The 72089-nt window shown below is 47.2% G+C and overlaps 3 protein-coding genes across 3 annotated transcripts in view; 1 reads left to right on the forward strand and 2 right to left on the reverse strand.

The window, feature by feature from the left end:
- The first annotated feature begins 1587 nt into the window (after positions 1 to 1587).
- On the forward strand, positions 1588 to 25267 carry ENO3 (enolase 3). The gene is made up of 12 exons (XM_040346974.1): positions 1588 to 1671; positions 7422 to 7511; positions 12946 to 13041; positions 14312 to 14370; positions 15436 to 15505; positions 15788 to 15921; positions 18201 to 18423; positions 20177 to 20374; positions 20476 to 20677; positions 22234 to 22342; positions 24347 to 24405; positions 24528 to 25267. Exons 2-12 carry the CDS (start codon positions 7427 to 7429, stop codon positions 24595 to 24597), a joined length of 1305 nt encoding a protein of 434 aa, XP_040202908.1. The 5' UTR covers positions 1588 to 1671; positions 7422 to 7426; the 3' UTR covers positions 24598 to 25267.
- Positions 25268 to 30119: 4852 nt separating this feature from the next.
- Positions 30120 to 41214, reverse strand: SPAG7 (sperm associated antigen 7). The gene is made up of 7 exons (XM_040346975.1): positions 41106 to 41214; positions 35394 to 35461; positions 34122 to 34210; positions 33935 to 34019; positions 33761 to 33850; positions 32283 to 32439; positions 30120 to 30271 (listed from the first exon to the last, which is right to left on the reverse strand). The coding sequence occupies exons 1-7, from the start codon at positions 41188 to 41190 to the stop codon at positions 30159 to 30161; spliced, it is 687 nt and encodes a 228-aa protein (XP_040202909.1). The 5' UTR covers positions 41191 to 41214; the 3' UTR covers positions 30120 to 30158.
- Positions 41215 to 61618: 20404 nt separating this feature from the next.
- Positions 61619 to 72089, reverse strand: part of LOC120930786 (calmodulin-binding transcription activator 2-like) — a 146213-nt gene continuing 135742 nt past the window's right edge. Inside the window, exons 19-21 of the mRNA XM_040341958.1 lie at positions 70206 to 70381; positions 70041 to 70115; positions 61619 to 62356 (exon numbers count right to left, since the gene is read on the reverse strand). Coding sequence (XP_040197892.1) covers positions 62293 to 62356; positions 70041 to 70115; positions 70206 to 70381 — 315 coding nt within the window. The 3' untranslated portion in view covers positions 61619 to 62292. The remainder of the gene's footprint in view (positions 62357 to 70040; positions 70116 to 70205; positions 70382 to 72089) is intronic.

The following is a 72089-nucleotide window of genomic DNA, read 5'->3' on the forward strand; positions in this document are numbered from 1 at the left end:
AAAAACTGATGAAAAACTGACGAAAAACTGATGAAAAACTGACGAAAAACTGATGGAAAAACGGATCAACTGATGAAAAAAAAACTGATCTAAGAAACTGAGCTGACGTGTGAAAGAGCCCTTAGGGCTCTTTCACACGTCCGTTCCGTTCGTCCGTTTTTTGGACGTCCGTTAACGGACCGCAATGCTTCCCTATGGGCTAGCGTCCGTTAGCGGATGAGCATCCGCTAACGTCCGTTAGCATCCGTCTGCGTTCAGTTCCGTTTATTTGGACGGAAGAAAACTCTATTTTTCTTCCGTCTAAAAAACGGAACGGACGATAAACGGATCATCCGTTCCGCTAACATCCGTTTTTCTATGTAAAAAGCCCCAAAAAAAAAAAAAAAAAACGGATGAAAAAACAGATGGAAAAACTGATGCAAAAACTGATGCAAAAACTGATGCAAAAACTGATGGAAAAACTGACGAAAAACTGACGAAAAACTGATGGAAAAACGGATCTACTGATGAAAAAAAAACTGATCTGAAAAACTGAACGGACGTGTGATTACAGCTGTAATCGCAGCAAAAGGTGGCGCTACGAAGTATTAACTTAAGGGCTCTTTCACACGTCCGTTCCGTTCGTCCGTTTTTTGGACGTCCGTTAACGGACCGCAATGCTTCCCTATGGGCTAGCGTCCGTTAGCGGATGAGCATCCGCTAACGTCCGTTAGCATCCGTCTGCGTTCAGTTCCGTTTTTTTGGACGGAAGAAAACCCTATTTTTCTTCCGTCTAAAAAACGGACCGGACGAAAAACGGACGTTAACGGATGATCCGTTTATCATCCGTTCCGCTAACATCCGTTTTTCTATGTAAAAAGCCCCCCAAAAAAAAAAAAAAAAAAAACGGATGAAAAAACGGATGGAAAAACTGATGCAAAAACTGATGCAAAAACTGATGAAAAACTGATGAAAAACTGATGGAAAAACGGATCAACTGATGGAAAAAAAAACTGATCTGAAAAACTGAACGGACGTGTGAAAGAGCCCTAAGGGGGCTGAATAATTTTGCACGCCCAATTTTTCAGTTTTTTATTTGTTAAAAAAAGTTTGAAAGATCCAATAAATTTCGTTCCACTTCATGATTGTGTCCCACTTGTTGTTGATTCTTCAAAAAAAAAATTACAGTTTTATATCTTTATGTTTGAAGCCTGAAATGTGGCAAAAGGTCGCAAAGTTCAAGGGGGCCGAATACTTTCGCAAGGCACTGTAATTAAAAGTGAGAGTTTGGTTCTATGTCAAGGGCGCAGGAAAGAACAAGGACACTGCATTTCTAGCAGAATCAACAGGAATTTTTTAGTAGTACTCGCAGAAAATGTTCTTAACCTGAAAAATGAAAACGAATGCAGCCATCGCATCCAAGGGTCGGTGAGCTACAATATATACATTTTTTACTCGCAGGTTTAGATTTTCTTTAAACAATATAAAAACATTTTCTTGTGCCTTGTGTCCATGTGTAGACCTTGTGTCCGGGCTGTGCGTTCAGCTGTCACGCTGGTGTCACCCCCTCCCCCTCCCAGCCCCCGTCCATCCCAGCATCGTCCCCTCCTTGTTCTATATAAAGAGAGGCAAAGTCCCAGCTGAGACTTCACTGCACTGTCCATCGTCCAGCCAGGAGCCAGGAGGAGCCAGGTACTGTGCTTTCCCATATACACCATATACTCTATGTACCCCATATCAGCCTTTCTCAAATGTTCCTCCCCAGAGGAACTCCTAACATAATTGGACAGGTCACAGGGCACCCTTACTAAAACAAGTTCATAACGGGTGTGTGGGAAAAATGTACTTTACATTGGTGGTCAATGGGAAGAAGGACCTTTACATTGGTGGTCAGTGAGAATAATACCCCTTACATTGGTGGTCAGTAGCAGGAAATCTCCATACATTGGACATCGGGAGGAAGAATGTCCCTTACATTGGTGGTGAGTGGGAGGAAATCTCAATACATTGGAAGTCAGTGGGAAGAATATCCCTTACATTGATGGTCAATAGCAGAAAATCTCCATCAATTGGAGGTCATAAGGGAGGGTGCTTCTTACATTGGTGGTCAGTGGGAAGAATGTTCCTTACATTGGTGGTCAGTGGGAAGAATGTTCCTTACATTGGTGGTCAGTGGGAAGAATGGTCCTTACATTTGTGATCAGTGGATAGAATTCTCTATACATTGGTGGTCAGTGGCAAAATGCTCCCTACAATAGTGGTCAATGGGAAGAATGCCCCCTACGTTGGTCAATGGGAAGAATGCCCCCTACGTTGGTCAATGGGAAGAATGCCTATCGCATCCCCCTTTTTATTGGTGGTCAGTGAGAAGAATGCGTCTTACATTGGTGGTGGGTGGTTAGAATGCTGCTTACATTGGAGGAAAGTGGGAGGAATGCTCCTTACATTGGTGGTCAGTAGTGGGAAGAATGCTCCTTACATTGGAGGTCAGTGGGAGGAATGCTCCTTACATTGGTGGTTAGTAGTAGGAAGAATGCTCCTTACTTTGGTAATGCTCCTTACATTGGTGGTTAGTAGTAGGAAGAATGCTCCTTACATTGGTGGTTAGTAGTAGGAAGAATGCTCCTTACATTGGTGGTTAGTAGTAGGAAGAATGCTCCTTACATTGGTGGTTAGTAGTAGGAAGAATGCTCCTTACATTGGTGGTTAGTAGTAGGAAGAATGCTCCTTACATTGGTGGTTAGTAGTAGGAAGAATGCTCCTTACATTGGTGGTTAGTAGTAGGAAGAATGCTCCTTACATTGGTGGTTAGTAGTAGGAAGAATGCTCCTTACATTGCTGGTTAGTAGTGGGAAGAATGCCCCTTACATTGCTGGTTAGTAGTGGGAAGAATGCTCCTTACATTGGTGGTTAGTAGTGGGAAGAATGCTCCTTACATTGGTGGTTAGTAGTGGGAAGAATGCTCCTTACATTGGTGGTTAGTAGTAGGAAGAATGCTCCTTACATTGGTGGTTAGTAGTGGGAAGAATGCTCCTTACATTGGTGGTTAGTAGTGGGAAGAATGCTCCTTACATTGGTGGTTAGTAGTGGGAAGAATGCTCCTTACATTGGTGGTTAGTAGTGGGAAGAATGCTCCTTACATTGGTGGTTAGTAGTGGGAAGAATGCTCCTTACATTGGTGGTTAGTAGTAGGAAGAATGCTCCTTACTTTGGTAATGCTCCTTACATTGGTGGTTAGTAGTAGGAAGAATGCTCCTTACATTGGTGGTCAGTAGTGGGAGGAATGCTCCTTACATTGGAGGTCAGTAGTGGGAAAAATGCTCCTTACATTGGTGGTCAGTAGTGGGAAGAATGCCCCTTACATTGGTGGTCAGTAGTGGGAAGAATGCCCCTTACATTGGAGGTCAGTAGTGGGAGGAATGCTCCTTACATTGGTGATCAATGGGTAGGATTCTCCTTACATTGGTGGTTAGAATTCTCTATACATTAGTGGTCAGTGGCAAAATGCTCCCTACATTGGTGGTAAATAGGAAGAATTCCCCCTACATTGGTCAATCCCCCTTACATTCCCCCTCTCTCCATCCCCCTTACAGTGGTAGTCAGTGGGAAAATCAAGCCATTTACTTGGATGGTCAATGGCAAGAATGCTCCTTACATTGGTGATCAGTGGGCAGAATGCACCTTGCATTGGTGGTCAGTGGGCAGAATGCACCTTGCATTGGAGGTCAGTGGGCAGAATGCTCCTTACATTGGTGATCAGTGGGCAGAATGTCCCTTACATTGGTGGTCAGTGGGCAGAATGCTCCTTACATTGGTGATCAGTGGGCAGAATGCACCTTGCATTGGTGGTCAGTGGGCAGAATGCTTCTTACATTGGTGGTCAGTGGGCAGAATGCTTCTTACATTGGTGGTCAGTGGGCAGAATGCCCCTTGCATTGGTGGTCAGTGGGCAGAATGCTCCTTACATTGGTGGTCATTGGGAAGACTAGCATCCTTACTTGTTCACGATGCCCCTCACTAGGGACAGCCAAAAAGGTAATTGGTGTCATGCTTCTGGTTTTGCCAAGTGATGTTGGCCCCGGAACTATGCAGACACCATCAAATGAAAGGTCACAGCTCAAGGAACCCCTAACAAGGAACCCCTAACAAGGAACCCCTAGCAAGGAACCCCTAGCAAGGAACCCCTAACAAGGAACCCCTAACAAGGAACCCCTAACAAGGAACCCCTAGCAAGGAACCCCTAGCAAGGAACCCCTAGCAAGGAACCCCTAACAAGGAACCCCTAACAAAACAAGGAACCCTGGTTGAGAATGACTGCCCCATACTTTATATAGGTCTATACACTTCAATATCTGTAGATTGGGTCGATATCTGTTAGCATGCAGTGTATGGGGATCATGGATTGTATACCTTTAGCTGTGTTTCCTCCTAAGGTTTCCTTCCCAGGGTCTGAGGGAGACATCGCCAATGTCACGGTTCTGCTGACCTTTCCCGGATGCTATAACAGTCCTGACCTTTCCCCGTCCTCTCCGACCTTTACAGTGACTATTAATAGGCCGCCTGAGATAATTCCAGACCACCAATTAAATACCACACAGACCCTGCAGAGATTTCACATCCTGCCGGTGTTATCTTACAGTACAGAGTGATTACTTGTTATACAGTATAGTGTGATCCTTTCCCCCCGTGTATATTCTGTATTATTATTATACAGTGCAATGCCTATGTAACCAGTGTACACCAAGGTGCATTTATAAAAAAATAAGAATTCACAAAGTTGTTCATTCTGCAATTTTAAATGTATTCATTGGGCTAGATTCAGCAACGATTTACGCCGGCGTCCCCCCAAAAATCCATACCAGACCCTTATCCCAGCAAGCAGCCTGGCAGGCCAGGAAAGGGAGGGATGAGTGAGCGGTCCCCCCTCCTGAACCATACCAGGCCGCTTGCCCTCAACATGGGGAGGGTGTTTGGGGTCCTCCCAAAGCACCTTGCCACCATGTTTATGGGGACAAGGACCTCTTCCCGACAACCCTGGCCATTGGTTGTGGGGGTCTGCGGGGTGGAGGGCTTATTGTATTCAGAAAGCAAGATACGCCGACATTAGCCTAAGATACAACTGGCGTAAGTCTCTTACGCCGTCGTATCTCAGGGTGCATTCTGACGCTGGTCGCTAGGTGGCGCTTCCGTTGTTTTCGGCGTAGAGTATGCAAATAACCTAGATACACCGATTCACAAATGTACGTGCGCACAGCGGTAGTTTTTTACGTCGTTTGCGTAAGGCTTTTTACGGCGTAACGTTGCTCCTGCTTCTATGAGGCGCACGCAATGTTAAGTATGGACGTCGTTCCCGCTTCGATTTTTGAATTTTCGCGAATAGGGCTGGACGTAATTTACGTTTACGTCGAAACCAATACGTTGTTGCGGCGTACTTGGAAGAAATGCACACTGGGATATGTACACGGACGGCGCATGCGCCGTTCGTACAAAACGTCAATCACGTCAGGTCATCACACATTAGCATAAAACACGCCCCCCCTTCCACATTTGAATTCCGCGCGCTTACGCCGGCCCCATTTACGCTACTCCGCCGCAACTTACGGAGCAAGTGCTTTGTGAATACTGCACTTGCTCCTGTAAGTTGCGGCAGCGTAGCGTAAATACGATACGCTGCGCCGCCGTAAAATCAAGCGCAGCTACCTGAATCTAGCCCCTTGTGTGCAAATCCTGTCAAAATCGAATGTTACTAGGCTTTTTTCTTTCCAGGTTGGATGTTCTTCGGTCATAAGAATAGCATGAATCAGGCAAATACCACGTTTATGTCCACCAGGTGGAGCTGATAGGAGATAAATACATACCAGCGTTTCCCCCGAAAAAATAAGACCTACCCCGAAAATAAGACCTAGCGTTATTTTCCAGGAGGGCTGCAATATAAGCCCCACCCCGAAAATAAGCCCTAGTTTAAAATGCTTGTAAAATCCTATAATCCACTCTATTACAGTATTACATAATGTACAATGTGAGTGTTTCTGTAATATAAGCTGACCTCCCGCTGCTCTCCTCCTCTTCTGCCAGCTGTCAGCGGTGGGGATCTTGCCCCCCCCCCCCCGCCTTCAGTGCTCAGAGCGGGGAAGAGAGCTCCGGCGGGTCACGGAAGCTATAGCGAAGGTATTTGGCACAATTATATTACAGAAACACACACATTGTACATTATATACTTCTGTAATAGAGTGGATTATAGGATTTTACAAGCATTTCAACTTGGTTAACACCAGGGATTCCTCACAGGCAGGGAGAGAGTGGGGGAGAGAAGACAGAACATTACATGGTAAGACCTACCCCGAAAATAAGCCCTACTGTGTCTTTTATTGCCAAAATTAATCTAAGACCTGGGCTTATTTTTGGGGAAACACAGGCCCGGATTCACAGAGAGCGGGCGCACATTATGCCGCTGTAGCGCAAATAAAATACGATACGCCGACGCAGCGCAGAGAGGCAAGCATTGAATTCACAAAGCCAGTGCTCCCAAAACTGCGCAGGGTTTCGAAGGCGTAAGTCGGCGTAGGTGGAAGTGGGCGTGAGCCATGCAAATGAGGCGTGACCCCATGCAAATGATGGGCCGAGCGCCAGACAGATACGTATTACCAACTGCGCATGCGCCGGGACGTGAACGCATCCCTTTGCGCATGCTCAAAACCACATCGGAACAACTGCCTAAGACACGCCGGATCACTGCCTGCGGCGTTAACGTAACCTATGCCCAGCCAGACACACGTCCAACGTAAACAACGTAAAATACGCCGGCATGAGTTCCCTGGTGCAGACCTTTGCATGTCTGCTGCTGGGTTACACCTGCTTTATGGGGCTTAACTTTACGCCGGACGTACAACTTACGCACACATCGCGTAGCCTGCTTTGGGCGCACTTACGTTCGTGAATCGCCGTAATTCCCTCATTTGCATATATGATTGGCTAAACAATGGGAGCGCCACATGCGTCCAGCCTAAATCTGCGCCCACGCTACGCCGGCGTAGGCAAGTTACGTCGGTGGGTTAAAGCCTGTTTTTAGGCGTATCTTAGTTTGTGGGTCCGGCGCATAGATACGACGGCGCATATTTGCACTTACGCGGCGTATCTTGAGATACGTCGGCGCAAGTGCTTTCTGAATCCGGGCCACAGTATTTACCATGTTCATCAGCTCCATCTAGTGGCCATAATGCAATATTTTCCTGATCCCCTCTATTACGAATGAAGATCATCCAACCGGGAGAGAAAAGAGCCTAGTAACGTTCCATTTTGCTGGCATTCACATAAAGTAAATGTACTTGCACTTTCGCAGAATAAATAGCTCGGAATTTTTTTTATTATTATTAATATACCCCCTTAGTGTTTCTGTACAGGGGCGATTTGACACTGACTCTTTATGTCGATTCACCTTTTAGGCATCATGTCCATTCAGAAGATTCATGCTCGGGAGATCCTTGACTCCCGCGGGAATCCAACCGTAGAGGTAGACCTCTATACCGGCAAAGGTAAGTGATGTGACCTTCCACTCACAGATCTGGAGGGACAGCTATGGGTCCAGGTTGGAAAATGCCATAATCTTAAAGGATTTTTTTTAGGGGGTACTTATAAATATATAAGCAAAAGTGATGGGCTTAAGACCTGTTCGATATTGGCATGGGTAGGACGGAACATTGCATCGTTCAAACATTCCACCTCTACATACTGTATGTGATGCTTCCTGCAAAACATGCACTGCTAATCCCGGGAAAAATAAGGGTCCCGTGATGTCCATCCATCTTCAATCACGTCGCCCAACGGACCCCCAAAAAATTGAAAAAAACAACAACATCCGCCTCAATGGGAGGCCGCTCAGCCGACTGCTGTCTCTTGGCTGTGACCACTGTATTATAGGCAAGGGCGGGGTCACTCTGACATCAAAGAGGGCTGGGTCACTCGGTTATGTCAGCGGGTGGCCCCGCACTTGCCCATATAACAGCCGTCAAAGCCAAAAGACAGCAGTCGCGGGAGGCCTTCCAGTTTCTGATAAGCCCCCACCCGCAGAACCCGACAACCAAAGGCCAGGGTTATCTGGAAGAGGCCAGGGTTATCGGGAAGAGGTCGCTGTCCCCATCAACATGGGGACAAGGTGCTAAAGCACCCTCCCCATGTTGAGGGCATGTGGCCTGGTATGGTTTAGAGGGGGGCACTCGCTTGCCCCCCCATCCTGTCCTCCAGGCTGCATGCTCAGATAAGGGTCTGGTATGGATCTGGTGGGGGGATCCCATGCCAATTAAAATAAATAAATGGCGTGGAGTTCCCCTAATATCCATACCATATAAGGACAGGTTTGAGAAACAACAGCCCAAACCCTTCCTCCATGTGGTCAGAGAACGGTGCCCGCCGCCCGGTGGGACATTTTTCTCTGGGGGACGCTCCATTTCAAGGATCTCGTTTTCTTCCCCTTACGCTCAATTGATTCCCCAACTCTAGCACCATTTAGAGGGGGCTGTTTTCTTTAGAGGACTTATTTTCTACTATAAAGGGAGACAGTACCGTTACAAATCACTTCAATACAAGAGTGTTGGGGGCCGCGCTCATGAGAGCTTACAATCTAATAGGGAGGGGCTAGTAAAACAAAAGGTAATAACTGTGGCGGATGAGTTGATGGAGAAAGTAAAGTTCGGTAGTTAGGTGGAGGCAGGATAGGCTTCTCCTAATGCCCCGTACACACGATCAGCAAAAGTCCGATGTGAGCTTTTGAACGGAAATTTCCGACCGTGTGTAGGCTCCATCGGACTTTTGCTGTCGGAATTTCCACCAACAAAAGATTGAGAGCTGGTTCTCAAATTTTCAGATGGAAAATCCGATCGTCTGTAGCAATTCCGACGCGCAAAATTCCGATGCATGCTCGGAAACAATTCGACGCATGCTCGGAAGCATTGAACTTCATTTTCTCGGCTCGTCGTAGTGTTGTAGCGTTCGTGTCGGTGGAAAGTTCAGAGAACTTTTGTGTGACCGTGTGTATGCAAGCCAAGCTTGAGCGGAATTCCTTCGGAAAAACCATCCAAGGTTTTCCCGGCGGAAAATCCGATTGTGTGTACGCGGCATTAAGATGAGTTTTCAGGAATCACCTAAAAATAGACAGGGTAGAAGCTAGCTGGACAGATTGGGTTAGGGCAGGGCTGGACTGGGACAAAAATTTGGCACTGGACTTCATCCAGACTGGCCCACTTTGACAGGTCTCTCCCATGGCGGCGGGACAACTAACGCACCCCCCCCCCCCAGCTACCCAAGCGCACTTCACTAGCCGTTCTACTTTATTAGAGTAAAGCGGCTGGTACTGGTACTTTTATAGGCAGTACCAGTGGGGAAGCTAGACATTATTTCACCCGGGGAAAACAATCAGTTCAGTGCCCCCCCCTTATGGGACAAGATTAGGTAGAAGTGGGAAACTCCCAGGTCATAGCTGTTGAGTCAGCTGTCTGTCCCCTCCCCCATGCTCCTCTGTCATCCCTCCTGCTCCTCTGGTCCTCCCCCTGCTTCTCTGTTCCCCCCAGGTGAGCGCTGCATGGAGGGAGAGGAGGAGAGTGCTGCGGGAAGGGAGAGGCAGAGGAGCGGAGGAGGGCGGCGGTCTTCTGTCACTGAATCCGGCCCACTGAGCCATCGGCCCACCGGGAAACTCCCTGTAGTCCCAATGGCCAGTCCATGCCTGGGTTAGGGAGTTTCAGAGGAAGGGAGAGGTTGTGGAGAAGTCCGGGAGGTGAGAGTAGGAGGAGGTGATGAGGGAGCTAGAGAGCAGGAGGACTTGGGAGGAGAGGACGGCTTGGGTGATATTTTGAGATGAGGTCGGTGATGTAGTTTGGAGAAGAGTTATGAATTTCATTCACTGGGCAATTGGAAGCCAGTGGAGGGATTAACAGAGAAGGGTGGAGGACATTGAGCGGTTGGTGAGGTAGATGAGGCCAACAACGAGGGATCTACAATAATCAAGGCATGAAATAACCAGGGGGCAAATGAATATCTTGGTGGTGTCATTGGTTAAGAAGAGGTCATCTTTTGGAAATGTAATGGAGGTGAAGGTGTCAAGATTTGGACAGTGATTGGAAAAGGGGAGGTCGGAGTCCAGGATTACACCTAGCCTAAATGTAGAGAGATAGCTGGACAGATTGGATTAGGGAGTTCCAGAAGATGTGAGGGGGTCTGGAGAAGTCTTGGAGGCAAGTATAGGAGATGGCGATGAGGGAGCTAGAGAGCAGGAGGTCTGATGGAAGGGATTGATAGTTGTGTTATTGATCTTAATGGAAAAGTTGGGGGAGGGAGAATGGGTGAGTAGGAGTGTGTGTTGTTGTGTTAGGTCAAAAGATGGGGTTAAAGGGGTTGTAAGGTTCTTTTTTTTATTTTCTAAATAGGTTCCTTTAAGCTAGTACATTGTTGGTTCACTTACCTTTTCCTTCAATTTCCCTTCTAAAAATTTTTTTTCTGAATTTCTCACTTCCTGTTTCTCCTCAGTAACTTGCCCCCATCATCCGAGCCGTTCTGGCTGGGGGTGAGTCAGCGTGCTCGCCCCCTCCCTTGGGACTACATCCCTAGGCATTACCTGGGGATTTATTCCCTAACATATTATGTTAAAATGATTTGTTTTCAAAACTTATTTTATATATTCAGATTCATTTCTTACACAGAATCCCTTTGCTTAATGCTGACAAATATGTCCTGAGGAAGCGAAAGCGAAACGTTGACCAGCTTTGTCCAAGCATTAACATTGACTCTTTGAGAGCCTAATATCTTGTTTTTAAATGTTACACTGTCATTTTTTTTATACTTGTATAAATTTAAATTTATATTTTTTTCTATTAACTTTGTATTCCTTTTCTGGTACCTCTAAAGTCCACTTCTAAGTCCTACCAAATTTGTTAAAAGTTTCGACATTTTCGTTATGGTAAAATGATTCGTTTTCAAAACTTATTTTATATATTCAGATTAATTTCGTATAATCTATTTTATTCGAGATTTGAATTTCAGAAGGCGGCTATATTCATTCTATTTCATTATTTTCTATTCTATTCCTATAGTTCCTATTTTATTCTTTTATTTTCTGTTCTATTTTTTTCTATTATATTCTATGTTCAATTCTATTGTCCTATTCTTTTATTTTCTATACTATTCTGTTCTTTTCTATTCCTTTATTTTCTGTTTTATTATTTTCTGTTTTATTATTTTCTGTTTTATTATTTTCTGTTTTATTATTTTCTGTTTTATTCTATTATTTTATACTATATTCTATTTTGTTTTATTCAATTCTATTAAGCAGCCTAAGTAGGAATCATCATCTTATTTACCTTTTATACCTTACTGTATTTATTGAAATACATTTCCATTTCAAACTTGAATTCATCTTCCAAATCGAATTCTAATCCGGATAATTTTTAATTTTTTTTATAATTTATGTCGGATTCGTTACCAATGTGATTCGGAAATTTGGATACATCCAAATCTCTGAATAATGAAAATGTTGTCAGTTTCAATTTGAAATGAATCACACATGTGTACTTTCAGTAGGTACATCTGGTCTGGAGACAACTGTCTGAGCTTTAGGAGGGGGGGAAACTGGGGAGAAAAACTCACTTCCTGTCCCATTGGACACACCAAGGCCCAGATTCTCAGAGGACTTACGACGGCGCAGTGCCATGTACGCCGTCGTAAGTCCTAATCCCAGCCGTCGTATCTATGCGAGTCTGATTCTTAGAATCAGTTACGCATAGATATCCATTAGATCCGACAGGCGTAAGTTTCTTACGCCGTCGGATTGTAACTGAATTTTTTTTTTTTGCCCGCTAGGTGGCGCTTCCGTCGATTTCCGCATTGAGTATGCAAATTAGCTAGATACGCAAATTCCCGAACGTAAGCGCGGCCGACGCAGTAAAGTTACGACGTTTACGTTAGGCTTTTCCCGGCGTAAAGTTGCCCCTGGGTCTATGAGGCGCAGCCAATGTTAAGTATGGCCGTCGTTCCCGTGTCGAAAATGTAAAAATTTACGTTGTTTGCGTAAGTCGTCCGTTAATGGGGCTGGACGTCATTTACGTTCACATCGAAACCAATGACGTCCTTGCGACGTCATTTGGAGCAATGCACACTGGGATATTTTAGGGACGGCGCATGAAACACGCCCCCTACCCGTCTAATTTGAATTCCGCCGGGTGATTTACGCTACGCCGCCGCAACTTTACAGGCAAGTGCTTTGTGAATAAAGCACTTGCCTGAAAAACTTGCGGCAACGTAGCGTAAATGAAATACGTTACGCCCGCACAATTTTGCGCCCATCTACGTGAATCTGGGCCCATGAATTTAGAAAAAATCTAGACTCTAAGGACTTTACTCTGATTTTTTTCTAAATTCCTGGTGTGTCCAATGGGACAGGAAGTGAGTTTTTCTCCCCAGGGGGACACAAATGGTAGCATAGAGCCTGACAGGGGGTTCAACCATTACTGGAAAAATGAAAACCAGGGCAGTCGCCCAACCAAGGGCTGGTAAGCTGAAAAAAAATGTTTTTGATCTTGGGTTGGATACATTTTAATTTTACATGCTGTGCTTTGTGGGAGAAGTACATTTTGGCACTGGGGTCTCAAACTCGTGGCCCTCCAGCTGTTACGAAACTACAAGTCCCATGAGGCATTGCAAGGCTGACAGTTACAATCATGACTCCCACAAGCAGAGGGATGATGGGACTTGAAGTTTGGGAACAGCTGGAGGGCCGCCACTTTGAGACCCCCTGGTCTAAATGATCCTCCTGCTCATTGATATAGGAAACAAAGTTTTATGGCCAGGAGGGTAAGATGTACAGAAAAATGTTTATAGATATTATACCATTTTAATACATATGAATATTATATTATATAATTATTATAATATTGTTTCCATGCCTCAAGTCACCAAAGTCATTCAATCTTGTATTTAAACCAGGTCTCTTCCGGGCGGCCGTACCCAGCGGAGCCTCCACAGGAATCTATGAGGCCCTTGAACTGAGGGATGGGGACAAGGCTAGATACCTGGGCAAAGGTGAGCTATGGAGTCCAGTCCATTCCTTCTACAGGCTGCATGACCATGACCCTGCCATCCACCATGCTGGAAAATTTAGGTGCATGCATAGACTTGGCAATCACTGGTTGACCAGAGAACTCCACCCACATACAGGGCCACCATCAGGGGGGTACAGGCAGTACACCTGTTATGGGCACCCCCCCGCTTCTCAATTCACTGCCCCCCCCGCTTCTCATTTCTCATGTTCTGGTTGCTCGGAGGTGGGCCAAGGAGCCAACCAGACCCAGCAAACAGATCGATACATTCAGGGGAACATGAATCATGGTCAAGGTTTCAATGAAGGTCGTGACCTCCGCCCAAAAGGGCTGGACTCTGGGACAGGACCACAACATATGGTAGAAGTCGGTATTTGCCATATCACACTTCCAACAGTTGGAGGAGGGATTCGGGTAAATTTTGGATAATCTTTGGGGTGACAAATAGACTCTATAAATCAGTTTAAATTGTATCAACCGATCGTTGACATAGATGAGCTGTAAGAAAGGCTATTCACAGGCGTCCTCCCAGTCTTCCGAATCCAGATCTGGGATCTCGCCATGCCACCTAGAGAGCAAGTCCTCCAGACCAAAGTGGACTGAAGGCAATAAAGCTTTGTAAATGGTAGAAGTGGGTTTGACCAGAGGAGTAACCCTTAATGTGGATTCAAGATTGGACCGGAGGAGAAGTACCGGGGTGGGACCAAATTGGGTAGCGAAGGCACTGCGAATTTGAAGAAATCTAAAGAATTGTCGATTAGTGAGCCCGAATTTCTCCTTGAAGGAATCAAAGGACAGAAGGGAGCCACTAATACAGATATGCTCCAGGTTTTTGATACCTCTAGCAGCCCAGAACCCTGGGTCTGGGACAGTCAGAAACTCTGGTAAATGTGGGTTGAGCCACAGGGGCGTGTCTGGAGATCTAGTGTGAGGGACCCTTTTGCCAGATCAACAATTGCCAAGCCCTGATCACCACCTTCATGGAGGGTGTGAGAGCATAGGGGCTCCTTGTCCAAGTTACGCAGCACTTTACATACCGTAAATTCACATCAGTCCCTGCCCTCAAGGAGCTTACAATCTAGGATCCCTCTCTCACATGCATAAAACATACTAAGGCCAATTTTAGACAAGATCTGTGTAACCCACCAGCATTTCATCGGAGTGTGGAAACTCACACAAGCACATGGAGAACATATAGATGAGCATGCAGTGTATTCCACTACAATCATTATTCCTCCTCCTTCCCTTTCCAGGTGTCCAGAAGGCCGTGGACCATATCAACAAGACCATCGTGCCGGCTCTACTGGAGAAGGTAAGGTGATATGGAAGGACAGAGGGTGCCATAGTGGCTGATAACTGCAATGGGCTAGAAAGAACTTGGCAATGTTCTCATTGGTGTGCTATATTTGAGTTTTACATTAGTCCTTGTTGACCAGTTCCAGCCATGGACCAAACCATCTCCAGGGACAAGGAATGGAAGACCTGCATTCTGGAATAGAGTGTGGGCTCTTCAATGAGGGTCCTGTGTATCCATTTACCAGTTCCCTCCAGTGACCATATGGCCCTTGAAGACACTGTTCGGGGCCAGATTAGTAGGAGATCACTGATGGAGGGAATATTTAGAATGGTATACTTAAGCCTCGTACACACGATCGGACTTCCATCTGACTTTTCCGTGGATTTTGGTCCGAAGGGGCGTTGGTCATGAACTTGTTCTGCATACACACGGCAGAACTTTTTCAACCAACATTCACCAAATCACGTGTTTTGTGTACACACGATTGGATGATCCTCCATCGGACATTTGTTGTCGAAAAGTTTGAGAGCATGCACAGTGAGCATTTGTGCGTTGAAAAACCAACAACAATTGTCCGATCGAGCATACAGATGGTCGGACCGTTGTTGTCGAAAAGTCAGATCGTATGTATGGGCCTTTAGAATGGTCTTCTTGTTCTTGCATAGCTACAGTATAACGGCAATTTGATTGGTAAGAGGCATTAGACTGCTGAGTTTGGACTTCCCCAATTGTTCAGTTGAGAGTTCACACCCAACTCCCTGACCACTCAAGGGCAATTTGAAGAATTCCCTGGATCAGACATTTTTTTACAAGAGACATTTTCTGTAATAATTAAAGGCAACATGAATTATTAGAAAAACATCCCATCCTTTGCTAAATCCTATTATTGTCTTTGCCATTACTACCTCATGCTTGACAGCCTTTTCAATAGAGAACCCCTTCCTATAATGACGTCAAATTGTCTTGTCTTGACATGCATCACAATCCAACCTCTGGTACTTTTGGTGGGCCCATGTCTGGACCTGGGACAAGTTTCCTTACTGTACCCCTTTAGTAATACAGCTCTGCTTTCTCTCCCAGAAATTGAGTGTGGTGGATCAAGAAAAGATCGACAAACTGATGCTGGAACTTGATGGGACAGAGAACAAATGTGAGTGCTGGGAAGTGCAACAGAGCAATGAGAAGCTTCAGATAGAAGCTGCCATACTGTGACTTGGGGGCTGCATACCGTAGTGCTTCTTCACTCTCCACTAAATTTGCCTTGCCCGTCTATCCTGTCATAGTCCGGCAGTCTCTATTGAAGTCTTCTCATACAGGCATTGCAGGCAAAAAAGAAATGACTGTTTTTTATGGCAGTAATGATGGCAGCTTTACAATTATGTCAGGGCTCCAGTGAGTTTATCTGCCCTGCTAACATTTCCTTCTTCAACAGCAAAGTTTGGTGCCAACGCCATCCTGGGGGTGTCACTGGCTGTGTGCAAGGCCGGAGCTGCTGAGAAGGGTGTTCCACTCTACCGACACATCGCCGACCTGGCTGGAAATCCTGAAGTCATTCTTCCCGTCCCTGTGAGTGCGCATTCTTCTTTTCTCTTACTTCTTCTCTTTTCTTCCCTCTCCCTTTATACCTACCTTTCTCCATCACTTTCCTTTATTCCTTCCTTCCTCCTTCATACTTATATACCTACCTATCTTCCTTTCCTCTGACCTCCCTTCCTTATTTTCTTCCTTCTCTTCCCATTCTTTTTTCTCCCCTCTTCCTTCCTCTCTTTTCTTTCCTTTCCTACCAACCTTCCTTCTTCTCTTCCCTTTGTTCCTTTCTTCTTCCCGTTCTTCTTCTCTTTTTCCTCCCTCCCAATCTACCTATTTTTCCCTTCCTTCCTCCCTTTTCTCTCCTTTCTCTCTTCTGTTTTTCTATCCTTCCAACCTACCTACCTTCCTTTCCTCTTCTCCTCTTACCTCTCTTCTTTCTTTTCTTCCCATTTTTGTCCCTCTCTTATTCTTCCTTCTCTTTCCTTTGTATTCTTACCAACCTTCCTTCTTCTCTTCCCTTTCTTGTCTTTTTCCTTCCTCCCTATCTACCTTTATTTCCCTATCTTCCTTCCTCCCTTTCCTCTTCTCTTCTTTTCCTCTCTTCACTCCTCCCAACCTACCTACCTTCCTTTCCTCTTCTCTTAATGCTCTCCTCTTCCCATTCTTTTCCCTCCCCCTTCCTTCCTTCTCTTTTCGTTCCTTTCCCTTCCTGACAACTTTCCTTCTTCTCTTCCCTTTTTTCCTTCCTTCCTTCTTACCTTCTTCTCTTTTTATTTCCTCCCTTCCTTTTTTTCTTCCCATTCTTTTCCCTTCCCTTCCCTCTCTTTTCTTTCCTTTCCCCTTATATCAACCTTCCTTCTTCTCTTCTCTTTGTTCATTCCTTCTTCCCTTTCTTCTTCTCCTGTTTTTCCTTCTCCTCTTTTTCCTTCCTCACAATCTACCTTCCTTCCTCACTTTCCTTTTCTGTTTTTCTCTCCTTTCAACCTACCTACCTTAATTTCCTCTTCTCTTAACTCCTTTCTCTTCCCATTCCCTCCCCTCTTCCTTCCCCTTTATACCAACCTTCCTTCTTCTCTTCCCTTTTTTTCTTCCTTGTTCCCTTCTTCTCTTTTTCTTTCCTCCCTATCTACCTTTTTTCCCCTTCCTTCCCCCCTTTCCTCTTCTCTTCTTTCCTTTTCCACTCCTTCCAACCTACCTACTTTCCTTCCCTCTTGTCCTTCTTCTCTTCCCATTATTTTCCTTCACCTCTACCTTCCTTTTCCCTTCCTACCAACCTTCCTTTTTCTCTTCCCTTTTTCCTTCCTCTCTATATACCTTCCTTCTTCACTTTTCCCTTCTCTTCTTTCCTTTGTCCTTCCTTTGACTCTTTTCTCTCCTTCCAACCTACCTACCTGCCTTCATTTTTTCCTCTTTCCTTCTTTTCACCTTTTCCTTTCTTACTCCTCCCTACCTACCTAATTTTGTTCCTTTTCCACTTCTGAATTTTATTCTTCCTTCCTTTTTTCTTTCTTTCTTCCTTGCTGCTCTTCCCTCCCCTTCACCTACCTTACTTCCTACCTTCTTTCCTTCCATCTTATAAAGAAAAAATATTATTAGATGTTTTATTAATAATTAAGGGTCCATTTACATATTTGTATTTCAGCAACACACGCATTATCACAACATGCATTGCATTTCATTTTAATTGGCAACCCGACAGACTAAGGACATGCACATGTGTTGCAATGCGCCCCAAAACACCACCACAGGTCGGATTTTAAGATAGTTTAGGTGCCTTGGCTGCCCATTAATTTCAATGGGCTGCCTAAACACACTGCATGTTAACACTAAAAATATGAATGGGAGGGACTAATGGACATTATTAGGTGCTTTTGTATATGCTAATGTTAGATTCGTTATATAACTTGTTTGCTTGCAAAGACATTAAAACATTGTTCTTCTCCCATCTAAATGGAATGTCTTGTTGTGCAATATAGAGAGACAGTTGGTCCCCATGTACTACAATGAGATATTTCAGAGTCTGGTTCAAGGTCCAGCTCATAAGGTGTTCCAAAATAACAGAAATTAATGTATCTTGTTATTAATGATGTGCTGCTTGTGCAAATTCTAGAGAAAATGATTTAACATGTAAAACGTTATGTGTAAGAGGTCCTACATGGCAACTATCCCCTTGGCCTTGAGGGCAGATCCTTGGTACAGTTGCCTTTTTGTCTACGGTTATCTACGTATGCCCTTTTCATCCCTCCTCTTTCTTCTTCACCCCCATCCCCTCTTGCACTCTGTGGGATATTTTACTGATTTCTGTCTTCCCTCAGGCATTTAATGTGATAAATGGAGGCTCTCATGCTGGGAACAAGTTGGCCATGCAGGAATTCATGATCCTGCCAATCGGAGCCTCTTCCTTCAGGGAGGCCATGAGAATCGGTGCAGAGGTCTACCACAACCTGAAAGCCGTCATCAAGGCCAAGTATGGAAAGGACGCCACCAATGTTGGTGATGAGGGTGGCTTTGCTCCAAATATCCTGGAGAACAACGAAGGTGAGATGAGTCAAGAGGCTACACAGAGACACGGGGTCGCCCGCCAATTATATGCCAGGGTGGAAGTAGAAGGTTTCTGCTTATCTGTGTATTTACTTTGTCCTCTACAACCCCTTAAAAGGATGCCACATCCTGCAGGATAGAGGTTCCCATCTTATTACCTATAATGTAACTGAGCCACCTTCTATACCTTGTTTTATGCCCCTGTCAGGGACACATCGACTTGGGTTTGAATTTTTGAGCCTCCCCAGCAGTCCTCTGTTGCTCTGTGTGTCGGATTCATTGTAGAAGACTGCAGTTACCCTTCTACCCACTTTCAGACAATATGGGTACCAGCTGTATTTGTTTGTACATAAGGGGCTATTCCTACACTATACATGTGGGGGGGTGCAGCTTGGTGTGGCAGCAGTAAACACTCAGGCCCGGATTCACAAAGCACTTACGCCGACGTATAACAAGTTACGCCGAAAGTGCAAATGTGCGCCGTCGTATCTGTGCACCAGACCCACAAACTAAGATGCGCCTAAAAACAGGCTTCACCCCGCCGACGTAACTTGCCTACACCGGCGTAGTGTGGGCGCACATTTACACTGGACGCATGGTGGCGCTTCCATTGATTAGCCATTCAAATATGCAAATGAGGTAAATACGGCGATTCACGAACGTACGTGCGCCCAACGCAGGCTACGCGAGGTGCGCGTAAGTTGTACGTCCGGCGTAAAGTTATTTTCCCATAAAGGAGGCGCAACCCAGCAGCAGACATGCAAAGGTCTGCACCAGGGAATACAAGCCTGCGTATTTTACGTTGGACGTGTGTCTGGCTGGGCGTAGGTTACGTTCACGCCGTACGCAGTGATCCGGCGTAGTTTAGGCAGTTGTTCCGACGTGGTTGTGAGCAGGCGCAGGGGGATGCATCCACGTCACGGCGCATGCGCAGTTCGTGATACGTATCTGTCTGGCGCTCGGCCCATCATTTGCATGGGGTCACGCCTCATTTGCATGGGTCACGCCCACTTCCACCTACGCCGGTTTACACCTTAGAAACCCACGCCACGCTGGCGCAGTGTTGGGAGCACTGGCTTGCTGAATTCCATGCTTGCCTCTCTGCGCTGCGTTGGCGTAGCGTACAGTGGTTATTCTACGGCGGCGTAATGTGCTCCCACACTCTGTGAATCTGGGCCTCAGAATCCAGTTGCAGAGACTGAACTTGTAATGAAGTTAAAGTTCAACAATACACATCAAGTCCGGCGGTAAGGCACCCAACCAGGAAAACAGCGAAGCGTAGCAGAGCAACTCTCAAATTGGGCAGACAGCATCTGTCCTAAGGGGCGGAATGTGGCCTGGCTGGCCTATGCCCAAATGGGAATGTCCATGAAGGATGGTGTGTCCTAGCTCTTCTGGAACTTCTCCCTGACGCTAATCACTGTCCTTACCAGACGAGTAACCAGTTCCTACACTACCCACACGTGAAATGCGCACAAAGTCTGGAAGCCAGGGCCTTATATAGGCTCTGTCTGACCCAAGATGGCTGCCAGAGTCACATGGGGTGGCAGCATCCAATCAGATAGCTTCCCCAGTGACCTAGGAAACCATAGAGGAACCATATTCCTCTTGACTTCTCCAACTGCGATGCCACTGTGGTCGAGCACCACCTACAGTGAATACAATTATCTTTACCTGCTTACATACAGGCCTGGATTAATATATGCAAATAATTTATGTAAAAATGTGAAACCCTTGTGCATCCCCACAGCCCTGGAGCTCCTAAAGGCTGCCATTGAAAAGGCCGGATACCCTGAAAAGATCGTCATTGGCATGGACGTGGCTGCATCAGAATTCTTCCGTAAAGGGAAATACGACCTGGACTTCAAGTCCCCAGACGACCCAAACCGCTACATCACTGGACAACAGCTTGGTGACCTCTACAAATCCTTCATCAAGAATTACCCAGGTGAGTCTGAGCAACCCTCAGGAGGCCCACCACGGTAGAGGGACTACCAATCTGTCCCTTCATCTGCAGGGTAACACACTGTCCTCTCTCTCTCTCTACAGTGGTCTCCATTGAGGATCCCTTTGACCAAGATGACTGGGATAACTGGAAGAGCTTCCTCTCCACTGTTGATATCCAGGTAGTCGGGGATGATTTGACTGTGACCAACCCAAAGAGAATCCAGAAGGCGGTGGAGGTGAAGGCCTGCAACTGTCTTCTTCTGAAAGTCAACCAGATCGGATCAGTCTCAGAGTCCATCCAGGCGTGAGTGCCCACCAGTCACTAACCCGAACGCATGTTTTGGTTGTACTCTACGATCTACCAAAGTTTGGATGAGTTGTAGAAGTAGGTCAGCGTGAGTGGGGCACATAAGGTCCAATCCCATTCTACAAACTGCATCAAGTTCTATGGATCAATTATTGGATAACTTGAAGAATTTTCACAAACTCTTTAGAAATTGTAGCATTCGTAGGCCAACTGTACAATAGATATTGTTCTCTATGGAGGAAAGTGAGAACATTTGTATGCAGGGAGAAGCTTGATAATATGCTTTATACCAGGGGTCTCCAAACTGCGGCCCGAGGGCCAGATGTGGCCCTTTGCTAGTCTTCATCCGGCCCTTGGGGCAGTATTGCTTCCAATGATATGAGGCACTATTCCTCCCAATGGCACCAACAATAGGGCACTATTTCTTAGACTAATAGCAATGATGGAGCACTATTTCTCCTCCCTACTGCCCCCCAACACTGGGGCCATGTTTATTCACACTGGGGTAGATTCAAGAAGCAATTGCGCCTGTGTAACTATAGGTTACACAGCGCAATTGCTTACTTGCCCCGGCGTAACGAGTGCTCCTGATTCAGGAACCTCGTTACGCCGACTGCAGCCTAAGATCTGCGCGGCATAAGGCTCTTATGCCCGCATATCTTAGGCTGCATTCTTGCGGTGGCCGCTAGGTGGCGTTCCCGTTGTGCTCAGTGTATAGTATGCAAATTGCATACTAACACCGATTCACAACGTTGCGCGAGCCCTGCGTACGCAATTTACGTCGTTTACGTACGGCGGTTTTCGCGCAAGGCTGCCCCTGCTATTAGCAGGGGCAGCCCATGTTACGTATACCCGTCGTTCCCGCGTTGCGAAATTTGAATTTTACGTAGTTTGCGTAAGTGAATCGTGAATGGCGCTGGACGCCATTCATGTTCACTTTGAAGCAAATGACGTCCTTGCGACGTCATTTGCCGCAATGCACGTCGGGAAAGTTTCCCGACGGTGCATGCGCTTTACGATCGGCGCGGGAACGCGCCTAATTTAAATGATTCCCGCCCCCTACGGGATCATTTAAATTGCGTGCTCTTGCGCCAGGCATTTTGCCGGCACGCCCGCGCAATTTACGGAGCTTCTGCTCCGTGAATCAAGGGCAGCGGAGCAAATTTGCGGGGGCACAGGGCAAAAACGTTGCCCTGCGCCTCCGTAAATTATGGACAATTCTACCTGAATCCGGGCCACTGTTGCTCGGCCCTGGGGCATTTTTATACCCGATTCTGCCCCCCTGAAGTCTGAAAGACCGTAAACTGGCCCTTTGCTTGAAAAGTATGGAGACCCCTGCTTTATACCATCACCATCCAATCGAACAATATATTATTGTTGGGGTCACATTGCATGGATACAATTTACAGTGTATTGTGTGTGGATGGCTTCAAAGTCTTTAGTACAGAGAAAGTGTCCATATTTGCCAGGTTCATTATGCAGATATTTGGATTTTGAAGAAAAGGGGTTCTTCTATCATTGTTGTAGGATTAATGTGTATCTGGTCTGTGCAGGTGTAAGCTGGCCCAATCTAATGGCTGGGGTGTGATGGTCAGCCATCGTTCCGGAGAGACAGAAGATACTTTCATCGCTGACCTGGTGGTCGGACTGTGTACAGGACAGGTGAGTGAAGACAAGTGGACAGTGTACAAGATAGAGCTGAGAGAGGGAGGGGACTTTGTACAGGATAGGGAAATAGGGTGGGTAATGTGTACAGAGCATGGAAGAGAGGGAAGGACTGTGTACAGGACAGGTGAGAGGGGAGGGGCCGTGTACAGGAAAGATAAGGGAAGGAGCTGTTACAGGACAGATGAGGGAGGGAGGGGGCGTGTACAGGACAGATGAGGGAGGGAGGGGGCGTGTACAGGACAGATGAGGGAGGGAGGGGCTGTGTACAAGACAGATGAGGGACCGTGTACAGGACAGATGAGGGAGGGGCCATGTACAGGACAGATGAGGGAAGGAGGAGCCGTGTACAGGACAGATGAGGGAAGGAGGAGCCGTTTACAGGACAGAGGAGGGAAGGAGGAGCCGTGTACATGTACAGGACAGATGAGGGAAGGAGGAGCCGTGTACAGGACAGATGAGGGAAGGAGGAGCTGTGACCAGGACAGATGAGGGAAGGAGGAGCCGTGACCAGGACAGATGAGGGAGGCAGGAGCCGTGTACATGACAGATGAGGGAAGGAGGAGCCGTGTACAGGACAGATGAGGGAGGGAGAGGCCGTGTACAGGACAGATGAGGGAGGCAGGGGCCATGTACAGGACAGATGAGGGAAAGAGGGAGGAGCTGTGTACAGGACAGATGAGGGAAGGAGGAGCCGTGTACAGGACAGATGAGGGAGGGAGGGGGCGTGTACAGGACAGATGAGGGAGGGAGGGGGCGTGTACAAGACAGATGAGGGACCGTGTACAGGACAGATGAGGGAGGGGCCATGTACAGGACAGAGGAGGGAAGGAGGAGCCGTGTACAGGACAGATGAGGGAAGGAGGAGCCGTGACCAGGACAGATGAGGGAGGCAGGGGCCGCGCACAGGACAGATGAGGGAAGGAGGAGCCGTGTACAGGACAGAGGAGGGAAGGAGGAGCCGTGTACAGGACAGATGAGGAAAGGAGGAGCCGTGTACAGGACAGATGAGGGAGGGAGAGGCCGTGTACGGGACAGATGAGGGAGGCAGGGGCCATGTACAGGACAGATGAGGGAAAGAGGGAGGAGCTGTGTACAGGACAGATGAGGGAAGGAGGAGCCGTGTACAGGACAGATAAGGGAGGCAGGGGCCGTGTACAGGACAGATGAGGGAATGAGGAGCCGTGTACAAGACAGATGAGGGACCGTGTACAGGACAGATGAGGGAGAGAGGGGCCATGTACAGGACAGATGAGGGAAAGAAGAGCTGTGTACAGGACAGATGAGGGAGGGAGGGGGCGTGTACAGGACAGATGAGGGAGGGGGCGTGTACAGGACAGATGAGGGAGGGAGGGAGGGGCTGTGTACAAGACAGATGAGGGACCGTGTACAGGACAGATGAGGGAGGGGCCATGTACAGGACAGAGGAGGGAAGGAGGAGCCGTGTACAGGACAGATGAGGGAAGGAGGAGCCGTGACCAGGACAGATGAGGGAGGCAGGGGCCGCGTACAGGACAGATGAGGGAAGGAGGAGCCGTGTACAGGACAGAGGAGGGAAGGAGGAGCCGTGTACAGGACAGATGAGGAAAGGAGGAGCCGTGTACAGGACAGATGAGGGAGGGAGAGGCCGTGTACGGGACAGATGAGGGAGGCAGGGGCCATGTACAGGACAGATGAGGGAAAGAGGGAGGAGCCGTGTACAGGACAGATGAGGGAGGGGCCGTGTACAGGACAGATGAGGGAAAGATGGGGAGACAGAGTACAGGACAGGTGAGAGAGGGAGGGGACTGCGTAAAGGACAGGTGGAGGAGGGAGGGGACTGTATACAGAACAGGTGAGAGGGAGGGGACTGTGTATAGTAATACAGACTGTGTTGGCTCATTAGAATGTCATCTCCTCTGGTGCAGAGACTAACGTGAATGGCTCAGCGATAGGTCATCTATGTAACATGGATAATAAATTCATGAATTAGAAACACTTTTCTTTTTTTGTCTTTCTCAGATCAAAACTGGCGCCCCCTGCAGGTCAGAGAGATTGGCCAAATACAACCAATTGATGAGGTAAGTTGGAGGGACGATAATCTAAATATAGGGTAACCTCAACAATAAAACATGTTGTGAGACATCGTATATGACGGACAAGCGGCAGTGTTCACTCGCTCATACTTTGGTTTCCTCCGCAGGATCGAGGAGGAGTTGGGAGACAAAGCCAAGTTTGCCGGAAAGAACTTCAGGAACCCCAGAGGAAAGTAAACAGAGAACTTCCCCCTGAATCCATCACAACACCATGCCACCGTCCCAGAATCCTCTCCATACAGACCTCCCCAGGGGTTCTCCACAAGCCCCACGTCCACCGCTGTGCCATAAAATGGAATCCCTCAGTGGCGGCCCAAAATGCATACGGAGCCAGCGGAATTCTGATATTTCAGTTTGGTGACCCAAATCACTTGGTGGCTTCTTAAATCTCTCTGAGTGTGATGTTTAGCCCAACTCCCTCTGGTGTCACCCTCTCCTGAAGGGTTCTCCATACTGCCCAGGAAACTTTTTTCATAGCCTTATGGAAAGTACAGAAGCTCAAAGAACTGCGGTAAAATGTTACCATTGTGGGAGGTGCAGAGACACAAACTACGGCACCATGCTCCCTACTGCAGGGTTCCAGAAATAGAAGAAGCCATCCAGTGATTGTAGTCACCAGTGCCCATCCAATACTGAAATACGACTTGACCTGGCTGGACCTTGCCCATTGCACTTGGACCTGTCTTCTCCGATTGTAAATATATCTTCATGCTATGGACGAGTGTGCTTTCAAGTTAAGAGATAAAATGAAGCACCAGTCTTCAGTCTTCAACGGGCCCCCAATGCATTTTAAGGCTTAGCGGTGAGTTTCCAAGTTCAATTAAAATAAAGATGAAATGTAAAAATATAAGAGCGTGCGAGTTTTATTTCCAAGTCGCCTACAATAGAGCTCTGATCTCTTCCAGACCACTTGTCAACATAATTTGCTGTGCGCAGCAGCGGTGTGTTATGGAAACATGGCAAGAAAATATGGAAACCTTTCCATGAGCATCCAGCCATGATTGATGGAAAAGGAAAATAGCCCATCACGTTATTGGTGTCAGTAGAACAGTGGCCCCCAGGGATGAATAGCTCCTTCAATCATTGCAGTCAGTGGAATAGTGGCCCCCAGGGGAGAACGGCCCTTCAGTTTATGGGTGTCAGCAGAATAGTGGCCCTAAGGGAGACTGGCCACTCAAATTATTGGTGTAAGTGAAACTGTCTCCCCCCCAGGACAGAATAGTCCCTCAAATGATTGGAGTCAGTGGAATAAGATCCTCTAGGAGAGACTTGCCTCTCAAATCATTAGTATCAGTGGCCCCCCAGGAGGAGAATAGCCCCTCAAATCAGTGGTGTCAGCAACAGTGGGCCCCAGGGTAGGCTAGCCCCTCAAATCATTGCCGTCAGTTGTATAGTGGTCCCAAGAAGAGAATAGGCCCAAGAAGAGAATAGGTCCCTCAAATTATTGGGAGCAGTAGAATAGTGTCCCACCCAGACAGAATAGAACTATTGAAGTCAGTGGTCCCCAGGGTAGAATAGTGTCCCACCCAGACAGAATAGAACTATTGAAGTCAGTGGTCCCCAGGGTAGAATAGCACCTCAAATCGTTGCCATGGTATAGTGGGCCCCAGGAGAGAATATGTCCCTCAAAGTATTGGAGACAGCGGGATCAGGTCCCCAGGGAAGAATAGGTATCCAAATTAATGAGGTCATTGGCATTGGTGTCAGTGGGATTGTTGCCCTTGGGAAGAATATCCCCAATATCATTGCTGGCAGTGGGATTGTGGCTTCAAAGGGAGAATAGATCCTCAAATCACTGGTGTCAGTTGGATAGTGATATCATGGATGAATATCTTCTCATATCATTGGAGTCACAGGGATACTGGATTCCAGGGGAGAATAGCCCCTCAAATTATTAGTATCAGTAGAATAGCATCTCCTACCCCCCCAGACACAATAGAAACTTAAATTATTGTTGTCAGTAAAATAAGTGGCCCCCAGAGGTGAACAGCCCCTCAAATCAGTGGTTTCAGCAACAACAGTGGTCCCCAGGGTAGCATAGCCCCTCAAATCATTACTGCGAGTGGTATAGTGGTCCCCAGGAGAGATCAGTAGAATAGTGTCCCCCCCAGAAGGAATAGAAAATTAAACTATTGAAGTCAGTGGAATAATTGGCCCCCAGAGGTGAATATCTCCTCAAATCATTGCTGTGAGTGGTATAGTGGTCCCCAGGAGAGAATATGTCCCTCAAATTATTGGAGACAGCAGGATCATGGCCCCAACTCACCGCCTTCAGGCCCACCCACAATCCCACCCCTACTACCCCCAATCTCACCATTCCTTGGGGAAGAGAAGTAAAATAATGATGTGGTCAAGGCTCAAAACTGTGTTTCACACACAATTCGAAGTTCAGGAAAGTGTAACACACAGAGTTAAGGAGTGTGCGGGAAAAAAAATATATCTGCATCCCCATTCACAGCTCAACTCCCACCCCCTCCAGTCAGGGAGGTCACCCTCTCTCACCTTCCTTCCCCATCTGAAGCTCACTTTCTCGTACCAGTCTATAAGTCACCCTCTCCCTCCCATCCCCTGGCCACCCTCTCCCTCCCGTCCCCCGGCCACCCTCTCCCTCCCGTCCCCCGGTCACCCTCTCCCTCCCGTCCCCCGGCCACCCTCTCCCTCCCGTCCCCCGGCCACCCTCTCCCCTCCCCTCAGGTCACCCGTCACCCTCCCGAACCCTGGTCACAGGTCACCCTCCCCCTCCAATCCCCTGGCCACAGGTCACCCTCTCCCTCCTGTCCTCTGGCCACCCTCTCCGCTCCCCTGGCCACCCTCTCCCCTGGCCACAGGTCACCCTCTCCTCTCCCTCCCATCCCCTGGCCACAGGTCACCCTCTCGTCCCCTGGCCACAGGTCACCCTCTCCCTCCCATCCCCTGGCCACAGGTCACCCTCTCCTTTCCCTCCCGTCCCCTGGCCACAGGTCACCCTCTACCCTGGCCACCCTCTCCCTCCCGTCCCCTGGCCACAGGTCACCCTCCCATCCACTGGCCACAGGTCACCCTCTACCCTGGCCACAGGTCAGGCTCTCCCCTCCCCTGGCCACAGGTCAGGCTCTCTCCAGTTTCGGCCGATACATATTCCTCTACATATTTTCCGTACGCGCGCCCCTAGTGGCTGAAATGCAAAATTACATGATTTCGTGCAGCCCTGCCACCGTGAAACTGCAGCGGCTAGTGGTTAAAATAAATAATTTATCGTTATCTGCAAGTACTGGGGGGGGGCATCAGTACTTGTACTCGGTCTTAAAAAAGTGCTATTGGGACAACCCTAATTATTTCCTTAAAAATACTATTTTTTTTACTTTTTGCTGTAATAAATATCCCCAAAAAATATATAAAAACTTTTCCCCCTCAGTTTAGGCCGATACATATTCTTCTACAAATTTTCCATACGCGTGCCCCTAGTGGCTGAAATGCAAAATTACGTGATTTCATGCAGCCCTGCCACCGTGAAACTGCCGAGGCTGGTCGGCTAGTGGTTAAAATAAATAATTTATCGGTAAGTACTTGGTGGAGGGATCAGTACTTGTACTCGGTCTTAAAAAAGTGGTATTGGGGCAACCCTAATTATTTCCTTAAAATGTTGGCCATTTTTTGTTGTCCACCATACATTAACCGCTTAAGGACCGCCGCACGTCTAAATACGTCGGCAGAATGGCACGGCTGGGCACATGGACGTATAGGTACGTCCCCTTGATGAAGCCCAGCCGTGGGTCGCGAGCGCGCTCCGTGAGTGTGCCCGTAGGACTTGATCCCTGTCGAGTGTCCCGCGATCGTTCACAGAGCTGAAGAACGGGGGAGAGGTGTGTGTAAACAAACCTCTCCCCGTGTTTCATAGTGAGCCTGTCACTGACCATCTGTTCCCGGTCATAGGAAACGACGATCAGTGACGTGCCACGCCCCCCCCCCCTACAGTAAGAAACACACATTAGGGAACACTTAACCCCTTTAGCGCCCCCTACAGGTTAACCCCTTCACTGCCATTTTCACAGTAATCCATGCATTTTTTTTAGCACTGATCTCTGTAAAAATGACAATGGTCCCAAAATGTGTCTGTCCATAATGTCGCAGTCACAAAAAAGAACCCCGCTGCCATTACTAGCAAGAATTTTTTTTTTTTTTTTTATAAAAATACTACAAAAACTATCCCCTATTTTGTAGACGCTATAACTTTCACCCAAACCAATCAATAAACGCTTATTGCGATTTTCTTTACCAAAAATATGTAGAAGAATACGTATCGGACTAAACTGAGGGAAAAATAAATAAAAGTTTTTTGGTTTTTTTTGGGGGATATTCTAGAAAAAAAAAATTAAATATATGCTCTATTTTTGTTTATAGCGCAAAAAAAAAAAAAAAAAAAAAAAAAAAAACAGAGGTGATCAAATACCACCAAAAGAAAGCTCTATTTGTGAAAAAAAAAAAAACTAAAATTTTGTTTGGGAGCCACGTCAACGACCGCGCAATTGCGCGGTCGTTTGACGTGGCTCCCAACCAAAATTAAAGTTTTTTTTAACTGACAATTGTCAGTTAAAGTGACGCAGTGCCGAATCATAAAAAGGGGCCTGGTCCTTTAGCTGCACAATAGTCTGGGGCTTTAGTGGTTAAAAGAACACACAATGGCGCTCCTCCTCCATCCATCAGCACAGGCCCCCGGCAGACATGAAAAATGGTACTCCCTACTCTGCATTAGGATCTGTTGACTCTCCAGGAGTGGCCACCATTGATGGCATTCTATGGTCCTTAAAGACCTCCATCTGAACCTGGTGATAAGGAAAGCAGGCGTTTGTGTCTTCTATCACATGAGTGACACCATCTCAATTGTCACCTATGGCCTTTTGCAGTTTGAAAAACACACACACACACACACACACACACACACACACACACACACACACGGCAAAAAACAGCACAAACACAATTTAAAACGAAAGTTTTGATCACTTTAATGAAGAGGTAGCTTCAAAACATGAACAGGTCAGAGCTGACCAAAAGAAAATTAAAAATATGGTCGCAACAGGATGTAGTAACCCCAAAAGTAGGATGTGGTGGGGTGTTGCTACCTACGCAATGTCCCATTAGCAGCGCTCACACACACCTCTAGGAACCAATAAAAACATTCATAAAAGTCCAGCAACATAAAAAAAAAAAAGGAAGACATCCAGACAAACAAAAAAAACAAAAAAAGTTAAAAAGAATATTTCTAACCTGACATAGTGCATTCTGATACTTTAAAAACTGACCCGTTACCTATGTAACTGGATGAACACCACAGGTGCCGACCAATAAAAACAAGCACAGCGCCTCCCAAAAGGCGCTATCCAGCATCGTCCTTCCTTCGCCATATTAAAAACCCATCAAGCCATATAAACCCCCCTTTGAAGCAGCTTAAAATATATATTTAAAAACAAAAAAAAAAAGCAGATAAAATAAATTCTTAAAAGTGTTTTCGTATGTCAGGAGGGGTTTTTGTGACTGTTGAATACATCGCGTGCATGCGAGGGATGGCGGCGAGGACCGTTCTGTACAGAACTCTCCCCCTTATGAGGCTTCCAAATGTCTTAGGACACTTTTTTTTTTTTTTTTTTTTTTTTTAAACGGATGTACTGAGAAGGAACAAAAATAAAAATAATCCACGAGTATTAAAACCACTAGCTGGTAAAAAAAAAACAACGTTCTCGGTAATCCTCAGAGCTGGTTTAGGAGGTGCCGGATGCAGACTCTCCATCTTCGTGTTTCAAGCGCTTCTTAGCCCGTATTTCGTTCATAGCTTCCTCGATGGAGCGCGTGTCTCGCTTGTTCGCGACGGGAACTGAGGGAGGAGACAGAATTGCAGTTAAGGAACCAATGATGTGGTGAGGACGCTCTGTTTATTACAGATATGCACAAGTTTCATGGCCATCCTTGATTAATACTGCCCTCGCACATACAGTATATGACATGGCCCTCCCTGATCAGCACTGTCCTCACACCTCTATGCCCTCCCCGATCAATACTGTCCTTGCATACATGACATGGCCCTCTCTGATCAATACCCTTCTCACAACTGCATACCATGGTCCTCCACAATACTGTCCTCACTTGTACTGTATGCAATACCCTCCCTGATCATTAACTGGTCATCACACCTGTATGACATGGAGCTTCCTGATCAATACTGTCCTCCCATCTGTATGCTATGGGTCGCCAATACTCTTCTCACTCCTGTATGAACACACTGGCTTAATGCCTGGATAACATGACCCTCTCTGATCAATACTGGTCACCAACTGTATGACACTGCCCTCTGATCACAACTGTGTGACATGGCCCTCTCTGATCAATAAAGGTCACCCCAACTGTATGACAAGGCCCTCTCTGATCAATACTGGTCACCAACTGTATGACAAGGACCTCTCTGATCAATACCATCCTCACCCCTGTATGCCATGCCTGTCCCTGATCAATTGTCTTTCTTACATCTATATGAAATGGCCCTCTGATCAATACTGGTCACCCCAACAGTACGACATGGCCTTCTCTGATCAATACTGATCACAACTGTCTGACATGGCCCCCTGTTCAATACTGGTCACCAACTGTATGACAAGGACCTCTCTGATCAATACTGGTCACCAACTGTATAACAAGGACCTCTCTGATCAATGCCATCCTCACCCCTGTATGCCATGCCTGTCCCTAATCAATGCTCTTCTCACATCTATATGAAATGGCCCTCTGATCAATACTGGTCAGCCCAACAGTATGACATGGCCTTCTCTGATCAATACTGGTCACCCCAACAGTATGACAAGGACCTCTCTGATCAACATCTTCACCCTTGTATGACAGGCCTGTCCCTGATCAATGCTCTTCTCACATCTGTATGACGACAAGGACCGCTCTGATCAATACTGGTCTACCCAACTGTATGTCAAGGACCTATCTGATCAATACCATGCCTGTCCCTGATCAATGCTCTTCTCACATCTGTATGACGACAAGGACCGCTCTGATCAATACTGGTCTACCCAACTGTATGACAAGCCTTCTTGGATCAATACCATCCTCACCCTTGTATACCATGGCCCTCCCTGATCAACAATGGTCACACCCCCCACCCGTATGACACGGTCATCCCTGATCAATTGGGTCCTCACACCTGTATGACACGGTCCTCTCCAATCTTTATTGTCCCCACCCCTGTATTAAAATGGCCCTCCAGCTTTAATACTCTGACCCTAAAGTTACACATCCAGGAAAGCAGAGCCACCGGCTCAGAGGATTAGGCTCCATTCACACAGGCGGACTCCGTTCCTACGGCTTCCGCCAGCTCCGCGGGAGATCAGTCCGCAGATCTCCGCTGAGCCGACGGATGACAAGCTCCTCTCTGCTCACTGAGCGGGGAGGGGCTTGTCGGGCACCGCTGTGTCCTATGAAGCCATCTGATGAAAACGGACAGCATGTCCGTTTTCATCAGATCTTACCCGATCCGCATGGACGGATGGGGACGTGGCCCCCATACGTCTATTTAGCGGATCGGATGTCAGCGGACATGTCTCCGCTGACATCCGACGCTCCATAGAAATGCATGGAGCGGCCGTTCAGGTCCGTCACGGCCCGTCGTGTGAATGAGGCCTTAAAGACCAATGACTAGTATGATAGCCAGGGAACTAGCATTTTGCAGAAACAGGGGTTATTAATGGCAGCCCCATGCTTTGCTCAGCACAGCTCACCTCGATTCATTCTCTGAAATTTGGCTGAAGTGCACCCAAAATAAAATGCAGAAGTCCATTATTTTGGAAAAGACATGCTTGTTGTCACATATTTCTCCCAGTCCTTACCGCAGCCGTAGGCCTTGTTGGCTTCCAGGGTGTGGGCAGCATCCTTGGCCGCTATCTTCCCGATCAGGTGGCTGTATTTGTCCTTGTAGTCAGTGTTGGGGTTGACGCAGGATGGACCTCTCAGGGCATCAGCTTCTGCCTCCTTCTGGGCCCGTTCCTGCCAGGAGAAGATCAGCACCCACCAGGGACCATCAGTTACATGTGAAGGAGGAGCAAGTATTATAAAACCCAGAGAGCGCAGCCAGCACCCCCAATAAAACCCCAGCGAGCGCAGCCAGCACCCCCCAATAAAACCCCAGAGAGCGCCCCCAGCACGCCCCAATAAAACCCCAGCGAGCGCAGCCAGCACCCCCCAATAAAACCCCCAGAGAGCGCAGCCAGCACCCCCCAATAAAACCCCCAGAGAGCGCAGCCAGCAGCCCCCAATAAAACCACCAGAGAGCGCAGCCAGCACCCCCCCAATAAAACCCCCAGAGAGCGCAGCCAGCACCCCCCCAATAAAACCCCCAGAGAGCGCAGCCAGCACCCCCAATAAAACCCCCGAGAGCGCAGCCAGCACCCCCAATAAAACCCCCGAGAGCGCAGCCAGCACCCCCAATAAAACCCCCGAGAGCGCAGCCAGCACCCCCCAATAAAACCCAGAGAGCGCCGCCAGCACCCCCCCCAATAAAACCCCAGAGAGCGCAGCCGGAACCCCCAATAAAACCCCAGAGAGCGCAGCAGGCACCCCCAATAAAACCCAGCAGGCACCCCCAATAAAACCCAGAGAGCCCAGCAGGCACCCCCAATAAAACCCAGAGAGAGCAGCAGGCACCCCCAATAAAACCCAGAGAGCGCAGCAGGCACCCGCAATAAAACCCAGAGAGCGCAGCAGGCACCCCCAATAAAACCCAGAGAGCACAGCAGGCACCCCCAATAAAACCCAGAGAGCGCAGCAGGCACCCCCAATAAAACCCAGAGAGCGCAGCCGGCACCCTATATTTTTTTTGGATAGAGTGGACAGGGATTAAAATCCCTATCTGGTTTTTGTTGCCGTCTGTGCCTGCACCCACCCCCCATAAGGGAGATTCACTATCTCGATTTGTTCCATTAACCATCATCACCGAATGTTTGGGTTGTCACCAGAAAGGTAAGAGGGGCGAGGGGGGGGGGGAATAAATAAAAAAAATCTTACTATGGGTAGACTAGTTCTTGGTGACCCTGCATGTCTCATTAAAGAGAACCCGTCACCCAAAAATTACAAATAAGATAACCCAACTGGAGGGTGCAAAAATCTGATGCAACTGTGCATGACAGCCAATCGGCTTCCAACTTCAGCTTGTTCACTTAAACTTTGACACTAAATCCTGGAAGCCGATTGGTTTCTATGCGGAGCCGTGACAGATTTTGCACGCTCCAGTTTTAGTAAATTAACCCCCCCCCTCCCAAAAAATAAATAGCCTCGGGACTTCCTCCCAGCAGGTAGACACCACTCATACCTTCAATTTCTTCTTCTCCTCCGCCTTTACCGGGTCCCACTCCTCCCCCTTCCGATACGCTTCCAGCTCCTCATCACACGGAGCAAACTCCTAGAAAGTGGAAATCTTCATGAGATAAAAATCGGAGAGAACACCCAGTCATTGCCAGAAGAAGCAAAACCAAAAAACACTCACCTTCTTAAAGATCATCACGTATCTGCTCTCCTCATCCTCTCCAAAGGAAAATGAAGTCAGACCGGCCACCTCCACCACGTCATGTCTGTACAGGGAGAACAAGACTCATGAGAGGGGGGAAAAGGGAGCGGGGGCATAAAAATAAAATAAAAAAGGGAGCAAAATGGGGTGGGAAGGCTATACTAACAGTATGCTGCGCTCAATCTTCCCCATTGGCTGAAGCTTCTTCTTGGTCTGTGTGCTGTCCTGTATGAACTCCGACACCACCTTCTCCATCTACAAGAGAAATAAAATGCCTGTGTCACCAGGAGGACAGACTCGTATCTCATTCTATATGCATCACCCTGCAGGAGGACAGACTCCTATCTCCTATATATGCATCACCCTGCAGGAGGACAGACTCCTATCTCCTTCTACGTATATGCATCACCCTGCAGGAGGACAGACTCATATCTCCTATATATGCATCACCCTGCAGGAGGACAGACTCCTATCTCCTTCTACGTATATGCATCACCCTGCAGGAGGACAGACTCATATCTCCTATATATGCATCACCCTGCAGGAGGACAGACTAAAATTTTCTATATGTGACACCCTGCAGGAGGAGAACCGACCCATATCCCCTTCTATATGTGTCACCCCGCAGGAGGAGAACAGACTTCCATCTCCTTCTATACGTGACACCCTGCAGGAGGAGAACAGACTCCTATCTCCTATATGTGACACCCAGCAGGAGGAGAACAGACCCATATCCCCTTCTAGATCTGTCACCAGGAGGACACTCATATCTCCTTCTATATGCATCACCCTGCAGGAGGACAGACTCATATCTCCTATATGTGTAACCCTGCAGAAGGAGAACAGACCCATATCCCCTCCTATATGTGTCACCCTGCAGGAGAAGAGACTCCCATCTCCTTCTATACGCGACACCCTGCACGAGGAGAAGAGACTCCCATCTCCTTCTATATGTGACACCCTACAGGAGAACAGACCCATATCCCCTCCTATATCTGTCACCAGGAGGACAGACTCATATCTCATTCTATATATGTATCACCCTGCAGGAGAAGAGAGACTCCTATCTCCTTCTATACGTGACACCCTGCAGGAGGAGAACAGACACATATCCCCTTCTATATCTGTACCAGGAGGACAGACTCATATCTCATTCTATATGCACCACCCTGCAGGAGGACAGACTCATATTTTCTATATGTGACACCCTGCAGGAGGAGAACAGACTCCTATATGTGACACCCAGCAGGAGGAGAACAGACCTATATCCCCTTCTATATCTGTCACCAGGAGGGCAGACTCATATCTCATTCTATATGCATCACCCTGCAGGAGGACAGACTCGTATCTCCTTCTATATGTGTCACCCTGCAGGAGAAGAGACTCCCATCTCCTTCTATACGCGACACCCAGCAGGAGGAGGTTGGAGGTCACTCACCCGTTTCCTGAACTCCAACTTCTGCCTCTTCTCATGTTCTTGCATCTTCTTGAGGCGGGCAGCTTGCTCTGTAGACAAACATGGTGGTAAATTGCAAGACGACAATATCCAGTATACAAGAAGTTTGGTTTCCCATTTAAAAATAAAATCATAATACAGGCCAAACTGGAGTTGTAATATTATAATAAAAAAATTAAATTAAATCATAAATAAAATAAAAATAAATGTATAGGCACCTTTCAGGACACCCAAGGTCATCTAACAAGAATAGTAACAGAGCAAGGAAAATAAATCCAGCTCGGCTCCAGACGTAAAGGAAATTTCCGTTACACTTCCCTGCACACAGTTGTGACATTTTTCCTACCGACACTGCTGAGATTTCCGTAGAGGATACAAACGCCAGAAAAGGTCACAATCATTTATGACTGGGGGTGAAGAGGCCAAACTCCCCGATACAGGCTTCTCTGATCGGTGAGATTGGACTATGGGCCATACAAGGAGGGGGGTGCTGGTGAACACCAAGGTCGGAAACTGAAATAAACTAAAACATGAAAATATGAAACAGGGACTTACAGCAAAACTGACCGACCAAATGTTTTGGCGGTGGGGAAAAATGTTGCCAATTATGAAAACGTTTTTTATTTTATCATCACAGTTCTAAATGAAGGGGCAAGCTGGCAAGTCGCAGGCTCTGCCCAAGCATTGAGGTGCCATGTTGGTGACTCTCTAGGGCATGGGTCTCCAAACTGTGGCCCGTGGGTTGGATGCAGCCCTTTGCTTGCTTTTATCTGGCCCTTTTTCACCTACTGACACTGCCTGTGGGGCATAATACCCCCTACTATTCAAGGCCGGGGGCAACTCCCCTCTCCCAAGGGCGGGGATCAACTCCCCTCTCCCAACGACGCCAAGGGCGTGGGGGGTCAACTCCCCTCTCCCAACGACGCCAAGTGCGTCGCTGGCATCTGCCCTCTTCCAAAGACACCAAGGGCGGGGGGGGAATCCCCTCTCCCAACGGCAGGGGGGGTCAACTCCCCTCTCCCAACGACGCCAAGGGCGTGGCTCCCATCGATGCAAAGGGCGGGGGGGGGGGGGTCAACTCCCCTCTCCCAACGACGCCAAGGGCGGGGGGTCAACTCCCCTCTCCCAACGACGCCAAGGGGGCATCTGCCCTCTTCCAAAGACACAAAGGGCGGGGGGGGGGGGGGAATCCCCTCTCCCAAAGGCAGGGGGGGGGGGTCAACTCCCCTCTCCCAACGACGCCAAGGGCGGGTCAACTCCCCTCTCCCAACGACGCCAAGGGGGCATCTGCCCTCTTCCAAAGACACAAAGGGCGGGGGGGGGGAATCCCCTCTCCCAACGGCAGGGGGGGGGGTCAACTCCCCTCTCCCAACGACGCCAAGGGCGGGTCAACTCCCCTCTCCCAACGACGCCAAGGGCGAGGGGAGGGGGGCGCAACTCTCACTTTTTTTTTTTTTTACTCCCACTGATGCTAGAACATTTTCTATTTCCTACTGACCATAGTTTGTCTCCCTCCCCCCTATTCTAAAGGGCAACACACTGGCCCTTTAAACACACACACACACACACACACACAGTAGGGAAAGTGTACAAGAGTGCCCAATGTAGATTCCCAAATTGGCCACTAGGTGCCACCATAATCAAGGTCAGGATCTGAGAGTAGGCATGTGGTTGCCTAGGTAGCCACTAGAGGTCCCCAGAGTAGCGAGTAAGGCGTTGCCTTTCTCAACCTTTTAGGAACTCTTGAAGTAACTTTCCGGTCTCAGGGAACCCCTTGCTAAAAATGACTATATCTACAACTCATGATACATTCGTTTGATGGTCAGTGGGAAGAACGATCCTTACACTTGTGGTCATTGGGAAGAATTACCCCCTTACAGATAAAAAAAATACCAGTGAGAACTTACCCAAGGAGGTAGACACTGCTCATAGCTCAAGAACCCCCACCCCCAAGCAACCGTTAGAGCAGGCTCTCAGCCTTTTAACCCTAGAGGAACCCCAAAAATAATTTTCATGTCTCAAGGAACCCTTACTAAAGTACTCATAGGAACAATGCCTCTTACATTGGTGGTCAATATGAAGAATGTCCCCCGTAAAGTGGTGCTCAGAATGTCCCCCTTAGAAAGACATTCAAGGCCGGGGGCAAAAAAACGGGTCTTCAGCCAGCCGGTAGACCCTCCCTTGGCGTCGTTGGGAGAGGGGAGTTGCCCCCCCTGCCCTTGGCATCATTGGGAGAGGGGAGTTTTCCCCCCCGACCTTGGCGTCCTTGGGAGAGGGGAGTTGACCCCCTCCTCTCGCCCTTGGCGTCGATGGGAGAGGGGAGTTGACCCCCTCCTCTCGCCCCTGGGCGTCGATGGGAGAGGGAAGTTGACCCCCTCCTCTCGCCCCTGGGCGTCGATGGGAGAGGGAAGTTGACCCCCTCCTCTCGCCCCTGGGAGAGGGAAGTTGACCCCCTCCTCTCGCCCTTGGCGTCGTTGGGAGAGGGGAGTTGCCCCCCCTCGCCCTTGGCGTTGTTGGGAGAGGGGAGTTGCCCCCGGGTAACAAGATATTTGGGGTCATGCTGCTGAACCTTGAACTCTGTAGGCATCAAATGGATGGTTCAGCAGCCACAGCTCAAGGAACCTTTACCAACCTCTGGAGGAACCCCAGAGCTCCACAGAACCCTGGTTGAGAAACCCTACCATAGAAGGCGAGGTGATGCCAGCCTTGCCCCTGCAGGGAGTACCTTCATTCCGGGACAATACAGGGACCTGGAATGAAGTAGAGGACACAGCCACCCCCTACTAACAACTACATTTCCGGGACTGGTTGCTAGGGCCGGCGCTGCCCGGCATCTTGCAACCAGTGACAATTTACTCTCAGACAGTGAGGCCGGGAGCAAAGGACTGTGCCTAGCGCAGCGCTGCTGTCCCCACCCACCTCGGTGCCTCCTCCAGGCACCCAGCGGCAAGCAGCAGGGACTGGTGGGATCTTCAATCTCCAGATAGTGACCCACGTCCGCGACTCATGCAGAGGGAGTGACAGCAGCACTGCATCTGGTGGCAGGCTATGGGTGGCAAGCGGCACATTCACCTGACAAGTAACCCGCCGCCAAATTCCCACCTTGGGGAAGGTGAGAGAAAGGGGGGTGTGTCCCTAAATAGCAGTTTGAAAATGTGGTCACCCTAAGGGCCCTTTCACACTTGTGCGTTTTTGCGGTAAAAATAGCGCTATTAAAACGCTCCCCATGCCCCTCTCCATTGAAATGAATAAAAACGCTGTGTTTTACCGCGATTTTAACGCTCCGTTTTTACAGCGGTTTTTAATTAATTTCAAGGGAGAGGGGCATGGGGAGCGTTTTATGAGCGTTTTAATAGCGCCATTTTTACTGCGAAAAGGCGGGAAAAACGCACCAGTGTGAAAGGGCCCTAAGGGGGAGGGGGGAGATTACACCTTTTCTGATTGCTCACCTAGGCAAGAATAAGGTATCCAGTACCAAGCCAGGTTCACCCAACGCAAAAGATGTGGAACCGCACCCCCTCTGCCACTGTTAATGCATGCCGTACAATAGGTTTACTGCCCTGTGTCCATTCTCTGCCGCCTTGCTCCACTGTGCCCAAGGGCAGCTGCCTCTCCTGTCCACTCCTCACCCTGTCCCTTTATGAACATGCCCCCCACCCAAAGTTTCCGGGGATACCTACGTCATCTGTAATCCCTCTCCTAAAGGCCTAAGGCATCAGAGCCCATGTAGGTCACATTCTGAGGATCAGGAGCCAATAGGATAGGTTTCCCGATGACCTCAGGACCATGAAACCAATCCTATTGGCTCCTGATCAGAATGTGACCTACATGGGCTCTGATGCCCAATGCCATTAGATCTTTCTGTGCCACGATTGGTTTCGTAGTACTGAGGCCATCAGGAACCCATCCTAGTGGCTCCTGATCATCAGTAGGGGACCTTGACCTGTTGGCACCAATGGGTCGCGAGGCGCATATATATATTTGCTGCACTCATACCTAGATTCAGGTATCTTTGAGGCGGCGTATCGCATTTACGCTATGCCGCCGTAAGTCAGAGAGGCAAGTACTGTATTCACAAAGCACTTGCCTCCTAACTTACGGCGGCGTAGCGTAAATGCGGCCGGCGTAAGCGCGCCTAATGCAAATGAGGATGGGGGGGGCGTGTTTTATGTTAATTACTCGTGATTGACGTTTTTTTACGAACGGCGCATGCGCCGTCCGTGGACATATCCCAGTGTGCATTGCTCCAAAATACGCCGCAAGGACGTATTGGTTTCGACGTGAACGTAAAATGACATCCAGCCCCATTCACGGACGGCTTACGCAAAATTTTCAAATTTCAACGCGGGAACGACGGCCATACTTAATATTGACTACGCCACCTAGGGGGAAGCTTTATCTTTACGCCGGCGTATCTCTTACGGAAACGGCGTATCTTTACTGCGACGGGCGCGCGTACGTTCGTGAATCGGCGTATCTAGGTCATTTACATATTCTACGCCGAACTCAACGGAAGCGCCACCTAGCGGCCAGCCTAAAAATGACACTTTAAGATACGAGCGGCGTAGGAGACTTACGCCGCTCGTATCTTAGGCCTAATTTAAGCGTATCTGTCTTCCAGAATACGCTTAAATTTACGACGGCGCAGATTCAGAGTGACAACGACTACTGATACGCCGGCGTAACTCGCTCTGAATCTGCCTACTTGTACCTAAGACGTTTAATTTAATTTTTTATTTTTTTAAAATGAATAAAAGTTGGCTCCTCCCCCACCATGTGGCTGCTGGCGCACATGAAGGACACGCAGGACGCAGTTTAGGGCGCTGCACACCTCCAGAAATGTAATTTGATGCTGAAAAAAAATGATCATTTGAATGCAAGTAAGATTTAATAATAAAAAAAAAAAATTGTCTTCCTGACTTTTTTTTGCCTCCATGTGGTCCTCTCTGTCTGCATGACCACACACCACCATTAAAAAATTCCCTCACTGGCCCTTTAACTGTATATGACTGGCAGTTCCAGGAACCAATAAGGAAGCAGCTTGCTTTCTCAGGGGAGGAGACATTGGCCTGGTTACTCCCACCCCTCCTCCATTGCCACACCGCTGCTTTTAAAATTCATCATCAAAACTGTGTCACGGACTTCTAAATCCTGCGTTTCATTATATACGTTCAGTTAAGTGCGAAAAATAAGTGCGAAATGCAAGATTTCGGTGGGTGTAAAAAGATGTCCGCTTGGCGACTTCAGACTTAGTGCCGGGGTGTAGCAAGATGGCCGCGACGCAACGTCGCCAAGGTTTCGCTTTCTGACAAAACACCTCCTCCAATTCCCAATGAAGGACACGGCCATGCTTCGACCAATCAAAATCAAAGTGCGCCACGCTTCGGGCAGATAGTTAGCCAATCAGCCACGAACAGGAAGAAACGTCTCTCCTGGATTGGCCTTGGCTATCTTCCTATAGTAACAACCGGGGTAGATCCCTCCTAGCGACCAGCCAGCCTATGAGAAAGGTAGAAACCTCCTCGAATACTATGACGGGCAGGCGGCTCTGCCAATGGAGAGAGGCTCTGGCGCCGGTTCGGCGAAAGAAATAAAATAAAAAATAAAACTGCGGGCGTAGCGCCACCCTGGCGGGGCTCAGTGACCCGAATACCAGGGGGTCCTCCAACCCCATAACCACGTCACCGGGCTCACCTCGGGCCTTCCGCCGACTCTCCTGGTCCCCGACCTGAGGCGGCCGCTCCATGGAGCTGAGGATAGAACTCAGCAGGTCCGCCATCTTGGATGCTAGAAGCGGCAGCGCGCCCGCTTTATATAGAGAGCGCGCGAGCCTTAAAGCGGCAACAGCTGTGGTGGGGCTTAAAGCGGCAACAACTGGGTTGGGACAGGAGGGGCTTTAAAGCGGCAACCACTGTAAGCAGCACTGGGGACAGAGGGGCTTAAAGCGGCAACACAAAGTGGGGCCACCACACCGTATAGGAACACAGAATTACAGAGAGGGATGATGGATGACCCTCTGCACACTTCATAGCAAACTGCAATAAAAATAAGAATATTTACATTGCGATACATGTTTAACCCCTTCAATACCAGGAACTTTTACTCCTCCCTTCCCCCCTTCTTGCCCTGGCCAATTTTCAGCGTTGTCGCACTTTGAATGACAACTACTCCATCATGTTACACTGTATCCAAATGACATTTAAATCATTTAGCTAGATTCAGAAAGCGATACGCCAACGTAACTCTGAATCTGCGCCGTCCTAAATTTAAGCGTATTCCGGAAACCAGATACGCTTAAATTAGGCTAAGATACGAGCCGCGTAAGTCTCCTACGCCGTCGTATCTTAGGGTGCAATATTTCCGCTGGCCGCTAGGTGGCGCTTCCGTTGAGTTCGGCGTAGAATATGCAAATGCCTAGATACGCCGATTCAGAAACGTACGTGCGCCCGGCGCATTTTTTTTACGTCGTTTACGTAAGGCTTTTTCCGGCGTAAAGTTAGTCAAACAAATAGCTGGCCTAGTCAATGTTAAGTATGGCCGTCGTTCCCGTGTGGAAATTTGAAATTTTTACGTCGTTTGCGTAAGTCGTCCGTGAATGGGGCTGGACGTAATTTACGTTCACGTCGAAACCAATACGTTCTTGCGGCGTACTTTGGAGCAATGCACACTGGGATATGTACACGGACGGCGCATGTGCCGTTCGTAAAAAAAATGTCCATTACGTCGGGTCACCACCCATTTACTCATACTCATTTGAATTAGGCACGCTTACGTCTGCCCCATTTATGCTACGCCACCGTAACTTAGGAGGCAAGTGCTTTGTGCCAACCTGGTGCAGACACAAACGTTTAATACACACAAAGAGGACACGGGGGGAGGGACTGTACCACACAGAGAGGACACGGGGAGACCGTACCACACAGAGGGGACACGGGGAGACCGTACCACACAGAGGGGACACGGGGGAGGGACTGTACCACACGGAGGACACGGGGAGACCGTACCACACAGAGAGGACACGGGGAGACCGTACCACACAGAGTGGACACGGGGAGACCGTACCACACAGAGTGGACACGGGGAGACTGTACCACACAGAGTGGACACGGGGAGACTGTACCACACGGAGGACACGGGGAGACCGTACCACACAGAGTGGACACGGGGAGACTGTACCACACGGAGGACACGGGGAGACCGTACCACACAGAGAGGACACGGGGAGACCGTACCACACAGAGTGGACACGGGGAGACCGTACCACACAGAGTGGACACGGGGAGACCGTACCACACAGAGTGGACACGGGGAGACTGTACCACACAGAGAGGACACGGGGAGACTTCACCACACAGAGAGGACACAGGGAGACTGTACCACACAGAGAGGACACGGGGGGAGGGACTGTACCACACAGAGTGGACACGGGGAGACTGTACCACACAGAGTGGACACGGGGAGACTGTACCACACAGAGTGGACACGGGGAGACTGTACCACACAGAGTGGACACGGGGAGACTGTACCACACAGAGTGGACACGGGGAGACTGTACCACACAGAGTGGACACGGGGAGACTGCACCACACAGAGAGGACACGGGGAGACTGTACCACACAGAGTGGACACGGGGAGACTTCACCACACAGAGTGGACACGGGGAGACTGTACCACACAGAGAGGACACGGGGAGACTGTACCACACAGAGAGGACACGGGGAGACTGTACCACACAGAGTGGACACGGGGAGACTGTACCACACAGAGTGGACACGTGGAGACTGTACCACACAGAGAGGACACGGGGAGACTGTACGGAGGGAGGGACTGTACCACACAGAGAGGACACGGGGGGAGGGACTGTACCACACAGAGAGGACACATGAAGACTGTACCACACAGAGAGGACACGGGGAGACTGTACCACACAGAGTGGACACGGGGAGACTGTACCACACAGAGTGGACACGTGGAGACTGTACCACACAGAGAGGACACGGGGAGACTGTACGGGGGGAGGGACTGTACCACACAGAGAGGACACGGGGGGAGGGACTGTACCACACAGAGAGGACACATGAAGACTGTACCACACAGAGAGGACACGGGGAGACTGTACCACACAGAGTGGACACGGGGAGACTGTACCACACAGAGTGGACATGGGGAGACTGTACCACACAGAGTGGACACGGGGAGACTGTACCACACAGAGTGGACACGGGGAGACTGTACCACACAGAGAGGACACGGGAGACTGTACCACACAGAGAGGACACGGGGAGACTGTACCACACAGAGTGGACACGGGGAGACTGTACCACACAGAGTGGACACGGGGGGACTGTACCACACAGAGTGGAAACGGGGGGACTGTACCACACAGAGGGGAGACTGTACCACACAGAGAGGACACGCGAAGACTGTACCACACAGAGAGGACACGGGGAGACTGTACCACACAGAGAGGACACGGGGAGACTGTACCACACAGAGAGGACACGGGGAGACTGTACGGGGGGAGGGACTGTACCACACAGAGAGGACACGGGGGGAGGGACTGTACCACACAGAGAGGACACATGAAGACTGTACCACACAGAGAGGACACAGGGAGACTTCACCACACAGAGAGGACACAGGGAGACTTCACCACACAGAGAGGACACGGGGAGACTGTACCACACAGAGAGGACACGGGGGGAGGGACTGTACCACACAGAGTGGACACGGGGAGACTGTACCACACAGAGTGGACACGGGGAGACTGTACCACACAGAGTGGACACGGGGAGACTGTACCACACAGAGTGGACACGGGGAGACTGCACCACACAGAGAGGACACGGGGAGACTGTACCACACAGAGTGGACACGGGGAGACTTCACCACACAGAGTGGACACGGGGAGACTGTACCACACAGAGAGGACACGGGGAGACTGTACCACACAGAGAGGACACGGGGAGACTGTACCACACAGAGAGGACACGGGGAGACTGTACCACACAGAGTGGACACGGGGAGACTGTACCACACAGAGTGGACACGTGGAGACTGTACCACACAGAGAGGACACGGGGAGACTGTACGGAGGGAGGGACTGTACCACACAGAGAGGACACGGGGGGAGGGACTGTACCACACAGAGAGGACACATGAAGACTGTACCACACAGAGAGGACACGGGGAGACTGTACCACACAGAGTGGACACGGGGAGACTGTACCACACAGAGTGGACATGGGGAGACTGTACCACACAGAGTGGACACGGGGAGACTGTACCACACAGAGTGGACACGGGGAGACTGTACCACACAGAGAGGACACGGGAGACTGTACCACACAGAGAGGACACGGGGAGACTGTACCACACAGAGTGGACACGGGGAGACTGTACCACACAGAGTGGACACGGGGGGACTGTACCACACAGAGTGGAAACGGGGGGACTGTACCACACAGAGGGGAGACTGTACCACACAGAGAGGACACGCGAAGACTGTACCACACAGAGAGGACACGGGGAGACTGTACCACACAGAGAGGACACGGGGAGACTGTACCACACAGAGAGGACACGGGGAGACTGTACGGGGGGAGGGACTGTACCACACAGAGAGGACACGGGGGGAGGGACTGTACCACACAGAGAGGACACATGAAGACTGTACCACACAGAGAGGACACAGGGAGACTTCACCACACAGAGAGGACACAGGGAGACTTCACCACACAGAGAGGACACGGGGAGACTGTACCACACAGAGAGGACACGGGGGGAGGGACTGTACCACACAGAGTGGACACGGGGAGACTGTACCACACAGAGTGGACACGGGGAGACTGTACCACACAGAGTGGACACGGGGAGACTGTACCACACAGAGTGGACACGGGGAGACTGCACCACACAGAGAGGACACGGGGAGACTGTACCACACAGAGTGGACACGGGGAGACTTCACCACACAGAGAGGACACGGGGAGACTGTACCACACAGAGTGGACACGGGGAGACTGTACCACACAGAGAGGACACGGGGAGACTGTACCACACAGAGAGGACACGGGGAGACTGTACCACACAGAGTGGACACGGGGAGACTGTACCACACAGAGTGGACACGTGGAGACTGTACCACACAGAGAGGACACGGGGAGACTGTACGGAGGGAGGGACTGTACCACACAGAGAGGACACGGGGGGAGGGACTGTACCACACAGAGAGGACACATGAAGACTGTACCACACAGAGAGGACACGGGGAGACTGTACCACACAGAGTGGACACGGGGAGACTGTACCACACAGAGTGGACACGTGGAGACTGTACCACACAGAGAGGACACGGGGAGACTGTACGGGGGGAGGGACTGTACCACACAGAGAGGACACGGGGGGAGGGACTGTACCACACAGAGAGGACACATGAAGACTGTACCACACAGAGAGGACACGGGGAGACTGTACCACACAGAGTGGACACGGGGAGACTGTACCACACAGAGTGGACACAGGGAGACTGTACCACACAGAGTGGACACGGGGAGACTGTACCACACAGAGTGGACACGGGGAGACTGTACCACACAGAGAGGACACGGGAGACTGTACCACACAGAGAGGACACGGGGAGACTGTACCACACAGAGTGGACACGGGGAGACTGTACCACACAGAGTGGACACGGGGGGACTGTACCACACAGAGTGGAAACGGGGGGACTGTACCACACAGAGGGGAGACTGTACCACACAGAGAGGACACGCGAAGACTGTACCACACAGAGAGGACACGGGGAGACTGTACCACACAGAGAGGACACGGGGAGACTGTACCACACATGGGGAGGATCTCACAACACAGAGGGACAACCATAGCACACAGGGAGTACGGAGAGGGCTGTCCCTCACAGCGAGGACGTGGGGGGACTGTACCACAGAGGACACGGGGAATGTACCACACAGAGAGGACACAAAGAGGGGGGACATCCGTAGCACACAGAGCGGACACGGGGAGGGGCGGGACCTCAGTGCCACACCAATGCCAAGAGGTCCAGATATAACTTTATTCTGATATAAGTCAGGGGGATTATCCAAAAAGTAGCCAATGGGTTTAAGGAGTCAGTCCAAGAGCACCCTCCTTGTCAGGGCTTGATTGACCACAATTTGAATAGACAAGAAGTGAACTGGGTCTTTAAGACCACTTTCACACTTAGGCGCTTTTCAGACACTTTCATGATAAAAACAGCGCCTAAAAAGCTCACCAAAACTTACTTGCATTAAAATCAATGAATGCTTTCACACTGGGGCTGGCAGGGCTGTGAAAAACTCCCCTCTCCATTGAAATGAATGGAAAGCTCTTCAAAAGCGCCTGAAAAGCACTTCAAAAGCGCTCAGTGTTTTTACTGGCAGTTTAGAAGCACCTCAGTGTGAAAGTGGCCCAATTGTATTTTTTCCAGTGTGAGCGCAGGCACAGCCCTTGTCAGCAGCTGGTTTGGGAGCCAGTCTGAAACGCGTTGACTACTTTGTTGAATAAAAGTTGTATCTGGACCTCTTGGCAGTGGTGCGGCTCTTCAATTTCAGTTGCATCTGCGTCACAAGAAGACCCTTTTCATTTGTCTTCTGGTAGTGGTTTGACACGAAGAGAGGTAGTGTGTCCAAATGTAGGCCTTGGACCAGTGTTTCTCAGCATCTACTCTCAACTGACCCCCCCCCCCCCTCCACTCCCCCCACTCCAACAGGCCATGTTTTGGGAATTTCCTTTAGATAAAATGGCTGTCTACCATAAATATCTAGCCACCAGAGTCTTGTTGACAAAGTTAACACTATTTTAGTCGACCAAAACAATTCAGATGACTAAAATGGCAAGGAAATTTGACTTCAAAATTGGGCAAGTTGGGGGACAACATCACAAACCATCGAAATCAAGTCCTCGGGTGCACAGTCGGTCGCCCCACAATAGTTCGAGGATTGCAAGCTGGAGAAGACTGCTGAACCACTCCCCTTGCACTTAGGATCAGGCATACCGTGGTACAATAAGGGTAAAAATGATACATGCCAGGAACACATGGGTACTCACAACCCCCTGCAGAAGCATGATATATGGGCCGGAGGTGACCAGTAGAGATGAGCCGAACACCCTTGGACCTGCTATGGATTTTAAGGAGACACCCCGTACGCCGAAAAAACGGCGTGGGGTTCTCTTCCCCCCCCCAAAATCCATACCAGACCCATATCCGAGCAACAGCCCGGCCGGTCAGGAAAGGGGTGGGGACGAGCGCACACCCCACCCCTCCTCAACTGTGCCATGCCGCATGCCCTCAACATGGGGGGTAGGTGCTTTGGGGCACCTGTCCCCATGTTGATGAGGACAGGGCCTCTTCCAGACAACCCTGGCCGTTGGTTGTCGGGGTCTGCAGGAGGGGAGCTTATTGGAATCCGGAAGCATCATTTAATAAGGGGGCCCCCAGATGCCGGCCCCCCCCCACCCTAGATGAATGAGTATGGGGTACATCATACCCCTAGCCATTCACCTGGCGGAAAAAAATATGTAAAACCCCCCCCCCCCACTACACGGGTTATTAAAGTAATTTATTAGGCAGCTCCAGTGCCCCCTCCTCTCTTCTTCAGCTCTTTTACGAGGGGGGACTGCTTCTTCGATGTCTTCTGCGGGGGGGGGGGGGGGGGGGGGGTTGTGTCGGTCTTCACCGCCGTCTGGTTCTTTCCCGCCGGGGGGTGGGGCGCTTTCTTCTTTAGCTCCCGGGCTTCTTCTTCAACGTCTTCGGCGGGGGGTGCCCGGGCTTCTGTCGCTTTCTGCCTTCTTCGATGTTCGCTTCCTCCCACTGTCATGCCGGGTGCGCGGCTCGCACTGATTTATATAGGTCTCTTATGACGTCACAGTCCCATCATGCTTCGGGTGCACGGAGCATGATGGGACTGACGTCATAAGAGGCCTATATAAATCCGTGCAAGCCGCACACACGGCATTAAAACGGGAGGAAGCGACGTGTCAACATTAAAGAGAAGAAAGAAGGCGACAGAAGCCCGGGCACCCCCCGCCGAAGACGTCAAAGAAGAAGCCCGGGAGGGAAGCCGCTGTAAAAGAGCTAATGAAAAAAGCGTGCGCGCCCCCTCTCCCGGCGGAAGAGAACCAGACGGCGGTAAAGACCGACACAACCCCCCCCCCCCAGAAGACATCAAAGAAGCAGTCCCCCCTCGTAAAAAGAGCTAAAGAAGAGAGGTAGCACCGGAGCTGTGTAGTGGTTTTTTTTTTTTACATATTTTTTTCCGCCAGGTGAATGGGTAGGGATACGATGTACCCCATACTCATTCACCTAGGGAGGGGAGCCGGCATCTGGGGGGCCCCCTTATTAAAGGAGGCTCCCGGATTTCGATAAGCTCCCCGCCCGCAGACCCCGACAACCAACGGCCAGGGTTGTCGGGAAGAGGCCCTGTCCTTATCAACATGGGGACAGGTGCTTTGGGGTGGGGGGGGCCACAGGGCGCCCCCCCCTTCCCCAAAGCACCTACCCCCCATGTTGAGGGCATGCGGTCTGGCACGGTTAAGGAGGGGGGGGGGCGCTCGCTCGTCCCCACCCCTTTCCTGACCGGCCGGGCTGCTGCTCGGATACGGGTCTGGTATGGATTTTGGGGGGAACCCCACGCCGTTTTTTTGGCGTACGGTATCTCCTTTAAATCCATAGCAGATCCAAGGGCTGCTGTAGGGGGAACCCATGCCGTTTTTTTATTTGAAATTTGGCGTGGAGTTCCCCCTCAAGATTCATACCAAACGCAGTGCTTGGTATTGGCAGGGATCCAAGTCGGATCCCCGTTCAATATCGTGCCGCGGCTAAACGCAACCGCAGCTAAAAGCACTGTACAAATGCAGCTAATCGCTGTGCCTGGAGTCTTGAATTCCAGCAAAACATAAACATGCTTTTAGCTGCGGCAAAACAGCCGTTCGTCTGAAAGGGGCATTAGGTGCACACTGCAGAGGACACGGGCAGTACACACCAACGTAGCTTTAGGTGCAAACTGCAGAGGACAAAGGCAGTACACACACCACATAGCTTTATGGTGCACACTGCAGAGGACACAGGCAATAAACCACGTGAGAATACTGCAGCTAGCACAATCACCTGCCTGCCAGTAAATTAGAAAGAGCAGATCTAGCTAAACTATACAGCATATAAATATATATACACAACACCTGGGATGCATATATATCCTCTACACACTGTAACTTTAACTGACTAGCCTGCCTGCCTGCCCTATCTACCTACTAAAAATGACACTCTTTCTCTCTCTCTCTTTTAACCACCGCAGCACACTACACAAGGCCGACCTGCAGGCAGCCTTTTATAGTCTGGGGCGTGTACTAAACCCCCTGAGCCATAATTGGCCAAAGCCACCCTGGCTTTGGTCAATTATGGCTCTTCGTTTTTTGCAAGCTGTGATTGGCCAGATCATAGTGCATGCTTGGCCAATCATCAGCCAGCAATGCACTGCGATGCCACAATGAATTATGGGCTGTGAAACGCAACTCGAATTTGGTGCGAACGGCCCAAAACGTTCGTAATTCGACGAACGATCGAACATACGATGTTCGAGTCGAACATGAGTTCGACTCAAATACGAAGCTCATCCCTAGTGACCAGGTCTTCGTTTGGCACGAACAAGGACAAACCATGGAAAACCAGTTACCCTTGCAAGGTGGTGGGAAACTACCGCATACTTAATAATGGTCATACTCATATGGAGACCAGCCTCGCAGTTGCAGGACTGGTGGCTAACAAGCACAGGAGAGAATGCAGAGGCTGGTTTGAGAAAGGAACCAATAGGAGTTCTGAACCACATCACCAAAGCAAACAGCCAGCCCCAGGTGTGACATCCCATCCTGCCTTGCACCCCACAGTGGCTCTCCTCACCTTCTGGAACATTGGACTTGGTTTCCCCACTGACTACAGGCAGTTTGCTGGCACAAGTGGCTCTTCTAGTGGACGGCTTCCATCCAATGCGGCATGGCTGCAGAGAAGTTCTTTCATTTGGCTTTTTAACCATAACAAACCTATTGATGCTGCGCTTAGCTGGCCCTTCCTTGTGTTCCTTTTTTTTAATTGGTCAGATGGTCTCTGTCAACACCCCCTTGATACCAAAGAAAAGTGGACTGCAACCACATTGTTAAAGTGATACTATGGGGAGTTATTTATGAAGGTCAAATCCACGAGTGCAAAGTGCACTTAGGAGTGCAGTCGCTGTAAATCTGAGGGGTAGACCTGAAATGAGGGGAAGCTCTGCTGATTTTATCATCCAATCATGTGCAAACTAAAATGCTGTTTTTTTCTTTTCCTTGCATGTCCCCCTCCGATTTACAGCGACTGCACTTCCAAGTGCAATTTCAAGTGCACTTGTAGTGCAAACTGGATTTGCTTTTTGTAAATAACCCCCTACGGGTTCATTAAAAAAAAAAAAAAAAAAAAATCATGTCATACTTGCCTCCACTGTGGAGTTTGTTTTGCAGAGTGGCCCCTGGGGTCCTCTGGGGTCCCACGGCTCCTCCCCGCAAGAGCTAACCCCCTCTAGGAAGTTCTCTCCCGAGGGGGTTACCTTGCTGGCGCACTCCCTGTCATTGAAAATCCGTGTCCATAGCTGCCGAGTGTATGACTCGGCCCGCCACCCCATCATTGGATTTGATTGACAGCAGCGGTAGCCAATGGCTGCGCTGCCATTAATCTATCCAATGAAGAACCGATCTGGCATGGGGAGAATGACGTGGGATCATGCCCACGGAAGTTCGGGGCTCAGGTAAGAAAAATGGGGGATGGGGAGGGGGGGGCTAAAGAGTGCAAGGTGTTCTTCCACCATTGCATAGGATGCATTAAGGTGAAAAAACATGAAGGTTTAGAACCCCTTTAAGCTCTGGGGTAACAACAAACCCAAGGAAGATCTGTCAAGGTGGATGCGAGTCAATATAGAACATTAGTCATTGACTGAAGTCTGCTGAAACCAGGACTTGCAAGTATTTAATTTTCCAACGCCTTTGTATTTGTTGCCTTTTTGTCTCTTTGTAATACTCTTTTTTCTGAAATATTTTATTTTGTTAAACCCGTCTCTTTTGCCCCAACACAAACGTAAAGAATCCCTGTCTCTTGAAGAGCGCTACTACAGTGAGGGAAATTTGACCCCCTGCTGATTTTGTATGTGTTCACTGACAAAGAAATGATCAGTCTATAATTTTAATGGTTTGTTTATTTTAACAGTGAGAGACAGAACAACAAAAATATCCAGAAAAAAGTAGTAAGAAAATTATAAAATATGATTGGCATTTTAATGAGTGAAATAAGTACTTGACCCCGTCGCCAAACATGACTTAGTAGTTGGTGGAGAAACCCTTGTTGGCAATCACAGAGGTCCGACGTTTCTTGTAGTTGGCCACCAGGTTTCTACACATCTCAGGAGGGATTTTGTCCTCTTTGCAGATCTTCTCCGAGTCATTAAGGTTTTGAGGCTGACGTTTTGGTAACGCGAACCTTCAGCTCCCTCCACATATTTTCTATGGGAGGTCTGGACCTTAATGTGCTTTTTATTGAGCCACTCCTTTGTTGCCTTGGCCATGTGTTTTGGGTCATTGCCATGCTGGGATACCCATTTTCAATTCCCTGGCCGAGGGAAGGCGGTTCTCACCCAGGATTTGATGGTACGTGGCCCCCGTCCCTTTGATGCAGTGAAGTTGCCATGTCCCCTTAGCAGAAACACACCCCCAAAGCATAAGGTTTCACCTCCATGTTTGACAGTAGGGGTGATGTTCTTGGGGTCATAGGCAACATTCCTCCTCCTCCAAACACGGCAGGTTGAGTCGATATCAAAGAGCTCAAAACTTTCACTGAGTTCTCCTCTAAATCATTCAGATGTTCAATAGCAAACTTCAGACGGGCCTGTACATCCTTCTTCCGCAGGGGTACCTTGTGGGCGCTGCAGGATTTCAGTCCTTCATGGAGTAGTGCGTTACGAGTTGTTTTCTTGGTGACTATGGTCCCAGCTGCCTTGAGATCATTGACAACATTCTCCTGTGTAGTTCTGGGACGAATTCCTCACCGTTCTAATGATCATTGAAACTCCACAAGGTGAGATCTTGCATGGAGCCCCAGACCGTGGGAGAGACAGTTATTTTGGGTTTCTTTTTGTAACGGAATGGCCCGTGATACCCAGAGACTTTTGAAGGATGTGGGGTACTCCTGTGCCAGCTTCACCAATGACTCTTGGGTCTAGGGTCATCCTATGTCCAATAGGGGCATAGGATGACTGAGAAATTATATCTCGGATTACATGAGATGGGACAGTAATAATTCATGTATTGCAGGATATCTTGAAGTATTACAGGTGGTTAATTCTGACCCCAACAGGTCAATAGGAGAGTGTCTCCTTCAATGTGGAACATAGACTGTCGAGATGTTAATCACCTCCAGCTACCTGGCTGTAGTGATGAATGCTTGCTGTGATTGTATTCTATTGTGTTAATTAAGCCTGGCTCCTAAGATATTTCATGGTGCTATGCTAACTAACCCTGTATTGTGTGAAAGTTCTATTGATGATAAAAAGTGTTGTGAGTTAACACACTCTAAAGGTCAGACGTCTGACTTATGTTCACTAAAGGAATGTGTATTGTGTATCAGGTGAGAATAGCTTATCGCGGAGTCAGAACGTCTGGATAAATGACTAGCAATTAGTTCATGTAGATTATATGAATGTCATTATCTAAAGGAATGTGTATTGAAGTTCCTCGTGTCATGTTGTGGGTGGAGTTAAGGCATTGTCCATATTTGGTCACTAACTGTATAAGAAGAGCTGAGGTTTTTTTTTCACAAGAAAAGAAGAGCTGAGTTTACCATTAAAGGATTCATTCGGTTTGGAACCAGAAAACAGAGCTGTGTCTCGTTATTCTGGGGGAAATCCAATGGGTCCTGTCTGCTGGATTGTCGGAAGCTGTCTTGGGTTGGTGGAATGGAATATCGTAACGGCGTTAACCCCTGACCGTTACACTTTTATTCGTGTCGGCCTTGTGTAGGACTACAATCTTGTCCCTGATATCCTTGGACAGATCTTTGGTCTTGGCCATGGTGGAGAGGTTGGAATCTGATTGATTGCTTCTGTGGACAGGTGTCTTTTAGACAGGTAACAAGCGTAAATTAGGAGCACTCCTTTTAAGGCTGGGTTCACACTGATACTACACGACAGTAGTACGACTTTCATCCTACTTTGCTCTGCGACATCAGTCCTACATCCATCCGACTTTCATGAACAGGATATTACTTTGATCCGACTTTGTGATAGTCTGACTTGCTGTTTGACCAATCAAAACAATCCCAGAGTGAGATAAATTCCCTTTACTGCTGCTGTAATCACCTCGGATGTCAAAAGTCGGATGGTTAGGACAAGGGTCCTACTTTGATCCGACTTCAATGATATTCAATGGGCTGAAGTAGGACCAAAGTAGTACAGGGAGCATTTTGAAAGTCGGACCGACTTGTGTCAGACCAGCTAAGACGGCTCTCATAGGGATACATTGATTTTCACACGTCATGCGACATAAGCTCCCAATGTCGGAGCGTTTGCCGTACCAGTGTGAACCCAGCTTGTTAGCTGTATAGAAGACACCTGGGAGCCAGAAATATTGCAGATTGATGAGGATCCAATACTTTGACTCGTTAAAATGCAAATCGGTTTAGAACTTTTTTTAAATGCGTTTTTCTGGATATTCTGTTAAAATAAACTGACCATTACAATTCTAGACTGATCATTTCTTTTTCCAGTGGGCAAACGTACAAAATCAGCGGGGGATCAAATACTCCCCCCACTGTAAAACGAAAAAGAAAAATAATTTTTTTTTTCCCCCCGGATTTAAATATTCTGATTCTTTACACTTGATATCATCCGTAATTCCCATTCAAACCATTTGTATTGATATGGAACACTATTCAGCTAAAATAAAAACTACACACACGGTTCTCTTCCGGCCACTTCAGTGTTTTTAATTGAAATGGGTAGACATTCATGCAAAAAACAAATAAAAAAATAGAAAACAATTGCAAGACATGCCGGAAAAATGAAGAGTTAACAAAATTCTCTCTCTCCTTTTCTTTGTCAAAATGTTTGCATGTGAAGCAGGCAACAAATTTTACAGTCTCAGAAAAAAATGTTATTTTACAATATTTACATATTTCATGCAAAAAGTCAACCCCCCCCTCCCCTTTCTGCTGTCTATTCTCAAAATATTTTTATAAATTTTTTAATATAGTGTTATGCTTAACTTTTTGCTTTCTTGTTATTAAAACAGTATCTCAATTTTACCAAGTTTTTCAGGCTTTTTTTTTTTTCCTTCGGATGAACTGATAATTTTAGTGTTTTAATCTATCAATAAGCGCTGAAAACATATTTCAATTATGGAAACATGGTTAAAAAAAATAAAAATAAAAGTAAAAACAGCAATGGGGTTAAATAATTTAAAAATGAAAAAAAAGGTGAGAACAATTAAAAAAAAAAACACAACAGTCTCCAGAATAAAAAATAAAAATAGCTATGTACAAAACAAAATGAGGTAAAACAAAGCAAGAACAATAGAGGGACCTCTATATAATTTATATAGTCTTAGATTTCAGAGCCATAAAATATTAAATATTTATATATAATTATATTTAACACATTTTTTAAATCACATTCACTTTTTTTTATAAAAATCCACACATCATAAAAGGCATTCTGCATCTTTTCTTTCACAAACTTATATGTTTTTCTTTTTAATTTCTGGAATACGGCTTATACATACAGTGTGAGAATTTCAGATTGAAAAGGATCTTAGCATGGCCCTTAATATTCTTTTATACATTTTTTTTTAAATTTATTTTTTACAGGTTTTAATAAAATGAAGCCTATACTAATCACGGATACACTATTTTTTTGAAAACTACAATAAAAGGATCTTTTTTGCTAGTTAATACTTGATTACTTTTTTTTTTTTTTTTTGGAGGACAAAGAATACCATTGTGGTTGCCGGTAGCAGTCCTCCGTCCCACACTGGGGAGGTGAAACTAAATTGTTTGCATAGCCAACAGACTACTTCTCAAACTTGAGGGTGTTGATGCTGAATGTAATAAAAAAAAAAAAAAAAAAAAAAAAAAAAAAAATCGGGCATACAGCACTCATGTACCTCTAAATCTGTTTCCCCATGTTCTGCTGGCCTCTGGCTACTGTAAAAAGCTACCTCCCGCTGAGGACTACACCCAGTACAAATCTGGAGGTAAGACATCAACTCTACGGAGAACAATAGGACCATATAGGGGTGAGCTCGGCTTTCTCAAAAGTAAGCTTTGTGATCTCCGCAATGATCTACAACCTTTTGTGAAGTGCAATTCATGAACTGTTGTGTCATAAAAGATGAAGATCTTCAGTGACGGTCATCATCAAATGGCCAAAGTCTATGAAGAGTATTTCTCGTACAACTGTAAAGGCCGGTAGGAACCATTGCACCCAACAACTAGACGTAGTTCCACACACAGCTAGACTTGTTCTGCAATGCCAAAAACTGCTCATCCAACAGGATTCTTCAGTTCGAAGTGTCTGGAACATGCCCCATGTGGGGCAAGTCAGTCACCTCAACCTAATCACCATGAAATGGGTCAAGGTAGATGTTAATTGCTCAAGATTACGACAGGAAGCGTCAAGGTTTGTGAGGCCACCCAGTTTTTATTTACAGATCCCAAATCTAGGACTGTGTTAATGGTTAATGAAGGACCTGAATTGTGGAAGTATTGCCCAAAAAAAAAAGGCAGACAGGGGCAAAGGTCTCGTCACCAACATTTTCTCAGTTTACTGACTTATGATTTGTTCTGCTCTCTCTCTGGAGAATATCTTAGTAAAGTGACCAGAGCTCTGCTTTCCCATGTCAGAACTGCCCCTCTGATAAAACAAAGCAGCAGAATGATAGGAAATGCAGAAAGCACATTTCCACAGAATTGATGAAACAGAAGCAGGGAGATCCTTGTACTGCAGGGCCTCAGAATCAGCTCCCTATCCAGCAAAACAGAGCAGGTGAGCCCATCAAATCTCCATCCAAATCTGGTGAGATTAGCAGTGAATTAGAAAAGTTGTTCTCAACCTTAGTCCTCGAGTACCCCCAACAGGCCACTTTTGCCTTTATCTTGCACAGGAGCATTAAATCAGAGTCAAAGTCTTGGTATTTTGGACAGCTGTTTTATCCAAGAGTAATTCCCAAAACATGGCCTGTTGGGGGTACTTGAGGACTGAGGTTGAGAACCACTGCATTAGATGATCTCACACTGCAGATATACAGTTTATCAGGCTCTATACCAGTGATGGTGAACCTCGGCACCCCAGATGTTTTGAAACTACATTTCCCATGATGCTCATCTACACTGCAAAGTGCATGAGCATCACTGCTCTAGACACAGTACAGGAAAGTTCACTGCTGTTTTTCAGGAGAAATTTGATACAAAAGGCAAATATTTCAGTGTACTGTTTGGGCACGATATAGTAACTCACCATCAGCTCGCAGCAAAACAGTCTACATCACCTGGCTCTGCCCTAACGCGTTGCGCCACGTATCATGTGGCTTCATCAGGAAGATGGCCGGGGTGACTTGGTTGCCGATACCGGAAGTAAGGTGGAATTGACCGATTTGCTGTGAGTTGATGGTGCTTTACTCTATGTGATGTTCTGTTCTGAATATGCGTGTGCATTACTTTTAAATAAAATTGCTGGAATAGCCCAATTACGACACGATAGAGGTTCTTGTACGGTTCTGGGTGTTTGCATTATCTGCTCTTGTAATAATGAAAATTTAAAGGGGCAGTACCGGTTCTTGGAATAAAGGAGGCATAAGTGGTCTGACATCCTGGGATACATATATAGATATAGAGCGAGAGATCTATATGAGGGGTCTTCAAAAAGTTTCCACATATATATAAAATTTAGTTTAAAAAAAAGTGCCAAACTTTTTATCGAACCATATTATATATATATATATATATATATATTTTGACACACACACACACACACACACGCAGTGGAACCTCAGATTACGAGCATAATCCGTTCCAGGAGAATGCTCGCAATCCAAAGTATTCGCATATCAAAGTGAATTTCCCCATTGAAGTCAATGGAAACGAAAATAATTAGTTCTGCATTGACTTCAATAGCATGCAATACCGCATGTGGCCAGAGTTGGGGGGTGCCAGAGAGCCTCGGAAACACACGGAAAGGCCCCAGGACAGCTCGGCTGACATCGGCAAACCACGTAAAGGCTCGGGAACGGACTATTTCCAAACAGCTCTGAGCGGCACCGTTCGGCGCCGGCACCCCCCCCCCCCACCTCAGGCAAAACGTGGTACTGCACACCACTGTAGCTTGAATCCTGCTCGTTTTACGAGTCAACACTCATAAACAGAGTCAGGATTTTTAAAAGTGTGTGTGTGTGTGTGTGTGTGTGTGTGTGTAGGGGACTTACTGTCTATAGCCCTCTCCCACCCAGCCTCGGCATCCCAGTAGGGCAACATTTTCCCGAGGGGTGGAATGACCGGCCAATTACTTACCACAATGCAGATTAGCAGAGGCCAGAAGCTGTCATTGACAGCTAGGACCACACAGTGAGCATGCTCTCAGAAAAGAAAGCTCTGCCACCCCTATGGACACATATGTGCGGCGTGTGGGCGTAAAAGCTCATCTTTGCCACCGCACATATGCGTTACATGGGCGGCAAGACAAGCAAAGATGAAGGCCTTTAACATTACAGAACAAGTCCAGGTACTTGCGTCTATTACTTGCTATACCAAGGCCTAGATAAACGAGAACCTTCATAGACATACCGTGCTTAACGGGAAAAACTTTCGAACTTTGACTATAGTCATAACAGGAACTATAGACAGAACATCTTCCTATGTAGACATTCTACTGACCGATACAGAAAGCCAATAACAGGCAAAATGTGTTGAAATTTTGTATACTGCAAGAGCCTGGGTGGCCATTTCAAATCAAAAGAGGTAACAAATACTATTAGACCGATAACTTAACTGCCCAACATCTAAGTTGCTAGAAAAACAAAGTTATAACTTTAAAGTGTATCTAAAGTACATTTTTAGCTTTGGATAGAAAAGGAAAGGGTTACAAATATAACACATTTTATTTTTTTTTCATTTTCTGCATGCCTCCCCATTAGGGAGGTTCACACTCTCCATTTGTCTTGTGATCCAAAATATATTTTTATTATATATATATATATAAATAATAATAAAAACTTATATAATATATATATATATATATATAAGTTTTTATTATTTTTTTTTCTTTCTTCCTGCAGGTCTCTCCATTAGGGAGATTCACCTCCACTTGTCCTGAGAGTTATAGATAGAATATTATATATATATATATATATATATATATATATATATATATATATATATATATATATATATAAAATATCTCTAATATATATATAAGCTTTTTTTTCTCTGCATGCCTCCCCATTAGGGAAATTGAACCCTTATTTGTCCTGTGAATAAAATATATATTATATGGATCTTCAACCCCTCTTTTTGTCCTGTGATCAAAAATAAATAATTTTATATGTTTTAACTAGCTGAATACCCGGCGTTGCCCGGTCTTCCTATCTTAACCTTTTGGGGAGGAAAATCATAGTAATATAAATATACCCATCTTTTATATAAGGGTGTAGGTAAGGATTAATGTAACTGTCATATATTTTTATTTGGCATATAAGTAATATGTGTACCGGGTATTATTGAAATATCTCCAGGCGTACAGAAGTTATGTGGGAACATACATTTCCCATTGATTTGAACCCCGACCCTCACAAATGGGGGTAGTTAAGGGATAAATTAACTATCCTATAGTTTAAGTGGACATAAAAGTAAAATGTGACCAAGTGTTATGGAAATATGTACAGCCGTTTGGAAGTTATGAAGTAACATGTATTTCCCATAGAGTTGAATGGGACTTTAAAGGAAAACCCCGACCATGGCAAATGGGGGTGGGTAAGGGTTAAACCACCTATCCTATGTTTGTTGCTGACATATAAGTAACATGTGTGCCAAGTTTCATGTTAATATCTTTAGCCGTTTGGACGTGATGCTGGAACATACATACACACACGTTGAGTTTTATATATATATAGATATATATTATATTTTTTCTCTGCATGCTTCCTCATTAGGGATTTTTTTTATAATATTCACACGACCAATAAGGGGTAACATTTCCCTAATGAGGAAGCATGCAGAGAAAAAAAACACATATTTACAATAATAGAGATAGATAGATAGATAGATATAGATATATATCTCTATCTATCTCTCTATCTATATCTATATCTATATCTATATCTATCTCACATTTTTTTTTTTTTTTTTTGATCACAGGACAAAAAGAGGTTGAAACTCCATATTGGGGAGGCATGCAGAATTTATAGATATATAGCATGCCTTTCCATTATGGAGCTTCAACCTTTCTTTTTGTCCCGTGATCAAAAAAAAAAAAAAAAATTATATATATATATATATATATATATATATATATATATATATATATATATATATATATATATATATATATATATATATATATATATATATATATATATATATATATATATATATATATATATATATAATCTCACAGGGCAAATAGGGTGAATCTCCCAATGCAGAAAAAGGAAAAAAAAAACACTACACAATATATATATATATATATATATGAAAGAGAGAGAGAGATTACATATTTATATAGAAAAAAGTTGGGATTGCTGCACAAAAATGACTAAGAAATAATAAAAAAAAAATCTATATCTTCTTTCTATATTGTGGCCCTTGGGAAGGACTGGTTGCATTTGCACACACCTTTATGACCGATGTGCACCCTTGGAATATATATTTTCCCCTGCATGACTCCCTATTAGGGAGATTCACCCTCTCTATTTGTCCTGCGACCATTGACACTGGGACTAAAAATGGGAAAAATCCAAAAATTTTGAGTCACCGGACATTTTTGTCCACAAGACAGGAAGTAAAGTTAAAGCTCCCCAATGAGACATGGCAAATAAAAAAACAAACAAAGAAGAAGAAGAAAAAAAAATAAATAACCCGATGAGGTTTTAACCTTTCCATATCCTATCCAAAGCTAAAAAAAAAAAAAGTGGTTATACATATATTTTAATGCATTATTTGTGACCCTATATACCTGCAAAACAGGCCCCTCACACAAGTAGAATATCCCGTGTTATCATAAGGCATGACGTTATAACTGTACAAGCAGCACAAGTCAGAGACAAAGTGATGGAACGCAGCCCAACAATTTACACTTTTTTTTTTTCCTATAAAAATCCAGAAAAAAAAAAAAAAACTTAACTAGTTTCAGTGGACAGTAAAAAAAAAAAAAATTTAAAATGCATTTCTTGCAATGGCTGATCTTTTGATAATCATGGCAGACGGGGCACCGGGGGGATTCACAATAGTGCAATATTCCTCTACCTGCCCCCGCTGGGCAGAGTACAGGTCTTTTTACAGGGATCTCAGATCTGTGCGTTAAACTTCCCGCCGGAGTGTACAAAAAAAACCCCCAAAAAAAACCCACAACCGTGTAAAAAAAAAAAAAAAAAAAATTACAAAAAACAAAAAGCGCTGAATGAAAACCCCCCAAAAAAACACACAGGATGTAAAATATTTTTTCATTTAGCGGTTAAAAAAAAAATTATATATATGTAAAGACATATATATGAAAGTGCATGAAATAAAACCAGTCAATTCATTTCTTCAGCTGCCTGTGACGCTCATGTAATTTACCCCTCCCCCTCCATCCCTCCCCTCACCCGCCACAAAATGTACAGAAAATACATATTTATATACACACAGATTATATATATATATATATATATATATATATATATATATATATATTTATTATTAATTAAATATATATATATATATATATATATATATATATATATATATATATATTTATTATTAATTAAATATATATATTTATTTATTATTAATTAAATATATATATATTTATTTATTTATTATTAATTAAATATATATATATTTATTTATTATTAATTAAATAAATTATATATATATATATATATATATATATATATATATATATATGCGTTTATATACACACACACAACTTGGACACGCTCACTGGTGTCCGCACGGTTACACATACACCCTCATGCAATTTATAATGCGCGCCCCCCCCCATACAAGATATTTTATCCCCCTTCCCTGTGCAAGCATGTATAGGTTGTATAGGCATACTCACACGTATGTGCACATATAAGTAATATTCACGGCACGTATATGCATGTGTCAGGGTTATGTCCCGGTTTCTTGTATACTGGAAAGAACGTGCATAAATATATATATATATATATATAAACATATATGTACAGATAAAGCCTATGTACATATGATGGCCTGTGCGTCTAGGCGTCTCACTGTTGTGCGGCACAAGGCTACACCAAGAGTAGTCTGGGAGCGGGGGCCCTTAAGGAGTGAGGCCACGCAGACTCCTGGACTGTTGAGGACCAGGAGTGGTGGTGACCTTGGCACCCGCCAACAAGATTATTTACATCTGTACACGCATGCAGTCACATAAACTTACAGCCGTCCACATGCAACATATACACGATAAGTCACGCTCGTTCACACGCTCTCTCTCTCATGCGCTAGGCTGGGGAGTGGCGCCCTCTGGTGGGCAGACTCCCTCCATCTGGCAATGTGCGGGTTTCCGGCAGCGGGCTCCGGAGATGGGGGGGGGGGGGTTTGGGGGCGGGGAGCCCAAGGTTATTTGGCCAGCCCCCGTTTCTGTAAACACTCCAGATCTTGAGTCTGCTTTAATTCCTTCATCCTGGAAAAGATAAAAAGAAAGGAAAGGTTCAGAAAGGGAGGGGAAGATGCATTGTACATGGTGGGGGGTCATTTGAGGACAATGCAGCCCCCCTAAGGCAAGTTTCTCTGATGGGAACCCAGTATCTACTACTCTCCCTGCACCCTGAGTGTAAAATTAGAATTTTTGGTGTCTTCATATTCATAACTATTGGGTTATGCTGCCACCCACAAAAAACACACACAAACACACAAAAAAACAAAAAGAAACACACACACAGGCTCCCCATCCAGGCAGAGCCACAGTTTTGTAGCAAGCAATGAATAAACTCACAAGAGCTGCTTTGCCCTCTCCTACTCTGAGCTCTGCTGTACAGGGGCTGCAAGAGGCCCATACCAAGTCATACTTACACAGTAAGCATCTGATGTTTTTTCACCTTAATGCATAGGATGCATTAACCACTTAAGGACCGCCTAACGCCGATATACGTCGGCAGAATGGCACGTCGCCTTTAAGAGCCCAGCCGTGGGTCGAAGCTCCATGACCACGGCCGGGGCACCCGCGGATCTAATCGCCGCTGGTGTCCCGCGATTGGTCACCGGACCTGAAGAACGGGGAGCTGTGTGTAAACACACCTTCCGCGTTCTTCACTGTGGCAGTGACACTGTTCGTCTGTTCCCTGATATAGGGAAAGGCGATCAGTGACGTCACACGTCCAGCACCGCCCACCTACAGTTAGAAACACACATGAGGTCACACTTAACCCCTTCAGTGCCCCCTAGTGGTTAACTCCTAAACTGCAATTGTCATTTTCACAGTAAACAGTGCATTTTTATAGCATTTTTGGCTGTGAAAATGACAATAGTCCCAAAAATGTGTCAAAAGTGTCCGCCATAATGTCGCAGTCACAAAAAAAAATAAAAAAATCGCCGATCGCCGCCATTACTAGTAAAAAAATGACATAAAACTATCCCCTATTTTGTAAACGCTATACATTTTGCGCAAAGCAATCCTTAAACGCATATTGCGTTTTTTTTTTTTTAACCAAAAATATGTAGAAGAAGAATACGTATCGGCCTAAACTGAGGAAAAAAAATGTATATCTTTTTTGGGGATATTTATTATAGAAAAAAATATTGCTTTTTTTAAAAAAAATTGTCGCTCTATTTTTGTTTATAGCGCAAAAAATAAAAACCGCAGAGGTGATCAAATACCACCAAAAGAAAGCTCTATTTGTGGGGGAAAAAAGGACGCCAATTTTGTTTGGGAGCCACGTCGCACGTCAGTTAAAGCGACGCAGTGCCGAATCGCAAAAAGGGGCAAGGTCCTTAACATGCATATTGGTCTGGGTCTTAAGTGGTTAAGGTGGAAAAAAAAAACAGGAAGCTTTTAAATAAATTGCATTTACTGATTTAAAAACTGCAATAAATGTACTTTTATATCTGACCGGGGGGGTTTTAGCAAAATCGCCATGAAGCTGAATATTTACATTGCAGACCTGAGGGAAACCCAGACGGATTTTAATCTCTAGAACTGCTGGCAGCCACACACTAAAACCAATGAGTGACTGATGGGATGACGTTAAATGGTTAAACCTCTCAAGCAGGATTAACATTAACCTGCCTAGGCCGAGGCCGAGGCTTACTGCAGCTTAGTCTTCTGGGCTTATCCCAATAGAGTTGATTGATTAATTGGTGGAGCGATTTGGTTCAATTTATTTAATTGATTTTTATAGCCTTTAGAGAGAGTAATTCCAGACAACAAGTGAAAGCGTTTCTTCAGCGACGACCGCCGTTTTATAAAGGCTTTCTTACTTGGACGGGGGGGATCCTCTTCCCGCACCCACTGTCACTATTTAAATGGAGCGGGGCTCCGCCCACACTGCCAGAGTTCTGTGAATGAATGAACTACAAGTCAGATGGCAGACAGCTTGCATTTTCCAGACTGCGAGGGCGCTGATCACGGGTGTAATGCTCTCCAGGCAACTTGAGGCCCTTTCACCAACTTGAAGGAGAAGTTACATTTTGCAAAAAGATAAATATTTTTTTTTATAAATTAACAACAACAAAAAAAAAAAAGTGCATATATATTTTTTTTCTTTTACAAAATGTAACTTATCCTTCAAGTTGGTGAAAGGGTCTCAGGGTGCATTACACCTGTGATCAGTGCCCTCGCAGTCCGAGAACTACAAGCGGTCTGCCATCTGACTTTTAGTTCACAGAACTCTGTGAATGGATGAAGCAGCAGTGTGGGCGGAGCCCCGCTGCATTCAAATAGTTACAGTTGTTGTAATATACGAGATTTCAGTCCAGGATGGGTCTATTTTACACATCAAACCTGTAATTACATGTTACACATCAAAAGACGCTTGTCGATTGTCAATAGGCAAAGAGACAGGATGGGTCTATTTTACACATCAAACTAGGGTTGTCCTGATACCGATACCAGTATCGGGACCGATACCAAGTATTAGCGGGAGTACTCGTACTCCCGCTAATACCGCCGATACCAAAATAGAATACTTCCCCCCCCCCCCCCCGCCACATTAATCACCGCGGCGCAGGGAACATTACAGACAGCTTTCGTTTGAATAGCGGTTTTCCCCTGCCGCACATAGACACTCCCCCTTGGACGGATCTGTCCAATCGCGAGCAAGGGGGAGTGTCTATGCGCGGCGGGGAAAACAGCTGTTTAAACGAACGCTGACCGTAATGTTCCCCGCGCCGCGGTTTTATAACAGTAGGTACAAGGGAAATGGCTGGTTATACGGGGGACATGGCTGGTTATACGGGGGACATGGCTGGATATACGTTTGGGGACATGGCTGGATATACGTTTGGGGACATGGCTGGATATACGTTTGGGGACATGGCTGGATATACGTTTGGGGACATGGCTGGATATACGTTTGGGGACATGGCTGGATATACGTTTGGGGACATGGCTGGATATACGTTTGGGGACATGGCTGGATATACGTTTGGGGACATGGCTGGATATACGTTTGGGGACATGGCTGCATATACGTTTGGGGACATGGCTGCATATACGTTTGGGGACATGGCTGCATATGTTTGGGGACATGGCTGCATATGTTTGGGGACATGGCTGCATATGTTTGGGGACATGGCTGCATATGTTTGGGGACATGGCTGCATATGTTTGGGGACATGGCTGCATATGTTTGGGGGACATGGCTGCATATGTTTGGGGGACATGGCTGCATATGTTTGGGGGACATGGCTGCATATGTTTGGGGGACATGGCTGCATATGTTTGGGGGACATGGCTGCATATGTTTGGGGGACATGGCTGCATTTGTGGGGGACATGGCTGCATTTGGGGACACATTTAAAAAAAAGTATCGGTATTCGGTATCGGCGAGTACATAAAAAAAAGTATCGGTACTCGTACTCAGTCCTAAAAAAGTGGTATCGGGACAACCCTACATCAAACCATTACTCAGGCCACATGTAATCTAATTACTTATTAGAGGGAGCTTATTAGTATGCAAGGATGTATACTAATTAGTGACTCCGGCTGGGGTCATTACCCGTCACTCTGAAAGAGGTATGGCCTGCCTCAAAGGGTAAATTGCTTACATACATAAGGAAGTATTTATTGATGGTAATTAGACTTGAGGGGGTATTCATTCAGGGAAACATTTGGTTGACCTGGAAGAACCCCTCCCTCCAGTGTGAGACCAGTTTTTGAGACATTCAAGCTGGCATTTAGTCAGTCTTGTCATTGAGAAATATGGCACAGGTCTAGGAAGAGATTTGAATTATATACTCTGTTGGATTTTGTATCGTCTGTAGACTTTGTTCGTTATTGGAAGTTAAATAAAATGCATTCTCTGGAGAGCCTGGTGTGTTGCTGCGGAACAACAAATTTATAGTCATCATACCAACATCTAAATATCAATTATCTAACGGGACTGGACACTATACTCATTGAGATCACTACATTGGATCTTATTATTCTGTATGGGAAGATCCACCAAATGCACACTTTTACATCACTACAACAGTGTGTGCGGGAAGAGGATCCCCTGACCGCTGTCACAATGGGGGAGTGGGGCTGCTGCTTCAGTTACATGTTACACGCTGAATATGAGTGGCAACATGTAACTAAAAGTGAACCTATCCTTAAAAAAAAAATAAAATTTTTTTTTTTATATTCCTTTGCAACATATCATATTTATCGGCGTATAACACGCACTTTTCCCCCTGAAAACGGGAAAAATCACGGGTGCGTGTTATACGCCAATAGTGTACCTTGGACTCAGGGGGGAACGAGCGCCGCCGGAATTCACTGAGCCGTCATCTCCTGTTTACTCGGCTCTCACTTGGCTCTAACGTCACACATACAGTCCCGCTTCCCGCCACCGGCATTGGACCAGTGTTCTATCAATCACGGGAGCTGGTCCAATGCCGATGGCGGAGGCAGGACTGTGTATGTGACTGCCAACGCGACAGAGCTGAGTGAACAGGAGATGACGGCTAAGCGATTCCCTCACTGCACGAGAGATGATGAGGCTGCAAATGGGCACATAGGCTGCATTTAGGCTTAAGATGGGCCCATAGGCTGCATTTAGGTTGGAGATGGGCACATAGGCTGCATTTAGGTTGGAGATGGGCACATAGGCTGCATTTAGGTTGGAGATGGGCACATAGGCTGCATTTAGGTTGGAGATGGGCACATAGGCTGCATTTAGGTTGGAGATGGGCACATAGGCTGCATTTAGGTTGGAGATGGGCACATAGGCTGCATTTAGGTTGGAGATGGGCACATAGGCTGCATTTAGGCTGGAGATGGGCACATAGGCTGCATTTAGGCTGGAGATTGGCACATAGGCTGAATTTAGGCTGGAGATGGACACAAAGGGCCAGATTCACAAAGAGATACGACGGTGTATCTCCAGATACACCGTCGTATCTCTGACTTACATTGGTCCTATCTATGCGCCTGATTCATAGAATCAGTTACGCATAGATATGGCTAAGATCCGACAGTGTTACACTGTGTTACACTGTCGGATCTTATTTTCAATTTGAAAATGGCGCCGGGGGCGTTCCCGCTGATTTACGTTGAATAATATGTAAATCAGCGAGATACGCAAATTCACGAACGTACGCGGACCCGACGCAGTCTTCTTACGACGTTTCCGTAGCGGCTTTCCCGTCGTATACTTACCCCTGCTTTTATCAGGCGCAGCCAATGTTAAGTATAGCCGGCGTTCCCCCGTCGAATTTGAATTTTCTAACGTCGTTTGCGTACGCCGATTCACAAACACGCGCGTCGCAAGTCACGCTCACGTCGAAACCACTGACGTCCTAGTGACGTCAGTGGGAGCAATGCACGCCGGGAAATTCCCCGGACGGCGCATGCGCATTTAAATCGGCGCGGGAACGCGCCTGATTTAAATAGTACACTCCCCCTAGCCGCGGAATTTGAATTCCGCCGGGGGATTTAGGATCCGCCGCCGCAAGTTTGGAGGCAAGTGGTTTGTGAATTAGCCACTTGCCTCTCAAACTTGCGGGAGCGGATCTTAAATCACGTAGATCGAGCGGATCTATAGATCCGCTGATCTACATGAATCTGGCCCATAGGCTGCATTTAGGCTGGAGATGGGCACAGATTAGGCTGCATTTAGGCTGGAGATGGGCACAGATTAGGCTGCATTTAGGCTGGAGATGGGCACAGATTAGGCTGCATTTAGGCTGGAGATGGGCACAGATTAGGCTGCATTGAGGCTGCAGATGGACACTGACCATAAAAAAAAACTTTTTTTCCTGAAACTTCTCTCTTAAATTGGGGTGCGTGTTATACGCCGATAAATACAGTACTTGCTAGATAATGTGACTACTCTAGGAAGAGTCAATTATCTAGCACTGCCCGCTGCCTCCTTACACGTCACAGCCTATCCTTTTCGAAGAGTGTCAATTACCGTCCATGCTGGCCCAGCTACTCTGAACCACCCTTCATAAACTTTTATGTTGCAGCGGGGGGAGGAGTGAAAGGGAATACAACAGACTGCGTCACCTGAGTGATGGCTCTAAAGCATCCCATAGAGTATGCAATTTTCTTTCCTTTCCGGTGGGGGAAGCCCTCCTGCAGCACTATTGTGTTCTGATAGCATAGAGCCTTCTCTGCCAGCAGAACACAATGGTCACTGCTGGTGACTATAGCCACCAGCAGTGATTGCAAGCAAACAATCAGACAGCTGGTAGTACTAAAGTCGATCAATGAATGGATTTCAGTACAACCAACCTTCCCATAGCTGGATCGAATCTCGGCTGGTCTCTGATCCATCTATGGCTGACTTTAGTCTGTGGGGGCTGCTGGCATCGTATCCAAGTGCCCAGCAGCAAAAACTGAACTCCAAGAATTGTGTTTTGTATGCTTAAATTGGTCCAGCTTGGCGCAGTGCAAATATCTCATACCTGATGGGTCATTGGGGAAAGATGAGAATCGCGGCATTAGTGGGTGCTACTATAGTGATAGTTCAAGATATTCCAGGTTCCTTTCTGCAGGCGGCGAGAGTAGGGAGCTCGGAACTGCCACCATCCATCGAACGCCTTTCGTTATTCATAAAATACAAGGTATTCTCGGATTGGGCGAGGTAGAGAGGAGGGGCACTGACAGAGCAAAGAGGGGCACATTTCTGATATTTCTGGGTAGTTTTAAAGCATGCCTGCTTCCTTTCACCAGTCATACATGCCTTACTGGCTCCGTCAGCATGACGGGGCTGCCTTACTGGCCCACAAGAACATGTGATAGGTGGGATGGGGAGGGCAATCCCCAGGAAGTGCTTTGCCTGATCACAACCTTTTTCAGATTAATATTACAACAGGGGACGGGGAATTAAAGAATGTATGTGTGTACCACCACACACCTGCACTTTACACCTGACCGCAGCAGCTTATATGTTAGAGCAGGGATCCTCAAACTACGGCCCTCCAGCTGTTGTAGAACTACACATCCCATGAGGCATTGTAACACACTGACATTCACAGACATGACTAGGCATGATGGGAATTGTAGCTCCTGAACAACTGGAGGGCCGTAGTTTGAAGACCCATGTGTTAAAGAGACACGGTCACTTTAAAGAGGAGTTGCACCCAAATTTGGAACTTCCTCTTAACCCACTCCTCTCCCCCTTACATGCCACATTTGGCATGTAATTTTTTTTTGGGGGGGGGAGTGGGGGCTTCAGGAGGAGTGGGACTTCCTGTCCCACTTCCTCCTTCCGGGTAGACGATTAAGCCTAATCGCCTAGGCGATTAAGCTTAATCACCTACAGGAAGGGGCTGCTGTAGGCGATCGCCCAGGACACGTGACAGGTCCTCGGCGATCGCCTGTCCAATCAGACGGCGCCTCGCCAGGCCGCATGCGCAGTGGGTGCCCGGCCGTGAAGCCGAAAGCTGTCATGGCCGGGTGCCCACACTGAGCATGAAGACGCCGGCCGGCGAGGGGGGGCGAGGAGCGGAGCCCCGTCCGTCACGTCGCTGGAGCCGTGGAGCAGGTAAGTGTCGGTTTATTAAAAGCCAGCAGCTACACTTTTTGTAGCTGCTGACTTTTAATAAACTTACAAAATGGGTGGAAAACCCCTTTAAGTCAAACTCCGTATGAGCAAACCAGAGACTCGCAAAGATGCCATGGCAATGTGTTTATAGAAGCAGCGATTGCTGTGTCATATTACCTGTGGCTGCAACGTCGCAGAAATCGCATGATCTTACGGGCAGCCTGGTCCTGCTTCTTTGTCAGGAATGACCCCCTGTAAAAACACAAAACAATGCAGTTCAGCGTTTGGGAGGCAGACGTGACGATCAGAACAAAGATGTCGGCGTGCTCTGTCGGCGCTCACTTGAGTCGATGTTGCAAGGCCGGCCCCCCGCGGGCTCCCTCTCTGTAGCTCCTGTAACACTGCTGGATCAACACCGCTGCTCTGCGACTCTGCTGGAAACGCTTCTGCTCGTAGTAACTGCGGAACTTGGACTGGATCAAGATGGCCGCTTGCGTCATTTTCTTATACAGTGCGTACTGGGCAAGGAAAAAAAGAGAGAATGCAAGATTCACATTAAGCCTCAGCAGATCTTTACACCCTGCTAATCAAAGTAAACATCACACAAGGATTCTCACAAAAAAAAAAAAAAAAATCTGTTTAGGTCTTCTATCACTTAAAGGGGAGGTTCACCCGCACATGACACTTTTTCCCCTTAGATGGATGCTCGTTTTGTCTAGGGGAATCGGCTAGTTGTTTTAAAATATGATCCGTACTTACCGTTTACGAGATGCATCTTCTCCGCCGCTTCCGGGTATGGGCTGGGCGTTCCTATTTTGATTGACAGTCTTCCGAGAGGCTTCCGACGGTCGCATCCATCGCGTCACGATTTTCCGAAAGAAGCCGAACGTCGGTGCGCAGGCGCAGTATAGAGCCGCTATGTTCGGCTTCTTTCGGCTACTCGTGACGCGATGGATGCGACCGTCGGAAGCCTCTCGGAAGACTGTCAATCAAGAAGGAACGCCCGCTCCCGAAGACCCATACCCGGAAGCGACGGAGAAGATGCATCTCGAAAACGGTAAGTACAGCTCATATTTTAAAACTAGCCGATTCCCCTAGACAAAACGAGCATCCATCTAAGGGGAAAAGATAAAAAAAAAACGTAATTGGGTGAACTCCCGCTTTAAAAAAACCATGCAAAGATGAATAGCGGTTCTCATCATCTGGGTTGTGTTTAATGACAGTGGCTGGAGGTAAATATGTAAAACCGAACAGTGAACTTCTGGTTAAATAAATCCCCAAAAATATCACGTGTGATACCCCCAGCTGCCTGTGGACCACAGTATACATTCAAAATAAGGATGGGCTCAGGCGTGTTCGCAGCTCCACGTGCCCGCGCCTGCCATGAATCTGACACTGCGCATCATAGACAGCGCACTCTCTGCAGCCGCGGATCGGGAAATGCCTCACTGCCTGCGATTAGCTCTCTGCAGCGTCAGCTTCCTGGCGGGCACGTGGAACTGCGCACACGCCTGAGCCCATCCTTAATTCAGCATGACACCCCCAATGCACTCATCTAATGTACCTTGAACACAACTGCGTTGCAGCACACCACAATGCCCGGTCTGATATAATAGTACACGTCATGTTTTTGCTGCATTGTTGTACGTTGGCAGGTCAATCAAATGAATAGGCTGCCTCCAAATCATATGCGTTAATGCACGTTTGCTTAGCACCACGCAAAGCCCTGTGGACATCTTAATGGCCTCCTAAAAATGGACAGGAAGCCTAAAGATTTGTCTAGTAGGATGCCAGCAGTGAGAATCATGAAGGGTAGGGGCCGAGGTGCGGTGACAGGGTTCAGTTTATAGAGTGAAGTCCTATGTTGCTGAGTAAAATGGGCCCTACAGGCACCTTGGGTAAAATATGAGTGTATAGGAAAACTGGAGCACCCCAGTACTTCTTCCCTCACAGATATCCAGACAGTCTGGACATACAGCCTTGCTATTAGTAAGGAGATTTTATTTATTACTCCAGAGTTCATAAAACCATCTTAAACAGCATGGGGGGGGGGGGGGAGGCATTTTTTAGCCCTCGACACATTGGATTGGGCTTCTACGACAAAGGCTAAGTTCACTATTTAAAACAAATTGTATAATATATCTCTGTCTAGAATATATTTATATACACACACACACACACTATATCTCCATCTAGATATAGAAATACATAGATGGATGTATATCT

This window comes from Rana temporaria, chromosome 3 (genome assembly GCF_905171775.1).
Source record: "Rana temporaria chromosome 3, aRanTem1.1, whole genome shotgun sequence".
NCBI lineage: Eukaryota > Metazoa > Chordata > Amphibia > Anura > Ranidae > Rana > Rana temporaria.

What these genes read in the sequence shown, in the direction of transcription:
- ENO3 (XM_040346974.1), top strand. Translation starts at nt 7,427, where the DNA reads ATGTCCATTCAGAAGATTCATGCTCGGGAGATCCTTGACTCCCGCGGG. An exon ending in TGATGGGACAGAGAACAAAT is followed by an intron (nt 15,506 to 15,787) that starts GTGAGTGCTGGG and finishes CTTCTTCAACAG; the next exon opens with CAAAGTTTGGTGCCAACGCC. An exon ending in AAGTCATTCTTCCCGTCCCT is followed by an intron (nt 15,922 to 18,200) that starts GTGAGTGCGCAT and finishes GTCTTCCCTCAG; the next exon opens with GCATTTAATGTGATAAATGG.
- SPAG7 (XM_040346975.1), bottom strand. Translation starts at nt 41,190, where the DNA reads ATGGCGGACCTGCTGAGTTCTATCCTCAGCTCCATGGAGCGGCCGCCT. An exon ending in AAGATTGAGCGCAGCATACT is followed by an intron (nt 34,020 to 34,121) that starts GTTAGTATAGCC and finishes CTCCCTGTACAG; the next exon opens with ACATGACGTGGTGGAGGTGG. An exon ending in ACGTGATGATCTTTAAGAAG is followed by an intron (nt 33,851 to 33,934) that starts GTGAGTGTTTTT and finishes TCCACTTTCTAG; the next exon opens with GAGTTTGCTCCGTGTGATGA.